This window comes from Triticum aestivum, chromosome 6A (genome assembly GCF_018294505.1).
Source record: "Triticum aestivum cultivar Chinese Spring chromosome 6A, IWGSC CS RefSeq v2.1, whole genome shotgun sequence".
Classification (NCBI taxonomy): Eukaryota; Viridiplantae; Streptophyta; class Magnoliopsida; order Poales; family Poaceae; genus Triticum; species Triticum aestivum.
In genome coordinates, this window is record NC_057809.1 from 215,020,138 (window position 1) to 215,092,226 (window position 72,089).

Sequence of the window (72,089 nt, forward strand, 5' to 3'; positions counted from 1 at the left end):
GATGTTTTGTTAATCTTGTAGTGCTCTATCCATCCATGTCTTTGTTTGAAATTATGGAGCACCCTAGCTTGAGTCAATCGAGCTCTACTTTTGCTACTTCGTGAATCTGGGTAAATTGTCAACTTGTTTGCAATTTTGCCGATGATGTTGTAGTTGATCCGTGCATGCTATGCTATTGTTCTTGCCATTTCTAGCTTGCATTTTGTGCCTTCTTGATGGGTGTATGCTTATCTTATCATGAATTGCACCGTAGTGAGTGCATCGAGCTCGTAAACATGCCTACTTGAGTTATGTTTTCAGCATGTGCCAGTTTTCACTAAATCTGAAAACTGATTATGTTTTTGCTATGTTCACATGCTTGCAATGGTATTTTCTGATCCCTTTTGGCTCAAGGTCACTAAGGGACTTTTGTTAAGATCTTTGAGTAGCTCCATGCCATGCTTTACTTTGTCATGTTCAGGTCCTGTAGCATATAGTTTTGTTGCTCCGAAGAGGGCTACCTGATCTGAAATTTCAGACAAGTGTTAATTTCACTAAGTCTGAGATCTGTTTGTCATATGCATTTTTTCCATGCTTGTTTGAACCTGTTAATGGATGAATTGGCCGTAGCTCAGTGCTAGAATTTTGTTAAGCATTTTGAATGCATCCCTGCCATGTAGTTTTTTATCATGTTTGGGTGTTGTAGCATGTCCATCTCATTGCATTTAGATGGCTACTTTCTGTAAATCGCAGACCGGTGTCATTTGAATCGCTTGCCTTTTCCAAACCGTAACCCCGATTCTGGCGTTCTTTATATCGTTTTCAAGCGATTTCATCTCATCTTTCCAGTGGCACACTTGGTTTTCCAAGTTGAGGCCAGGTTCTTGCATTCCCTGTCAAATCTTGCATATGCATCACTTATTGCATCCCGCATAGCATACCATCTTTGCATCATGTTGTTTGAGTTTGCACGTGGTTGATTGTGTCCTTGTTGCTTGTTTGTCTTGTTTGGGTAGAGCCGGGAGACGAATTCGCTAACAAGGAGCCCGTTGAGTTTGCTTTCGAGGATCCAGTCAACTCTGACAACTTTGCAGGCAAGATGATCATACCCTCGAAATCACTACTATCTTTGCTATGCTAGTTTGCTTGCTATTTTGCTATGCCAATGCTACGATGCCTACCATTTGCTTTCAAGCCTCCCAAATTTCCATGTCAAGCCTCTAACCCACCATGTCCTAGCAAACAGTTGATTGGCTATGTTACCGCTTTGCTCAGCCCCTCTTATAGCGTTGCTAGTTGCAGGTGAAGATTAGAGGCAGTTCCTTGTTGGAACATTTATTTACTTGTTGGGATATCATTATATTGCCGTGTTATCTTAATGCATCTATATACTTGGTAAAGGGTGGAAGGCTTGGCCTCTCGCCTAGTGTTTTGTTCCACTCTTGTCGCCCTAGTTTCCGTCATATCGGTGTTATGTTCCCGGATTTTGCGTTCCTTACGCGGTTGGGTTATAATGGGAACCCCTTGATAGTTTGCCTTGATTAAAGCTTTTCCAGCAATGCCCAACCTTGGTTTTACCATTTGCCACCTAGCCTCTTTTTCCCTTGGGTTTCCGGAGCCCGAGGGTCATCTTATTTTAAACCCCCCCCGGGCCAGTGCTCCTCTGAGTGTTGGTCCAACCTAGAGCCCCTTGCAGCGCCACCTCAGGGAAACTTGAGGGCTGGTTTTAGTTGTACGGATTGCTTATCCGATTGTGCCCTGAGAAAGAGATATGTGCAGCTCCTATCGGGATTTGTCGGCACATTCGGGCGGTGTTGCTGGTCTTGTTTTAACCTGTTGAAATGTCTTGAAGAACCGAGATACTGAGTCTGATCGGAACGTCTTGGGAGGAGGTATATTCCTTCGTTGACCATGAGAGCTTGTCATGGGCTAAGTTGGGACTCCCCTGCAGGGATTTGAACTTTCGAAAGCCGTGCCCGCGGTTATGGGCAGATGGGAATTTGTTAATGTCCGGTTGTAGATAACTTGAACCTTAACTTAATTAAAATGAAACAACTGAGTGTGTTACCGTGATGGCCTCTTCTCGGCGGAGTCCGGGAAGTGGACACGGTGTTGGAGTAATGTTTGCGCAGGTTGTTCTCTAGTTTCTCGCTCGCGCTTTGCCTCCTCTTCTCGCTCTCTTTTGCGTATAAGTTAGCCACCATATTTTGCTAGTCGCTTGCTGCAGCTCCACATATATTTACCTTGCCATTCCTATAAGCTTAAATAGTCTTGATCGCGAGGGTGCGAGATTGCTGAGTCCCTGTGGCTCATAGATTACTATTACACCAGATGCAGGGCCTGATGATTACGCTCCAGGAGACGCGCTTGAGCTCAAGTGGGAGTTCGACGAGGACTCTCAACGATACTATGTTTCTTTTCTTGATGATCAGTAGTGGTGCCCAGTTGGGGGTGATCGGGACCGTGTCGCATGTTGGGTTGTCTTTTATTTTGGCACTGTAGTCGGGCCATGAGTGTTTGGATGATGTAATGTTATTTATGTACTTGATTGACATGGCGAGTGTAAGCCAACTATGTTATCTCCCCTTTTATTATCATATTACATGGGATGTTGTGAAGATTGCCTAACTTGCGACATATGCCTTCAATGCGATTATGCCTCTAAGTCGTGCCTCGACACGTGGGAGATATAGTCGCATCGAGGGTGTTACAAGTTGGTAATCAGAGCCTTCCCCGACCTTAGGAGCCCCATTGCTTGATCATTTTTAGCGGCCGAGTTGTGTCTAGAAAAATGTTTTGAGTCATTTAGGAATTATATATCGGAGAGTTTAGGAATTCTTTTTACTTCCCAGTCTCCTCATCGCTCTGGTAAGGCATCCTGACGTAGAGTTTTGACTCTTCTCTTCTCAAATTTCACTAAAAAAATTTAGGATCACGCGGGTATCTTGGAATCGTTCCGATGGTTTTATGATGAGAACATTGTCTTGGTGCCTCCTGTCAGGGGTTTAGTGGAAGTGTCCCGGGGAGTTGAGCTCTGAGGTGTTGTCATCATAATTTTATCGTTGCAGTTCTGGAATACCTGAGTTTAGTACGCCGACATCGAAAATCTCTTTTATGCAGTTCGTTGGTGAGATAACCTCGACGCCACCCAGTACTGGGGCGGGAGTTCGGGAGTATCGCCATAACTTGTATAACGGATGCTTTTCGAAGGTTGAGGTAGATGGTTTCCGAAGGTTTCTTGGTTATGTGTTGAAGGATGGATACAGCTGGATGTAGGATTTGCTAGTTTGGGTGAGATATTATGCTTCCCCTGTATCCCCAACACCTGATTGCATAACCGGAAAGGTTCGGGAGTTTCATAGGTGGGAATTCTTGTAGCTCTAGTTCTTCTTCCACGGATATTGGTTTGAGATTGGGATTTCTTACCGATTATTCGTTCTTGATCCGTACCTTGTTGATTTATTTCTCTACCTTAATTCTACGTGGCTTCTCAATTTATGGATATGTGACCATTTCAAGAGGAATGCATTCGTTCATTTTGTTCGGATGTGAAGACTATATGTTGCAATTTTCATTCTGTTGGATTCAGCTTCAATATTTGTCTATCAATGTGCTAATGGATGTCAACCTCTTCAGGATGGCTCCTCCAACGCGCACGACTCCGAATCCTGATCCGCCACCACCTCCACCTCCTCCGGAGGCATGGCAAGCTGTGATGGCCGCAACCAATGCAAACACACAGTTGATCATGCAAATTCTTCAAGAGCGCAATCAAGGCAACCAAGGGAATCAAGGCAACAATCAGAATCACTTTGCTACACTCAACCAGTTCCTTGCTAACGGGCCAAAGACTTTCAGCAATTGTGTTGAGGCAACCGATGCTGACGATTGGCTTGTGGATCTGTGCAAGCATTTCGAGTGCAGTAACGTCAGGCCTGAGGACTTTGTTAAGTTCGCTTCCTTCCAACTCAAAGATCAAGCTGCAGAATGGTTCCAGCAGTACAAGGACTCCAGAGGTGGACGTGTTATCACTTGGGATGATTTCCGTCGAGATTTCCGAGCTCATCATATTCCTCAGAGCGTGGTTGAAAGCAAGCGTGAGGAATTCCGCAACCTGAAGCAAGGCTCTTTGTCTGTCTATGACTACAACAAGTTGTTCCAGAAGCTCGCCCGCTTTGCCAAGCAGGACGTCCCTGATGAGAAGAGCATGATATACCAGTTCAGGGGTGGTCTCAGAGAAGAAATTCAGCTAGCTCTTGTTCTCTTTGAGCCCTTGAGGTACGATGAGTTCTACAACATGGCACTGAAGCAAGAGGCTGCTCAGTTGAGGTGTGATGCTTCCAAGAAGCGAGTGAGAGATGTTACTCCTTCTTCCTCTACTCAAGTGGCCAAGCAGCAGAAGTATTGGCTTCCTCCTCCTCCATTCCGCCAGCCGTATCAGCAGAAGAGCAAAGGTGGCAGTGGTTCTTCCCACCCACCCAACCCTGGCTTTCAGAACAAGACTTCGTCTCAAGCTCCAAGATCGAGTGCTCCGTATCACCGTCCGCCTTCATAGGTCACGTGCAACAAGTGCCAACAGAAGGGTCACTATGCCAACAAGTGTTTCAACCAGAGGCGTCTTCCTCCTCCTCCTCCTCCTGTGAGATCGGCAAGTACAGCTGTGGTCAAGCATAACCCCAAGCACGCCAAGGTCAACTTGATGAACGCAGCTCAGGCAGAGGACTCGTCAGATGTGATCATGGGTAACCTTCCTGTTAATGATATTCCCGCAAGAGTTCTTTTTGACACTGGTGCATCGCATTGTTTCATCTCAAGACCTTTTGCATCTAAGCATGATTTTGTTACTCAGGTGTTGCCGAAACCGTTGGCTATTGTCTCGCCGGCCCGTCAAATGACATCTCGAGTATGCATTCTGGATGTTACAATCACTTTGGGTGACTATAAATTCTTGTCCTCTCCAAATGTTCTTGGTGACTCAGATATTGATCTTATTCTCGGAATGGATTGGCTTTCTAAGTACAAGGCTCATCTTGATTGTGCAGCCAGGCAGATTCAATTGACTCATTCGTCTGAGGATGTAATTGTCTTTGCCGCTCGTGATGATACCATCCGTCTGTTTTCTCTCAATGAGAGGGGTGAACTGGATGCCATCTCTCAAATTCCAGTCGTTTGCGAATATCAAGACGTCTTTCCAGGAGAGCTTCCAGGAATGCCTCCGCACCGGCTAGTTGAATTCGTTATTGATCTTGAGCCTGGCACGGAACCTGTGTGCAAACGTCCTTACAAGCTCGGACCTGAAGAGTTGAAGGAGCTGAAGAAGCAACTCGATATTCAAGAGAAAATGGGTCTCATCCGGCCTAGTTCTTCTCCGTGGGGTTGTGGTGTTCTTTTTGTGAAGAAGAAGGATGCCACGGACCGACTTTGTGTTGATTACCGTCCATTGAACAAGAAGACTATCAAGAACAAATACCCACTTCCCAACATCAACGAGCTGTTCGAACAACTCAAAGGTGCCCAAGTATTCTCCAAGCTTGATCTCCGTATGGGTTATCATCAGATTCGAATCCGTGAGCAAGATATTCCCAAGACGGCTTTCAGGACAAGCTTTGGTTCATATGAATACACTGTCATGTCTTTTGGCCTCGTCAACGCTCCTCCGACGTTCTCTCGCATGATGAACTTCATCTTCAACGCCTACACCAATGACTTCGTTTTGGTCTATCTCGACGACATTCTGGTTTTCTCGAAGAACAAGGAAGATCATGCCAAGCACTTGCGTTTGGTTCTGATAAGCTCAGGGAACATCAGTTCTACGCCAAGTTCTCCAAGTGTGAATTTTGGCTCGATGAGGTTCTTTATCTTGGTCATATCATCTCTGCCAAGGGCATTGCCGTGAATCCTGAGAAGGTGTCTGCAATTGTGAATTGGGAACCTCCTCAGAACGTGAAGCAACTCCGTAGCTTCCTCGGTCTCGCAAGCTATTGCCGAAGATTCGTTGAAAACTTTTCTAAGATCGCGAAGCCTCTCTCTAATCTTCTCCAGAAGCACGTCAAGTACGTTTGGTCTCCGGAGTGTGACATTGCTTTCAACACTTTGAAAGAGAAATTGATCACTGCTCCAGTTCTGACTCCGCCTGATGAATCCAAGCCGTACGAGGTCTTTTGTGATGCCTCTCTCCAAGGTCTTGGCGCAGTATTGATGCAAGAGAAGAAAGTTGTTGCTTATACCTCTCGCCAGTTGAAGCCTAATGAGAAGAACTACCCCACTCATGATCTCGAGTTGGCGGCAGTTGTGCATGCTCTTTTGACTTGGAGACATCTTCTATTGGGAAGAAAAGTGGACATTTTCACTGATCACAAGAGTCTCAAGTACATCTTCACTCAGCCTAATCTCAACCTCAGGCAAACTCGATGGGTCGAAATGATTCAAGAGTATAATCCGAGTATTGAGTATACTCCAGGCAAGGCCAATGTGATTGCTGACGCATTGAGCAGGAAAGCTTACTGCAACAGTCTGATTCTCAAGCCTTATCAACCCGAGCTTTGTGAAGCTTTCCGCAAACTTAATCTGCAAGTTGTTCCTCAAGGTTTCCTCGCCAACCTTCAAGTCTCTCCTACCTTGGAAGACCAGATTCGCCAAGCCCAGCTTCTTGATGCTATGGTGAAAAAGGTGAAGATTGGGATTGCCAAGAGTCAACCCAAGTACAAGTGCTACCGCCTTGATGACAAGGACACTCTCTTCTTCGAGGATCGTATTGTTGTACCCAAAGGTGACCTTCGTAAAGTGATCATGAACGAGGCTCACAATTCTCTCCTCTCCATCCACCCTGGGAGCACGAAGATGTATCAGGACCTTAAGCAAGCTTATTGGTGGACTCGAATGAAGCGCGAGATTGCTCAATTCGTGAATGAATGTGATGTCTGCAGAAGAGTGAAGGCAGAACACCAAAGGCCAGCGGTCTCCTCCAACCTCTTGCCATTCCAGAATGGAAGTTTGACCACATTGAAATGGACTTCGTGACTGGGTTTCCAAAGTCCAAGCGTGGCAATGATGCTATATTCGTTGTCATCGACAAACTCACCAAAGTGGCTCACTTTCTGCCTATCAAAGAGTCGATCACTGCAGCTCAATTGGCGGAACTCTATACCTCTCGTATTGTCTCTCTGCACGGTATTCCTCAAGTGATCTCTTCAGACCGTGGCAGCATCTTTACATCCAAGTTTTGGGATTCTTTTCAGAAGGCCATGGGCACCAACATCCGCTTCAGCACAGCTTTCCATCCTCAAACTAGCGGTCAAGTCGAGCGTGTCAACCAGATTCTTGAAGATATGCTCAGGGCTTGTGTGATCTCCTTCGGCATGAAGTGGGAGGATTGTCTTCCTTATGCTGAATTCTCCTACAACAACAGTTTTCAAGCAAGTTCGGGCAAGGCCCCATTTGAAATTCTGTATGGCAGGAAGTGCCGTACCCCTCTCAACTGGTCTGAAACCGGTGAACGTCAGCTTTTGGGTAATGACTTAATCACAGAGGCAGAAGAAATGTGCAAAGTCATTCGTGATAACCTCAAAGCAGCCCAATCCCGCCAGAAGAGCTACTATGATAGTAAGCACCGTGATTTGGCTTTCGAGATCGGAGATCATGTTTACCTCCGCGTCTCTCCTATGAAAGGTACTCGTCGCTTCGGTATCAAAGGGAAGCTTGCCCCCAGATACGTGGGACCTTTCAAGATTGTCAGCAAGAGAGGCGACCTCGCCTATCAACTCGAGCTTCCTTCAAACTTTGCAAATGTTCATGACGTGTTCCATGTCTCTCAGCTTCGAAAGTGCTTTAAGACTCCTGACCGCACTGTCAACTTCGAGGACATTGAGCTCCAAGAAGATCTCTCCTATCGTGAGCACCCAGTTGCTATTCTTGAAGAGACTGAACGCAAGACTCGCAACAAGTCAATGAAATTTCTCAAAGTCAAGTGGTCACACCATTCCGAACGTGAAGCTACCTGGGAACGCGAGGATCACCTCCGTTCTGAGTACCCGGCGTTCTTTCAGTCCTAGATCTCGGGACGAGATCCTTTCGTAGTGGTGGAGTGTTGTAACACCCCGGATGTAACTTTCCCAATTTGTACTCCAACTCTTGCCGTTTTGGTGTTAAGTTATTTTATTTTCTTGGGTTCAGGTCTTTGTCTCCGTGTGTGGTTGTCGTTGTCATGCATCTCATATCATGCCATCATGTGCATTGCATTTCCATACGTGTTCGTCTCATGCGTTCGAGCATTTTCCCCGTTGTCCGTTTTGCATTCCGGCGCTTCGTTCTCCTTCGGTGGTCATTTCTAGCTTTCTTCCATGTGTGGGGATTAAACATTTCTGGATTGGACCGAAACTTGCCAAGCGGCCTGGGTTTACTACCGGTAGACCGCCTGTCAAGTTTCGTACCATTTGGACTTTGTTAGATACTCCAACGGTTAACCGAGGGACCGAAAAGGCCTCGTGTGTGTTGCAGCCCAACACCCCTCCAATTTGGCCCAAAACCCACCTAAGCCTGCTCCATCATCTAGAGTGTTCGATCACGATCGCGTGGCCAAAAACCACACCTCATTTGAACTCTCCTAGCTCCCTCTATGCCTATTTAAAGCCCCCTCCCGAAATTCGCGGATCTCCTCCCTCTCAAACCCTATAAATCGCCCCCGCACCGGCCGGACACGTCCGAATCTGGCCGGACGCGTCCGCTCATCACCGCCGCCAACCGCCGCCCGCCACGTGGCATCGCGCCTGCCCGCCGCCGCCGAGGCCCGGGAGCCCAACGCCGGCCCCCGCGGCCCACTCGCCCTCCGCCGCCGCCCGCTCCTTCTTCTCCCTCCTCCTCCCGAAGCCGCCTCGCCGCCCATCGCCGGTGACCGCTGCCTCCGCGCCACTCCGGCGACTGCCCGCCGCCCCGCCGCGCGAGAGCGCCCGGATCCGGCCGCCCCTCGCCACTGCAACCTCGCCGTCGCTCTCCTCCGAAGGCGCCGCCCGGCCTCGTCTCCCTCCTACGCCGGCGACGAGCTCCGGCTTCTCCAACTCCGGCCGTTGCCTCCGGTGAACAGTGCGCGCGCCGCCGCCTCGGATTCCATGCCACCGAAACCCTAGATCCGGAGGTTGATTTTTCTACTAAGTCCTCGGATTTTCAGATCCATGTTGCCCTGTTCATAGCTCCGTAACTTTGCATCCGTAGCTCCGATTCATGCATATAGCATATAAAATTGTTCATCTCAGAGAGAACATCATTTCATTCCATTGCATCATTTTCATTTGAGTTCATCTTGATGCCCAAAATGTTGTTAGAAGAGGGCTACTTGAGTTAATTGTCAGATCTGCTGCTCCATTTAGCTTTTTGTCATTTTTGCCATGATTAATGTGTGCATGATATGCCATGATGCTCTACATATGTTTTGTTAAGGGTTTTGTCATCTTTCCAGAGGTGCAACCCATGTATTTTTGTGATGTGTGTGGTGACTAGTGAAAGCTTGCAAAGTGGTGCACTTGGTAATTTTGTTTTCAGGGACTTAGCAATTCCACCAAGTCCTTGATCTGTTTATCTCATGTTGCTTTATGTTCATGTTGTTTCCTAGTGATCCGTGCCTCTTTTGAGGATGATCAGTAAGGATATTTTTTTAATCTTGTAGTGCTCTATCCATCCATGTCTTTGTTTTCAATTATGGAGCACCCTATCTTGAGTCAATCGAGCTCTACTTTTGCTACTTTGTGAATCTTGGGAGATTGTCAACTTGTTTGCAATTTTGCCGATGATGTTGTAGTTGATCCGTGCATGCTATGCTATTGTTCTTGCCATTTCTAGTTTGCATTTTGTGCCTTCTTGATGGGTGTATGCTTGGCTTATCATGAATTGCACCATAGTGAGTGCATCGAGCTCGTAAACATGCCTACTTGAGTTATGTTTTCAGCATGTGCCAGTTTTCACTAAGTCTGAAAACTGATTATGTTTTTGCTATGTTCGCATGCTTGCAATGGTATTTTCTGATCCCTTTTGGCTCAAGGTCACTAAGGGACTTTTGTTAAGCTCTTTGAGTAGCTCCATGCCATGCTTTACTTTGCCATGTTCAGGTCCTGTAGCATGTAGTTTTGTTGCTCCGAAGAGGGCTACCTGATCTGAAATTCCAGACAAGTGTTAATTTCACTAAGTCTGAGATCTGTTTGTCATATGCATTTTTGCCATGCTTGTTTGAACCTGTTAATGGATGAATTGGCCGTAGCTCAGTGCTAGACTTTTGTTAAGCATCTTGAATGCATCCCTGCCATGTATTTTGTTGTCATGTTTGGGTGCTGTAGCATGTTCATCTCATTGCATTTAGATGGCTACTTGCTGTAAATCGCAGACCGGTGTCATATTTGAATCGCTTGCCATTTCCAAACCGTAACTCCGATTCCGGCGTTCTTTATATCGTTTTCAAGCGATTTCATCTCATCTTTCCAGTGGCACACTTGGATTTCCAAGTTGAGGCCAGGTTCTTGCATTTCCTGTCATATCTTGCATTTGCATCCCGCATCGCATCCCGCATAGCATATCATCATTGCATCATATTGTTTGATCCTTGCACGTGGTTGATTGTGTCCTTGTTGCTTGTTTGTCTTGTTTGGGTAGAGCCGGGAGACGAGTTCGCTAACGAGGAGCCCGTTGAGTTTGCTTTCGAGGATCCAGTCAACTCTGACAACTGTGCAGGCAAGATGATCATACCCTCGAAATCACTACTATCTTTGCTATGCTAGTTTGCTCGCTCTTTTGCTATGCCAATGCTACGATGCCTACCACTTGCTTTCAAGCCTCCCAAATTGCCATGTCAAACCTCTAACCCACCATGTCCTAGCAAACCGTTGATTGGCTATGTTACCGCTTTGCTCAGCCCCTCTTATAGCGTTGCTAGTTGCAGGTGAAGATTGGAGGCCGTTCCTTGTTGGAACATTTATTTACTTGTTGGGATATCATTATATTGCCTTGTTATCTTAATGCATCTATATACTTGGTAAAGGGTGGAAGGCTCGGCCTCTCGCCTAGTGTTTTGTTCCACTCTTGCCGCCCTAGTTTCCGTCATATCGGTGTTATGTTCCCGGATTTTGCGTTCCTTACGCGGTTGGGTTATAATGGGAACCCCTTGATAGTTCGCCTTGATTAAAGCTTTTCCAGCAATGCCCAACCTTGGTTTTACCATTTGCCACCTAGCCTCTTTTTCCCTTGGGTTTCCGGAGCCCGAGGGTCATCTTATTTTAAACCCCCCCGGGCCAGTGCTCCTCTGAGTGTTGGTCCAACCTAGAGCCCTTGCAGCGCCACCTCGGGGAAACTTGAGGGCTGGTTTTAGTTGTACGGATTGCTTATCTGATTGTGCCCTGAGAAAGAGATATGTGCAGCTCCTATCGGGATTTGTCGGCACATTCGGGCGGTGTTGCTGGTCTTGTTTTAACCTGTCGAAGTGTCTTGAAGAACCGAGATACCGAGTCTGATCGGAACGTCTTGGGAGGAGGTCTATTCCTTCGTTGACCGTGAGAGCTTGTCATGGGCTAAGTTGGGACTCCCCTGCAGGGATTTGAACTTTCGAAAGCCGTGCCCGCGGTTATGGGCAGATGGGAATTTGTTAATGTCCGGTTGTAGATAACTTGAACCTTAACTTAATTAAAATGAATCAACTGAGTGTGTTACCGTGATGGCCTCTTCTCGGCGGAGTCCGGGAAGTGGACACGGTGTTGGAGTAATGTTTGCGCAGGTTGCTCTCTAGTTTCTCGCTCGCGCTTTGCCTCCTCTTCTCGCTCTCTTTTGCGAATAAGTTAGCCACCATATTTGCTAGTCGCTTGCTGCAGCTCCACATATATTTACCTTGCCTTACCTATAAGCTTAAATAGTCTTGATCGCGAGGGTGCGAGATTGCTGAGTCCCTGTGGCTCACAGATTACTATTACACCAGATGCAAGGCCTGATGATTACGCTCCAGGAGACGCGCTTGAGCTCAAGTGGGAGTTCGACGAGGACTCTCAACGATACTATGTTTCTTTTCCTGATGATCAGTAGTGGTGCCCAGTTGGGGGTGATCGGGACCGTGTCGCATGTTGGGTTGTCTTTTTTTTGGCGCCGTAGTCGGGCCATGAGTGTTTGGATGATGTAATGTTATTTATGTACTTGATTGACGTGGCGAGTGTAAGCCAACTATGTTATCTCCCCTTTTATTATCATATTACATGGGATGTTGTGAAGATTGCCTAACTTGCGACATATGCCTTCAATGCGATCATGCCTCTAAGTCGTGCCTCGACACGTGGGAGATATAGTCGCATCGAGGGTGTTACAATACCACCCTATCATACCACATCATAACCATTTTAATAACATGTTGGCACGCAAGGTAAACCATTATAACTCATAGCTAATCAAGCATGGCACAAGCAACTATGATCTCTAATTGTCATTGCTAACATGTTTATTCATAACATGCTGAATCAAGAACGATGAACTCATCATATTTACAAAAACAAAAGAGGTCGAGTTCGTACCAGCTTTTCTCATCTCAGGCAGTCCATCATATATCATCATAATTGCCTTTCACTTGAACGAGCGAATGATGTGATTAATAATAAGAGTGCACGTGCATTGGACTAAGATGGAATCTGCGAGCATTCAATAAATAGGAGAAGACAAAGCAATATGGGCACTTGGTTAAATCAACAATAAAGCATATAAGAGCCACTTCAACAATTTAATTATGGTCTTCTCCTATCGACCCCCAAAGAAATGAAAAGAAATAAAACTATTTACACGGGAAAGCTCCCAACAAGCAAAAGAAGAACAGGAAATATTTTTGGGTTTTCTTTTTAATTACTACCTCAATCATGGAAATTAAACTAATTAAAAGTTACAACTAGTTTTTTCTTTTTTTCTTAAGGTTTATTAAACACACAAGAAGAAAGCATAAAAGGAAATAAACTAGCATGGATGATACAATGAAAAAGTATGAACACCGACATCTAGAAATGAGTGTGTGTGAACATAAATGTAATGCGGTGAGAAATACGTACTCCCCCAAGCTTAGGCTTTTGGCCTAAGTTGGTCTATGGCCACGGCTGGCCTGGCTGATATCCATAATAATAGTTGGGGTCGTACTGCGATGTAGCGGCTATCGCCTCCTGAGCTGTAGGGTTCCAGTAGGCATGGATAGCCGTCAACGGAACAAGGTACGTGCCTACAGTCAAATCAAACAAAGAAGGAGCAGACAAGGTAATAGTCTCAGGATGATGTTTATTAAAGAACAATTGATAGTTAAGCTCTCCTGCCCTATTCTTAATAGTAAAATCATGTGCCACCATACTTTTATAATCTATATAAACACGAGGCAGCACTTTTTCTTCCTTCTCAGCATGCCTAATAGGTATGTTAAAATGTGCACCTAGGCGTGTAGCATAGATGCCTCCAAAGATGGGGCCCTTTGTACGGTTCAGACTTAACCGTTTAGCAATAATACCACCCATACTAAAATTGTTATCACTGTATAAACCATGGAGCAGAATAATTATATAAGGGATACTTAGGTTTCCACAGTTTTCGCGTCCAATTAAGCAACAACTAGCAAATAATGCAAAGTAACGTAAAACAGGAAAATGTATGCTAGTGATTCGTGCATCGGAAACCTTCCTAGTTTCTCCTACAGTGATAGTATCAATAAACCCCTCCACATCATCATGATGTGGTTCTTCTGTCTTGCCCCCAAAAGGGACTAAACAAATCCGACAGAAATCATAAAGTGACATCTCCTTATGCTCATCATATAAATGAAATTCCACCATAGGTGGTGAGTTCCTAGAATCAAAATGAAAGTTTTGCACAAAGGTATTTGTGAGTAAGAGATACTGATCGCATTGGTCGCGGAGGAAAGCAGTGCGGCTTGCATTATGAGCCAATTCATGAAAATCTTCATAAATCCCGGCTGCTCTCAAGAAATCCTCGGAAGGCCATTCACACGCCCGAACCTCCGCAGTGCGCGGCAAATTATACTTAGGCTTCGGTGCCTTTTCCTTCGAGCTTTGGCTTGATGAGACCCTCAATAATCTCCTCATCATTTTCTGAGAAATTCTGAATTTTTTAGTAACTTCAAAATAAAAGTAAACCAAACTCAATAATATTGATAGCAACCACTCCTACAAGTGCCCAGGGCCTATATCATGCATCAAAACTACTTTTGACCATATAAATTTGACATGCAAGCTCAAGAACAGGGTCACCTAAGCAGCAAAAATTTGAAATAAATAAAGCACTAGAATAAAAACTAATTGGACCAATGGGGGAGTCACATACCAATGAACAATCTCCCCAAGCAGTTTTGTGAGAGGTGCTTTGAGCAAGGAGATCGAAAATGGCGGCAAAGAGGGCTAGAACTCGTGCTTGAGTTGGTTTTTCGTGTTTGTGGGAGGAAGAAGAAGAGGATGGGTGCATTAATAAGTGGAGGAGGGCCACCGTGGGCCCACGAGGCAGGGGGCGCGCCCTAGAGGGGTGGGCGCACCCTCCACCCTCGTGGCAAGGTGGTTGGCCCCCCTGGTGTGTTCTTTCTTCCGTAAATCCTCATATATTCTATAAAAAATCATATTTAATTTTCAGGGCATTTGGAGAACTTTTATTTTTGAGGTATTTTTATATTGCACGGATAATCAAATAACAGATAGAAAATTATTTATTTTTACTTTATTTCAACTAAATAACAGAAAGTATAGAGAGGGTACAGAAGGTTGTGCTTCTAGTTTCATCCATCTCATGCTCATCAAAAGGAATCCACTAACAAGGTTGATCAAGTCCTATTAACAAACTCATTCCGATTAACATGAAACCGAAGAAATTTCGAATAACACTAGGTTACCTCAACGGGGATATGCACATCCCCAATAATAAGTATATCATATTTCTTCTTGACAGTAGGAAGAGGAAATTCAAAACCTCCAAATATAATCAATGGAATTTTTCCGATAGAATTGATACTATGAACTTGAGGTTGTTTCCTCGGAAAGTGGACCGTATGCTCATTACCATTAACATGAAAAGTGACATTGCCTTTGTTGCAATCAATAACAGCCCTTGCAGTATTAAGAAAAGGTCTTCCAAGAATAATAGACATACTGTCGTCCTTGGGAATATCAAGAATAACAAAGTCCATTAAAATAGTAACGTTTGCAACCACAACAGGCACATCCTCACAAATACCGACATGTATAGCAGTTGATTTATCAGCCATTTGCAAAGATATTTCAGTAGGTGCCAACTTATTCAAGTCAAGTCTATGATATAAAGAGAGAGGCATAACACTAACACCGGCTCCAAGATCACATAAAGCAGTTTTAACATAGTTTCTTTTAATGGAGCATGGTATAGTAGGTACTCCTGGATCTCCAAGTTTCTTTGGTATTCCACCCTTGAAAGTATAATTAGCAAGCATGGTGGAAATTTCAGCTTCTAGTATCTTTCTTTTATTTGTAACAATATCTTTCATGTACTTAGCATAAGGATTCATTTTGAGCATATCAGTCAATCACATACGCAAAAAGATAGCTCTAATCATTTCAGCAAAGCGCTCAAAATCCTCATCATCCTTTTTCTTGGATGGTTTGGGAGGAAAAGGCATGGGTTTCTGAACCCAAGGTTCTCTTTCTTTACCATGTTTCCTAGCAACAAAGTCTTTCTTATCATAACGTTGATTCTTTGATTGTGGGTTATCAAGATCAACAATATGTTCAATTTCTACATCATTATCATTACTAGGTTGAGCATCATTCTGAAAATCATCATTAACGTTTTCATTAGGTTCATGTTCATTGCCATATTGTGTTTCAGCATTAGACATAGAGATATCATTTGGATTATTAGGTGGTTCAACAATAGGTTCACTAGAAGTTTGCACAGTTCTATCATTTTTCCTTTTCTTACTTTTAGAAGAACTAGGTGCATCAATATTATTTCTGTAACATCCCAAAATTCTAAATTTTGGAATGTTATAATAAGTAGATAGATTTGACTAATTGTTTGATTGATTGTCTGAAAGTGAGTGAATTCGAAACTTTTTGAAAGTTAAATGAGAGGGAATAAAAGGACTTTCCCAAACTTTCATATTTGCTTTCTGATCTCCATGAATTCAAATTATTTTCAATGCAAAACCCTAGAGAGAAGATGACATGACTTCTTCCATTTAAAATGAAAAGGGAGTTTGAAAAATATTTGAATTCCATTGGGAAATATTTCCAATTCAGAAACTTTAAGCAACTCAATGATTTTCACGAGAGAAGATAAAATGATTTCTTCAAATTATGAGATATGAGTTGGGAGTTTCAAAGGATCAATTTCAAGTCCTTTTGGAATTAATTTTCAATTTGGATTTATTTGAGTTTTATTCAAATTATTTTCTCCAAAAATAAAATATATGGAAACTAGCGTAACATGATTCCCTACATTAGAAAATTGGAGGAAAATTAATTTGAAATCATTTTGATATTTTAAAAATGATTTTTGTTGGATTTTAGTAGACCAGTAGCACTCTTTATTTATCTGAATTTGTGTGGATTTTATTTGAAGTTATAAAAATGTCCATGTTGTTGGAAATCTTTTTCTGAAAATTTTGATATATTATATGCCTATATAAAATTTTTATTTATTTTGTTTTATCCGTTTTGTTTGTGTGGAAAAATATCTTTATATATATAAAAAAAATACTTCCCTCCGCCGAACTGGGCCGGCCCAGCTCCCAGGCCAGGCCGCGGTCCAGCCCACATCGCCCGTCGCCACCGTCCCTGAGCGGGACTCCGCTCGGGAGTTCGCCGCCGCCGCCGTCCGAGTCCCGACCGGGCACGCCTCCCGTGACCCCTTCCCCACGCCTCCCGAGGCCACCCCTCCCCTATAAAGCCGCCGCCCCGGCCCCGTTTCCCTCTCTCTCCTCTCACCGCGCCCCGCCGAATCGCGCCGCCTCGCCGGACTTCGCCGCCGTCGCCGCCCCTTGCTGCTGTTGCCCGCGCCGCCTCTGCCGGTCCTCTGCCGCACCGCCACTGCCGCCTCTCGCCTTGCGCCGCCGCAAGCCAGAGCTCGCCGTCGCCCGCTGCCCTCGCCCCGCGCCTCGCACTCCGCGCCGCCAGTGCTGCCCGCGCCCCGCACTACCGACGCCCCGCCGCCGACGCCTTCATCGCCGGAGTTGCCGGAGGCTAGCCCCGCTCCGGTCAAGCCCGAGCCGCCCGCCGGTTTTCTCTCCAAAAACCGCCCAAATCGATCAAAACCGTAAGAACCGCTCGGACCGTTTTTTTAGGTTCGGTTTAGTAGTCGGTTTAAAAAAAACCCCGTTTAGTATATTTAGAGGATGCTCGCTGGTTTACCCTCTAGAACGAACGAGTTCATAGTTTAGGGTTCAGGAGTGAACGTTCGTTGTTTATTTTTTTTCTTTTTCTGTTTTAATCTCGGCCAGGGACTTATATGTGAGGAGTTTTCTTTACAATTTAGTCCCTAAACTTCAAACACTCGTAACTTTTTGCTCGTTAGTCCAAATCCAACGAAACCAACGCCCACGTCTTCGTTATGATCCCCTCTATCCGGATAAACAACTCAAACATGTTTTTGAAAAGTTTAAAATTTGAATTAGATCAGATTTGAATTCAAACTTCTTTTGATCATATCTTTTTATCCGTAACTCCGTTTGAGTTGATTCTTTTTGCAAATCGAAGCTCTTGACCTAAACATTCTAATAAGGCCAAATTGACATAATTTTGGTACTGTTAGAAATTGTTTTATGTTGCAAGAGTTATTTGCTTGGTTTTGATGTTTCCGAATCGTCTTCTTCGATCTTTTTGATTTTTTTGAGTGATTGCTTATGTGTGGTTACCATTGCTTGCTTACGATAGATTGACCGGAGTGTGATGAGTAGAGCTATCAAGAGTTTAGAGTGCGAATCATCTTCATCAACATTGCAGGCAAGCTCACACTTTGATCATACCTTTTCTACAACCCAGTTTTATTGCATTAGATCAATCCTCACACATTGCATGATTTGGATCTAATTAAATTGTGGGATGAGAAGTAGATGAGGTAGTACCTATTGCCCTGTTATATCAAACCCTTGGGAGTTACTTCTGTGCGTTGCTTATATTGCCATGCTATGCTAGTAGACGTGGATTGGGTGAGTGATATCCATGACAGATGTGAGATTGTTAATTTTAATGGTTTATCTAAGGTGGCAACTTAAACACACATCTGGGTGGATTGAGGCACCTGATGTCTATCAGGACTTGCCTGTTTTCTTTTGGACCGCCACCCAGGCTCAAAGGGATCATGAGATTATTCATACTAGAAACTTCCGTGTGCAGCCACAAGCCATTATGGGCTCTGGCATAGTGGACTAAGTTGTGCGAACTCTTACAGTGGTAGACTAGCAGATGTAGGGGATGTAGGTGGTACGGTCTACCCGATCGTAAGGTGCTAGCGCTTCTGAAAGACTATGTCTCGGTCATCTGTCTTCTCAAACACCATGTAGTGCGAGAAACCAAACGGAGGCGATCGAGTCTTGTGGGGAAAAGTGCGCAAACCTCTGCAGAGTGTATAAACTAATCATGATTAGCCGTGTCCCCGGTTATGGACATCTTGAGTATCTAGTTCTTGGATTATCCTGTTGATCTCATCATGTTACTTTAAATGAATATTGTTGGGTTTAATGATGTTACTTAATTGGGATTGAGAATGCTGTCAGCCATTCTCAATGTTCAACAACCACCATGATAGTTAATTAAAATGTATTCCTTTGCAGTAGGGAAAAATTGGCTTTTCGCAAAAACTATAACCATAAAGCTTTTACAACAGCCAAATATGCATGTAGTGATAGCCATTGTTCATCATTTCTCTCTATGGTGTGAATTTGCCAGTACATTCAATGTACTGACCCTCTGTGGCTGCAACGTCTCATGTTGCAGGATGTCTTACGACGGGTAAGTGATACGTTAGGGTTACGATTTCTACACTAAACTTTGCCGTTGGTGTTGATGGGAATCCACAACCTTGTTGCTTCCGCTATATGGATTGAGGTAATAGTATTTATGTTACTTTATACATGTGATTTACCTTTGTTATAAATCCTTCGAGTACTGTGTGTGTCAGCATACCGATCCAGGGATGACACTTAAGCACAGAGACTTGATCCATTTGGGTCAGGTCGCTACAAGATGGTATCAGAGCACATGTTGACTGTAGGACGTGACCCTAGAAACTGGCAAGCCCATAGCAAAGATTTTTCTCTACAACTTTCCCTTTCAAAAGGATCTTTTACCTCTCTTCTCTTCTGAGCTTATTCAAATATTCCCTTTTAGTGAGACTATACCCCTTTCCCCTTTTGACCACACGAAGATTCGACTGATGAGACCACTCCAAGAAGTGCAAGCTATCGGACAACTAAGACCACTTCAGAATGAAGAGTATTTCCCGTGCAACCGAAGACAAGTGGAATTTGTAGGCTCTAAAGAATTCCCAGATTTGTATGACCTAGAAAGGCTACTCTTATGGAACCTGGCAGACTATGGAAGTTGTCAATACCCGAGATCAAGGTGTATCAGAAAAAAACCAAGCATGGAGAGTTAAAAACCTCAAAGTTTTGTCAAGAAAACCCTAAGGCAGGAGATATCAACTGGCAAGATAGCTCATGGGAATGACAAGAGCAGAAACACGGTTATCCATGATGTCATCGCCCGCTGATGCTATTGTCACCGTGCTGAGTTAAGGATGCATTTCTTCAGAATGGATTTGATGGAACAAGGCTGATGGAGCACCTATTAGTAAGATGAAGTTTTAACCTTAGCCGGTGTATCACCAGGATCTGGAGTGTTACATTAAGAAGTTAAGATGGACCAACAAGAAGCCGTATTTTGACAAGGAAGTATTTTGAGAAAAACTCAGGACCCAGAAGGTGAAAGTAGCCCAGCTGGTGGAGCAAAACCTCGTGATACAGGAGATTCATTAGGAACTGAAGGGCAGTAGTACCATGGTTCATGCCAATGTTGAAACCCAGAAGTTTGGAATGCCACTCCAGAAATATTAAAGGACGTCATGAGAAACTTTTTGTCAACATAGAGGATCTGGCAGAAGAAATTGAGAAGGACAAACACGATCAGAAGAAGCCATCGAAGACAGGAACAAGACTTGAAGAGTTTGGCGACGTTGACCCTTAGAAGACCAAACCCCTGTTATACACCTACGTTAGATGCGACGTTTGTGAGCTGTCATTTGTTTAATGTTTTTCGACAGCCACAACAAAAAATCTGTCTTTTCAAAACTGTTGTTTGCATTGTGTGTATCCCTCCCTATCTCTCTTATCTCACCCCAAACCCTTGGACCCAATAGAGGATGAATGAAGATGAGCTTGTATTTTCTGGACCGATGAGTCAGTTGGAGACGGACCGATGGATTCAGAACATGGAGGATCACATGGAGAATAACCCTATATTTGGAAATGATATGTCCCAGCATGCTCTTCAATGCTTTGAAAGAGGTGCTGCTACTTGGTGGAGGATGTACCAAACCATCAATGGATGGCAAGGAGTAACCACTTGGAAAGAATTTAAGTTGACTCTGCAAAGATCTCACCTTGTGTCCCAGAAGTTGAAGCCTTATGGAAAGGATATGAAGAAACCTTGTGCATGCAAGATTTGTGGAGAAATAGGACACACCCATAAAGAACACAAGGATGAATACCCTAATTGTGAAGGAAGTCACCCAGTTGAAGAATGCCCAACTAGGCAGATCACTTGTTTCTTGTGTGAAGGGACTACCCACTACCCTGCTCAGTGTCACATTTACCCCATGGTACAAAGAACCATCCAACAGAAGAAAGAAGTAATGAAAGGAGCCCTTATGGAAAGTTTAGAAGAACTTGTGATGAAGGAAGATGTGGAGGACACACCGAAAGAAGAGCCAATTAAACCCTGCACTAAGTCTTGCTATTCATGTGGAGAAGAAGGACACATCTCCCAAAATTGTTTGAATGGGGATCTAGTAGAATTCCCGACAAAGGAAGTAGAATATGACCCACAGGAAATAGAAGCCATGATTGGCATGGAAAGGTCCAAGAAGAGAAGCAGATTGGATTCCAGGAAGGATCTGAGTCATGTCACCTGTTATAAGTGCAAGGAGTCAGGGCACTACCTCAACAATTGCCCAAAAAAGGAAACCTCGATACTTGTCAGAAGTAATATGTTTTAGTTGTAATGGAGCAGGGCACTTTGCCAGAGAATGCCCCAAGGAGAAGGAACTTGCGCTAGATAGTTGAGTTTGCAACAAAAGAAATGGAGTAGTAGAAGTGAGAACATTTTCTTTTATATTGAGGTGTTGAGTTGAGACATGTAATGAAAAAGCAAGAGATTGTAATCATTGGAGAAGTAGTAAAGTTAGCACCGTTGGTAAAGATATGGATTTTATGAGTTGTTACTCTATGAAGAAGAATTTTGGCCATTCTGAGGATAAGAGAAATATGGTCTATGGAAGGTTTGTGCATTTTAAGGGTGGTAGTACCCTGTAATGGATTTCGGACAAAATGAATACGAGTTGTGTCTCTCTATGTGTGATGCCCCAAGAGTATGTGGGATGAAGTTGGAGACCGTCAGTTGTTTGGACCCAATGTGATCAAGGAGTCAGAGGAGAATGTTAAGTTGATTCGAGATAGACTGAAGGTAGCACAGTCCAGGCAGAAGAGTTATGTAGACTCAAAAACTCAAGGAGGTAGTCTATGAAATTGGAGATAGAGCATGTCTTCATGTGTTCCCTCTGCGAGGAGTTAAACGAATTGGAGTTAAAGTAAAGTTAGCCCCGAGATTTGTAGGACCATACCGAGTTTTGGAGCGTATGAGAGAAGTGGCCTACAAGTTTGAGTTACCCGAAGGACTGTCAGGAGTTCAAGATGTGTTTCACGTTTCCCAGTTGAAGAAGTGCCATGCAGAGATGGCTAATATTCCCGTGTAAGGATGCTTGACCGCGGAAAGGATAATGATGTTCCACGAAGTGGAATATGGACTTCATAAGTATAAGTTTTTATCTCGGTATGAGGGATATCCCACGAGGATGAAGAGATGAATTACTATTGGATATAAAGGAGGTATGATGTCGGAAATATGGATCAATGGAAACTCCATGATGAGTCCGAGTAATCATGTCCTAGTTTGGTGCCAATAGAAGGAAGGAAGACAGTACAATTGGATGGATTTAAGAATACTAGGAAGTTGGAACAATGATCAGTTGCCCGATGATAAGTTTAAGGACGACAAGTGATGAGATGGGCCATAAGCCACAGGCCCCAGGACCTGCCAAGAAGGAAGCACATTCTTGCTGAAGGAAAAACCCTGGAAGTGGATATACCTTTGTCGACAGACGCTTTTATAGGAGTTTACGCAAAACCTGAGAGTTGTGAAGGAACGATATATGTTTGTTTGGCTTGCAGAATCTATGGATTTATCCGAACTTGGTTCGTCGACAAGAGAAATTCTGCAATGCTTGTGAGGATGACCGAGTGCTACAATGCGAGATTCGCTAAACTGTATACAAGGTAATTATTTGGGTGCGGGATGGATTGATCACCATACCGACTTACTCTTATTATTCGCCTTGCTATATGGGATGGTAAATCTGAGTGACTTGCCTATAGTAGAGAGACGACGATATTAAACCTTGTTTAAACCTTAGAATGGTATAGAAATTTTTTCCCTTGTACAAGGCAGCTTTTGCCAACCGTAGGTTATACAGTGAGGATCAACCCAGACCCATTTCCTGCAGGAGAAACCATAAATTGTTGACCACCATGAGATATCGATAGTTGTTTAGTTTTGGCGCCCGACCCATCAGCTAAGAAGACCCAATCTCGGAATAACCTTACCAAGAGAAAAGGACAGAAGAAATGAGGAAAAGGTTATGCCACTACTAGAAGAGCCCAGAGAAGGAATTTGCCGAGAATCTGAGAAGACCGGCCCCCTCAAGAATAAGGATGGAGTATATGAGTATTGATGGGACCGTAACCATGTTTCTAAGGGTGGTTGCACCCCAGACCCCTATGATGATCGATGGATTTTGAGGAGGCCCCCAAACCCTAACCTATTTCTTGCTAGCCTCTCCGAATCTCGAGGACGAGATTCATTTAAGGGTGGTAGGTTTGTAACATCCCAAAATTCTAAATTTTGGAATGTTATAATAAATAGATAGATTTGACTGATTGTTTGATTGATTGTCTGAAAGTGAGTGAATTCGAAACTTTTTGAAAGTTAAATGAGAGGGAATAAAAGGACTTTCCCAAACTTTCATATTTGCTTTCTGATCTCCATGAATTCAAATTATTTTCAACGCAAAACCCTAGAGAGAAGATGACATGACTCTTCCATTTAAAATGAAAAGGGAGTTTGAAAAATATTTGAATTCCATTGGGAAATATTTCCAATTCAGAAACTTTAAGCAACTCAATGATTTTCACGAGAGAAGATAAAATGATTTCTTCAAATTATGAAATATGAGTTGGGAGTTTCAAAGGATCAATTTCATGTCCTTTTGGAATTAATTTCCAATTTGGATTTATTTGAGTTTTATTCAAATTATTTTTCTCCAAAAATAAAATATATGGAAATTAGGGTAACATGATTCCCTACATTAGAAAATTGGAGGAAAATTAATTTGAAATCATTTTGATATTTTAAAAATGATTTTTGTTGGATTTTAATAGACCAGTAGCACTCTTGATTTATCTGAATTTTTGTGGATTTTATTTCAAGTTATAAAAATGTCCATGTTGTTGGAAATCTTTTTCTAAAAATTTTGATATATTATATGCCTATATAAAATTTTTATTTATTTTGTTTTATCCGTTTTGTTTGTGTGGAAAAAAAATCTATATATATATATATATATATATATATATATATATATATATATATATATATATATATATATATATATATAAATACTTCCCTCCGCCGAACTGGGCCGGCCCAGCTCCCAGGCCAGGCCGCGGCCCAGCCCACGTCGCCCGTCGCCACCGTCCCTGAGCGGGACTCCGCTCGGGAGTTCGCCGTCGCCGCCGTCCGAGTCCTGGCCGGGCACGCCTCCCGTGACCCCTTCCCCACGCCTCCCGAGGCCACCCCTCCCCTATAAAGCCGCCGCCCAGGCCCCGTTTCCCTCTCTCCTCTCACCGCGCCCCGCCGAATCGCGCCGCCTCGCCGGACTTCGCCGCCGCCGCCGCCCCTTGCTGCTGTTGCCGCGCCGCCTTCGCCGGTCCTCTGCCGCACTGTCACTACCGCCTCTCGCCTTGCGCCGCCGCAAGCCAGAGCTTGCCGTCGCCCGCTGCCCTCGCCCCGCGCCTCGCACTCCGCGCCGCCCGCGCCCCGCGCTACCGACGCCCCGCCGCCGACGCCTTCGTCGCCGGAGTTGCCGGAGCTAGCCGCCGCTCCGGTCAAGCCCGAGCCGCCCGCCGGTTTTCTCTCTGAAAACCGCCCAAATCGATCGAACCGGTAAGAACCGCTCGGACCGGTTTTTTTAGGTTCGGTTTAGTAGTCGGTTTTAAAAAAAACCCCGTTTAGTATATTTAGAGGACGCTCGCTGGTTTAGCCTCTGGAACGAACGAGTTCATAGTTTAGGGTTCAGGAGTGAACGTTCGCTGTTTATTTTTTTCCTTTTTCTGTTTTAATCTCGGCCAAGGACTTATATGTGAGGAGTTTTCTTTACAATTTAGTCCCTGAACTTCAAACACTCGTAACTTTTTGCTCGTTAGTCAAAATCCAACTAAACCAACGCCCACATCTTCGTTATGATCCCCTCTATCCGGATAAACAACTCAAACATGTTTTTGAAAAGTTTAAAATTTGAATTAGATCAGATTTGAATTCAAACTTCTTTTGATCATATCTTTTTATCCGTAACTCCGTTTGAGTTGATTCTTTTTGCAAATCGAAGCTCTTGACCTAAACATTCTAATAAGGTCAAATTCACATAATTTTGGTACTGTTAGAAATTGTTTTATGTTGCAAGAGTTATTTGCTTGGTTTTGATGTTTCCGAATCGTCTTCTTCGATCTTTCTGATTTTTTTGAGTGATTGCTTATGTGTCGTTACTATTGCTTGCTTACGATAGATTGACCGGAGTGTGACGAGTAGAGCTTTCAAGAGTTTTGAGTGCGAATCATCTTCATCAACATTGCAGGCAAGTTCACACTTTGATCATACCTTTTCTACAATCCAGTTTTATTGCATTAGATCAATCCTCACACATTGCATGATTTGGATCTAATTAAATTGTGGGATGGGAAGTAATGAGGTAGTACGTATTGCCCTGTTATATCAAACCCTTGGGAGTTACTTCTGCGCGTTGCTTATATTGCCATGCTATGCTAGTAGACGTGGATTGGGTGAGTGATATCCATGACAGATGTGAGATTGTTAATTTTAATGGTTTATCTAAGGTGGCAACTTAAACACACATCTGGGTGGATTGAGGCACCTGATGTCTATCAGGACTTGCCTGTTTTCTTTTGGACCGCCACCCAGGCTCAAAGGGATCATGAGATTATTCATACTAGAAACTTCCGTGTGCAACCACAAGCCATTATGGGCTCTGGCATAGTTGACTAAGTTGTGCGAACTCTTACAGTGGTAGAGTAGCAGATGTAGGGGATGTAGGTGGTACGGTCTACCCGATCGTAAGGTGCTAGCGCTTCTGAAAAACTATGTCTCGGTCATCCGTCTTCTCAAACACCATGTAGTGCGAGAAACCAAACGGAGGCGATCGAGTCTTGTGGGGAAAAGTGCGCAAACCTCTGCAGAGTATATAAACTAATCATGATTAGCCGTGTCCCCGGTTATGGACATCTTGAGTATCTAGTTCTTGGATTATCCTGTTGATCTCATCACGTTACTTTAAATGAATATTGTTGGGTTTAATGATGTTACTTAATTGGGATTGAGAATGCTGTCAACCATTCTCAATGTTCAACAACCACCATGATAGTTAATTAAAATGTATTCCTTTGCAGTAGGGAAAAATTGGCTTTTCGCAAAAACTATAACCATAAAGCTTTTACACCAGCCAAATATGCATGTAGTGATAGCCATTGTTCATCATTTCTCTCTATGGTGTGAATTTGCCAGTACATTCCATGTACTGACCCTCTATGGCTGCAACGTCTCATGTTGCAGGATGTCTTACGACGGGTAAGTGATACGTTAGGGTTACGATTTCTACACTCAACTTTGCTGTTGGTGTTGATGGGAAGCCACAACCTTGTTGCTTCCGCTATATGGATTGAGGTAATAGTATTTACGTTACTTTATACATATGATTTACCTCTGTTATAAATCCTTCGAGTACTGTGTGTGTCGGCATACCGATCCAGGGATGACACTTAAGAACAGAGACTTGATCCATTCGGGTCAGGTCGCTACAATTTCTCTGAGAATCTTGCTCAATTCTCTTAGGGTGGCCTTCAGGATACAAAGGTTCCTGAGTCATTCTACCAGTTCTAGTAGCCACTTTAACAACATAATTATTTTTCTTACTATTCGTCTCATTAGGCAATTCCTTTTGAGCTTTAATTACTTGTTCTACTTGAGTGGTAACCATAGAAGCATGTTTGCTAACAAGTTTAAGTTCACCTCTAATATTAGCCATATAATCACCCAAGTATTTAATCATATTAGCATCTTGTTTTAATTGTCTACCAAAATAAGCATTGAAGTCTTCTTGTTTAAACATAAAATTATCAAACTCATCCAAGCGTTGACTAGCAATTTTAGCAGGAGGGATTTCAGTTTTATCATATCTATAAAGAGGATTTATCTTTACTACCTGTGTCGGGTTATCGGGGTCTGGAGGTTCTTCAATAAATAAAGGATCAAGATCATATGTTTCTTCGACAGGCGGTAAATTAAGACCATGTATTTCTTCAATACGAGGTAAATTCTTAACATCTTCAGCTTTAATACCTTTTTCTTTCATAGATTTCTTTGCCTCTTGCATATCTTCGGGACTGAGAAATAGAACACCTCTCTTCTTCGGAGTTGGTTTAGGAATAGGATCATTAATTGGAGCAGGAGCTGGCTCAGGAGGCGCCCAATTATTTTCATTTGTCAACATATTATTCAATAAGATTTCAACTCCATCCGGTGTTCTTTCCCTGAAAAGAGAACCAGCACAACTATCCAGGTAATCTCTAGAAGCATCGGTTAGTCCATTATAAAAGATATCAAGTATTTCATTTTTCTTAAGATGATGATCAGGCAAAGCATTAAGTAACTTGAGAAGCCTCCCCCAAGCTTGTGGGAGACTCTCTTCTTTAATTTGCACAAAGTTGTATATTTCCTTTAAAGCAGCTTGTTTCTTATGAGTAGGGAAATATTTAGTAGAGAAGTAGTAAATCATATCCTGGGGACTACGCAGACAACCAGGATCAAGAGAATTAAACCATATCTTAGCATCACCCTTTAATGAGAACGGAAATATTTTAAGGATATAAATGTAGCGAGATCTCTCATCATTAGTGAATAGGGTGGCTGTATCATTTAATTTAGTAAGATGTGCCACAACAGTTTCAGATTCATAGCCATGAAAAGGATCAGATTCAACCAAAGTAATTATATCAGGATCAACAGAGAATACTTAATCCTTATCAGTAACACAAATAGGTGAAGTAGCAAAAGCAGGGTCAGGTCTCATCCAAGCATTTTGTAACATCCCAAATTTTCAATTTAGAATGTTATACAATAGATCATCATTGCATATCATATTTTATTGGGACATTTACATCTATGCCCTTAATTTGCACCCACTCTCAGATTTACCCCTAATTTCAAAGCCTGCTCAAATTTGCCCCTCCGCCGTTAGGTGCACTTACAGAAATACCCTTCTGTGTCATTACCGTCCGGTCAAAGCAGGTCAATGCCGGTCAAAGGGCTTTGACCGTCGTGAAAAAAATAGCAAAAAATTCTAAAAAATCTGAAAATTTGTGGGATCAAAGATACTCAGGTTCGCAAGGTGCGTGCAATGGTTCGTGCTGTTTGTACATTCCAGGAGCTCGTGTCAGAGGAAAAACAATAAATATGTAAGCCTGTGAACAGTAAATTCAAAAAATAGCAAGAAAATTCAAAAAAATATGAAATTTTTTGGCATCAAAGAGGCTCGGGTCTGCAAGCTACGTGCAAATTTTTGTTGTGTTTGGACATTGGAGGGGCTTGTGGAGAAAAAAAACAAAATTTGGCTCGGGAAAAAACTTGGGAAAAATGACTATTTTGTTTTTTCTTGCTAGGGCTCCTCGCATGTCATTTGATCACAAAAACTTGCAAGCACCATGTGCACCCAAGCCACTTTGATGCCAAAAATCTCATATTTTTTTAATTTTTCTTGCTATTTTATTTCAAATTTATTTGTCACAAGCGTGCAGATTAACTGTTTTTCCTCGCCACGAGCTCTTGAAATGTCCAAATAGCACGAAAATTTTCACACAACTTGGGCACATGAGTATCTTCGATGACACAAAATTTTAGAATTTTTAGAATTTTTTGCTATTTTTTTAGGACGGTCAAAGCTGTTTGACCGGACGGTAACGGCGTAGAAGGGCATTTCTATAAGGGCACCTAACGGCGGAGGGGCAAATTTGAGCAGGCTTTCGAATTAGGGGTATATCTGATTAGGTGGTTCGAGTTAGGGAGAGAAATGCAAATGGCCCTATTTTATTGCATTTTGGTTGATGCTAGAAATTTCACGCAACTCAAGGACCCTCAGAGAGAGTTGGGGATTTCGTTATTTTCATATTTGAGTTTTCTCAAATTTTGAAAATAGGATCATTTGATTTTATTTATTTTATCTTCAATTATTTCTATTACAAAAATATGAGAGAGGGAATAAAAAGGCTTTCCCAAAATAAAGAAATATTGAGGATTTCATAATAAAATCAAATACGATTTTATTTTGGTTTTATTTGCTATTTTATTTGAATTTAGGAAAAATGCGCTGTTTTCAAAATTGCATTTAGGCCCCAAATAAATGTTCATCCTGTGTGGCTTGATTTTAGAAGCCGGGGAAAATTTATTTCAGGATTTTTGGAGTCCGTTTAGTATTTCTTTTTATTTTTGAGCGTAATTATTAAAAAAACGCGAACCGATGTACGGGCCGTGTTAGGCCCGGACTCCTCCAGGGGAGGCTTTATATAGCGCCGCCTCGAGCCCCGCAGCCCACCCGAGCCATGCCCCAAGCCCAAGCCGCCGCCGCCTAAACCCTAACTCTAGCCGCCGCCAGCTGCCGCCGCCGCCACCCCGCCGCCGACGAGGTCGAACCGCCGCCGGCCGCCGGTTTTTTTAGAAAACCGTTGGTTTTCACCTGTTTTTTTTCGGTTTTTTATATTCGTTTTTTAGATAAATCGGTTTTTTTCTCGGTTTAGTTAATTAGCGAGCGTTCGCTCGTTCGTTCGTTTTAACGAATGTGTTCTTCGTTTAGATCCAGATAACGAACATTCGTTCATTAGTCTGTTCGTCGTTTTCTTTTTCTCGGATTTGTTCCGCGAATTTTCTGATCACGATTCCTGATCCGATTTTCGTTCTAGTATAACTTTTCGCTCGTTTATCAGAATCAGGCGATTCAAGCGCCTGGAGTTTCATCTCGAAACCCTCTTTCCGTTTAACCAATTCAAACAAGTTTTTGTCTCTGTAAAATTTGACCTAGATCCAGATTAGTAAACGAAGCTTGTTTCTTTTGCCGTTTGTCTTTTGTTGCTTCGTTCGATTTGGTTCTTTTTGCCAACCGGAGTTCTTAAGTTGAACTTTCTGGTTAGATCTCTTATTTGAGTTTTACCTGTGCATTAGTTGAGTACTTATTGTATGCTTGTTTGTTTGCGATAGAGTACCCGGAGTGCGCCGCTTGCTACTTCGAATCGCTAGGTTTTGCGGATAATCAGCAAGGCAAGTAACACTTTGATCATACCTCCTATTACCCAGTTTTTATTGCATTAGATCAATCCTCAAACATTGCATGATTAGGATCTAATTAAATTGTGGGTTTGGGAAGTAGATGAGGTAGAACCTATTACCTGTTATTATCGAAGCTTTGGGAGTTACTTCTACGTTTGCTTATTATGCCATGCTATGCTAGTAGACGTGGATTGGGTGAGTGTATCCATGATAGATGTGAGATTGTTAAATTAATAGTTTATCTAAGGTAGCAACTTAAATACACATATGGGTGGATTGAGGCACCTGGGTATTCCAGCGATTGCCTATTTTTCTTTTGGACCGCCACCCAGGCTCAACGGGAACATGAGATTATTCATACTAGAAACTTCCATGTGCAGCCACAAGCTACTATGGGCTCTAGCATAGATGATTAAGTTGTGCGAACTCTTACAGTGGTAGACTAGCAGATGTAGGGGAAAGTAGGTGTAACGGTCTACCCGATCATAAGGTGCTAGCGCTTCTGAAAGACTATGTCTCGGTCATCCGTTTCTTAAACACCATGTAGTGCGAGAATCCCAACAGAGGAGATCGAGTCTTGTGGGGAAAAGTGCGCAAACCTCTACAGAGTGTATGAACTAATCATGTTTATCCGTGTACCCATTTATGGACATCTTGAGTATCTAGTACTTGGATTATCATGTGAATCTCATCATGGTACTCTAATTAATTTGTTGGGTTTTAATGATGATGTTCAATTGGGATTGAGAGGGTGTCTACACTCTCAATGTTTAACAACCACCATGATAGTTAAATAAAATGTATTCCTTTGCAGTAGGGAAAAATTGGGTTTACGCAAAACTGTAACCATAGAGCTTTCCACCAGCCAAATATGCATATAGTATAGCCTTATTCTTACATTGCTCTCTACGTGTTACATTGCCAGCATATTCCATGTGCTGACCCGTTTCGGGCTGCAACGTTCATGTTGCAGACTTTTCAGACGATGAGTAAGGTGCCTTTAGGTCATGGTTCTATACTGAGTGATGCCATTGGAGTTGATGGACTCACTTATCTTCCAAGCCTTCCGCTGTTATCGTTATTAGATGGCCTTAAGCCATATTTATTGTAATAAGTTCTCTTTTGAGACTCTCGATGTAATAAGTGTGTGATTGCTACTCTGTTATAAATCCTTCAAGTACTTTGTGGTGTCAGCATTACTGATCCAGGGATGACACCGGAGCATAGAGATTGGACCGTTTGAGATCTGGTCGCTACAAGATGGTATTAGAGCACACGCTGAATGTAGGACACAACCACTAAGCTAAAGCCCTAGATCACTAGTCACTCTTCTTATTCTGACTCCTCATCTTTTCTACTCTTTTAGGATGGCGGATGCAAGGAACAAGTTCACGCAACCGGATGAAGATACACCCTTTGGACGTCACTTGAAGGAAGTCACTAGATATCTGAACATAGGAGTACCAAGCTTCACCAGAGCCTACAACGCCACTTTACCTGAAGAGGAGCGTTGGACGATTCAAGTTCAAGTTCCAGGAAGGACGTTCATGCCAGTCACTGAGCCCATAGAGTTTTCCTTTGATGCACCAACCTGGAGTCTAGGAAAGAGCATGGCAGCTCACATCGCCATGGGACGCATTGGAGAAGTTTACCACAATGATCTCAAGGATACTATCTACTAGATTTGTGGGCGCCGAGATGAGCACTGGGAGATGATCAGCACCAGGAAGGATAGATCAATTGCAGCTTTTATCCAGGAGTTAAACCATCACATACGACATCAGGAGAACCAGATGTGCGCCGACATGATAGATCTAAAGAAGGCGAGGACAAGAATCAAGGAACTGGAGGAAGAACTCAAGGCTACACGTGAAGATTATGAAGAGGAAATCGAATTTCTAGTGGACAAGAATGTCGACCTAACAATGAAGATTGGAATATTTATGGGAGGCCCTACACCAGTAGAAGAAGACGAAGAACCCAAGGAGATTTGCCTAGAAGACTACATCATCATCGATGACACCGACTCGGATCCAGATGATAGCGATTATGACTATGTTGATGAAGCAGGAGCAGATATCATGGAGTCTGCAACCGAAGAATATTTCTAGTAGACCACCCCATCAGTAGTAGTAGTCCACCATGTACATATAGTAGTCCGAGCACTTTTGCGATAGTTAGATTGATTGTATGCCCTTGTTTGATTGAATGAAGTGAATTTTTTGCTTTTGCCTCATGTGCATATGGGTAGTGTTTTCTCTCTAGACCCCTCTCTATTCTTAAATCTCATCTTTTCTAAACCCTCAGATGCCTCCGAGACGTGACCCCAGATTTACCTTCCCACCGGAGCTCACTCAGTTGATCCACCAGCAGAACACGTTGATGCTATTGCTAGTCCAGAATCAGAATCAGGGGAACAACAACAACAACCCACCACCACCACCACCTGTTGATCACTTAGCCCGTTTTCTTAGGCTGAACCCGCCGGTGTTTTCTAGTAGCACCGAGCCTATAGTAGCAGATGATTGGCTCCATAAGACAGTAAGGGATTTGACCACAGCAGGATGCACAGATGCGGAAAAGGTGAAGTTTGCTGCACATCAGCTTGACGGACCCGCAGCATCATGGTGGGAGAATTTCATAGCCACTTTCCCTATCGATACTATCACATGGGACCAGCTCCAGCAGGCTTTTCGTACTGCCCATGTTTCAGTAGGAGCTATGGCCATGAAGAAGCATGAGTTTCGCAACTTGCGCCAAGGAGGACGAACAGTTGGCCAGTATGTGGAGGACTTTAGTAAGCTAGCCCGTTATGCCCCAGATGACATTGCTACGGATGTAGCTAAGCAGGAGAAGTTTCTGGAAGGGCTGAATGATGAGTTGAGCATGCAGTTGATGGTAGATTGTGCTCTCATGATTGAAAGGAAGCAGCATCAGATTGAGAATCGCAAGAGGAAGTATGGCCAAGGAAAGTACAATTCAGGAGCTCAGCAGAAGCCACGTTTTACCCCTAAACCAGGAGGACATTTTCAGCATACCCATGGAGGAGGTAGCTCGCACAATCATAATGTCCCCAAGAATGGTAATGGGAATGGAGGAAGCAACGGCCAGAACCGTACCAACCCATCAACCCCAGCCAAGAGAGACCTGAGCCAAGTCACTTGCTTTAAGTGCCAGAAGACCGGACATTATGCTAATGAATGTCCCGAGTCTCAGAATGGAAATGGCAATGGAAGCTCTGGGAAGAAGCCGAACCCTTTCAACAGGGGACAGGTGAACCACGTTAACATGGAGGAGGTTGAAGAGCAGCCGGATGCAGTAATCGGTAAGTTTTTGATTAAGTCATTTACTGCACTCATTCTTTTCAATACTGGTGCATCGCATTCATACATATCAAGGGGATTTGTGGATAAGTATAACCTGCCCACCCAAGTTCTTAGAACACCCATGTTAGTAAGCTCACTAGGAGCGGAGTATATGGCTAGTAAGGGATGTTTTCAAGTGCCATTGAGTATAGGTGGGCATGTGTTTCCCTCGGATTTAATCATTTTGGAATCACAAGGTTTGGATGTAATTCTGGGTATGGATTGGCTGTCGATGTATGGAGGAAACATCGATTGCACTAGTAAGTCAATTTTGCTTACCACCCCAGAAGGGAGAAGGATCAAGTATGTATCCCAGCATGTGCCTAAAAGGACTCAAGTAAATTCGTTAACAGGAGTTGTGCAGGAGGAAGTACCAGTAGTGAAGGATTTCCCTGATGTATTTCCAGAGGAGTTGCCCGGCATGCCACCGGATAGAGATATTGAGTTTTTGATTGAGCTTTTTCCAGGCATAGGGCCAATATGTAAGAGACCATATAGGATGCCCGCAAAGGATTTGGAAGAGATTAAGAAGTAGATTAAGGAGTTACTGGACAAAGGTTATATTCACCCAAGTTCTTCGCCTTGGGGATCGCCAGTACTTCTAGTGGAGAAGAAGGATGGATCGTTAAGGATAGTTGTTGATTATCGAGGATTGAATGAAGTAACCATCAAGAACAAGTACCCACTACCGATGATCAATGATCTGTTTGATCGATTGCAAGGAGCTAAGGTATTTTCCAAGATCGATCTGCGATCAGGATACCATCAGTTGAAGATTCGAGAACAAAATATACCTAAGACGGCTTTTACCACCAGGTATGGGCTGTACGAGTATACCATTATGTCATTTGGTCTGACTAACACACCTGCATATTTTATGAACATGATGAACAAAGTGTTTATGCAGTTTTTGGATAAGTTCGTCGTAGTGTTCATTGACGATATCCTGGTTTACTCGAAAAATGAAGAGGAGCATAAGGAGCATTTGCGTTTGGTACTTGGTAAGCTCAGAGAACATCAGTTATATGCCAAATTTAGCAAATGTGAGTTTTGGTTGAAGGAAGTTGGATTTCTCGGACACGTTATATCCGGAGAAGGTATAGCAGTAGATCCCACTAAGGTTGACACTGTGACAAATTGGGAAGCGCCAACAACGGTTGGAGAGATCCGGAGTTTTCTTGGACTTGCAGGATACTACCGGAGATTCATTGAAAATTTCTCGAAGATTGCGAAGCCTATGACGGAGTTGTTGAAGAAGGATACCAAGTTCATATGGACCGAGGAATGTGAGGCCAATTTCCAGGAGTTGAAGAAACGTTTGGTTACATCACCAGTGTTGATTTTGCGAGATCAGACTAAGGATTATGAGGTGTATTGCGACGCTTCACGTCGAGGACTTGGAGCAGTGCTTATGAAGGAAGGAAGAGTTGTTTCCTATGCCTCACAACAGCTTAAACCTCATGAGTTGAACTATGCCACCCATGATTTGGAGTTAGCAGCCGTAGTACATGCATTGAAGACTTGGAGACATTTTCTCATTGGAAACCATTGTGAGGTGTATACGGATCACAAGAGTTTGAAGTACATTTTCACGCAGAAGGAGTTGAATCTCAGGCAAAGGAGATGGTTGGAGCTCGTCAAGGATTATGATATGAGATTGCATTATCACCCTGAAAAGGCTAACGTAGTAGCCGATGCGCTGAGACGTAAAAGTCATGTCAACACCCTAATGACGGGAGATTTACCCAGGGAGTTAGCCAAAAATCTTCGTGAGCTATGTTTGGAGATAGTCCCGAGAGGCTATGTAGCAGCATTGGAGATTCAGTCTACTTTGATGGATAAGATCAGAGAAGCTCAAAGGACTGACAAGGAGTTTGCTTCTATTAAGGAGAAAATGAGCAAAGGAAAAGCTAAAGGATTTCGTGAGGATGAGCACGATACCTTATGGTTTGAAGACCGTGTTTATGTGCCCAACGACCCGGAGATCAGGAAGTTGATTCTGCAAGAGGCCCATGATTCACCATATTCGATTCACCCAGGAAATACCAAGATGTATTTGGATTTGAAGGATACTTTCTGGTGGACCATAATGAAGAAGGATATTGCGGAGTATGTAGCAGTTTGTGATGTATGTCAGAGAGTAAAGGCAGAGCATCAGAAGCCAACAGGATTGCTACAGCCATTGCCAATACCCGAATGGAACTGGGATAAGTTAGGCATGGATTTTATCACGGGATTGCCCAAAACTCGTTCAAGCTATGACTCGATTTGGGTTGTAGTCGATCATTTGACAAAGGTAGCTCATTTCATTCCAGTGAAAACTACCTATACTAGTGCCAAGTTGGCAAAGATATACATGACCAGGATCGCATGTCTGCATGGAGTTCCAAGGAGCATTGTATCAGATAGAGGAACCCAGTTTACCTCAAAGTTCTGGAATCAGTTGCATGAAACTTTGGGTACCAGGCTAGAGTTCAGTACAGCTTTCCATCTATAGACAGATGGACAGACCGCGAGAGTCAATCAGATTTTGGAGGATATGCTGAGAGCTTGTGCGCTAGATTATGGATCTAGTTGGAACGAGAATTTTCCATACGCAGAGTTCTCTTACAACAACAGTTATCAATCCAGTTTGAAGATGGCCCCTTTCGAAGCCTTGTACGGAAGGAGGTGAAGGACCCCATTATCGTGGGATGAAGTTGGAGACCGTCAGTTGTTTGGACCAGATCTGATTAAGGAGTCTGAACAGAAGGTAAAATTGATTCGCGATAGGCTCAAGGTAGCCCAGTCCAGGCAGAAGAGCTACGCAAATTCTAAACGCAAGGAGACAGTTTACGAAGTCGGAGACCGAGTTTATCTTCGAGTATCTCCACTTCGAGGAGTTAAGCGCTTTGGAGTTAAGGGAAAGTTAGCGCCATGTTTTGTAGGACCATACAAAGTTTTGGAGCGTATGTGAGAAGTAGCCTATAAGTTGGAATTGCCTGAAGGATTGTCAGGAGTTCACGATGTGTTCCACGTTTCCCAGTTAAAGAAGTGCCACACAGAGATTGTTGATATACCGCTGAGAGATACAGTGTCGCTGGAAGCGATTCAGTTGGATAGTGATTTGACCTATGAGGAGAAACCAGTTAAGATTCTTGAGTATGCCAGCCGAGTCACCCGCAGCAAGGTTATCAAGTTTTGCAAAGTTCAGTGGAGCCACCACACGGAGGATAAAGCCACCTGGGAGCGAGAGGAAGATCTGTTGAAGGACCACCCTCACCTGTTTTCTAGCCAACCGGAATCTCGAGGGCGAGATTCATCTTAAGGGGGGTAGGTTTGTAACATCCCAAATTTTCAATTTGGAATGTTATACAATAGATCATCATTACATATCATATTTTATTACATTTTGGCTGATCCTAGAAATTTCACGCAACTCAAGGACCCTCGGAGAGAGTTGAGGATTTCGTTATTTTCATATTTGAGTTTTCTCAAATTTTGAAAATAAGATCATTTGATTTTATTTATTTTATCTTCAATTATTTCTATTACAAAAATATGAGAGAGGGAATAAAATGACTTTCCCAAAATAAAGAAATATTGAGGATTTAATAATAAAATCAAATAAGATTTTATTTTGGTTTTATTTTCTATTTTATTTGAATTTAGGAAAAATGGGTGTTTTTCGAAATTGCATTTAGGCCCCAAATAAATGTTCATCCTATGCGTCTTGATTTTAGAAGCCAAGAAAAATTTATTTCGGGATTTTTGGAGTCCGTTTAATATTTCTTTTGTTTTTTTCTGAGCGTAATTATTTAAAAAATGCGAACCGACCTACGGGTCGTGTTAGGCCCGGACTCCTCCGGGGGAGGCTTTATATAGCGACGCTCCGAGCCCCGCCCCAAGCCCAAGCCCAAGCCGCCGCCGCCTAAACCCTAACCCTAGGCGCCGCCAACCGCCGCCGCCAGCCGCCACCGCCGCCGCCCCGCCACCGCCCGAGCCCCGCCGCCGACGAGGTCGAACCGCCGCCGCCCGCCGGGTTTTTTAGAAAACCGTTGGTTTTCACTGGTTTTTTCGGGTTTTTTAGATTTGTTTTTTAGATAGATCGGTTTGTTTTCTCGGTTTAGTTAATTAGCGAGCGTTCGCTCGTTCGTTAGTTTTAACGAACGCGTTCTTCGTTTAGATCCAGATAACGAACGTTCGTTCATTAATCTGTTCGTCGTTTTCTTTTTCTCAGATTTGTTCCGCGATTTTTCTGATCGCGATTCTTGATTCGATTTTCGTTCTAGTATAACTTTTCGCTCATTTATCGGAATCAGGCGATTCAAGCGCCTGGAGTTTCGTCTCGAAACCCTCTTTCTGTTTAACCAACTCAAACAAGTTTCTGCCTCTGTAAAATTTGACCTAGATCCAGATTAGTAAACGAAGCTTGTTTCTTTTGCTGTTTGTCTTTCGTTGCTTCGTTCGATTTGATTTTTTTGCCAACCAAAGTTCTTAAGTTGAACTTTCTGGTTAGATATTTTATTTGAGTTGTACTTGTGTATTAGTTGAGTACATATTATATGCTTGTTTGTTTGCGATAGAGTACCCGGAGTGCGCCGCTTGCTAATTCGAATCGCTAGGTTTTGCGGATCATCAGCAAGGCAAGTAACACTTTGATCATACCTCCTATTACCAAGTTTTTATTTCATTAGATCAATCCTCAAACATTGCATGATTAGGATCTAATTAAATTGTGGGTTTGGGAAGTAGATGAGGTATAACCTATTACCTGTTATTATCAAATCTGTGGGAGTTACTTCTACGTTTGCTTATTATGCCATGCTATGCTAGTAGACATGGATTGGGTGAGTGTATCCATGACAGATGTGAGATTGTTAAATTAATAGTTTATCTAAGGTGGCAACTTAAATACACATCTGGGTGGATTGAGGCACCTGAGTAGTCCAGTGATTGCCTGTTTTTCTTTTGGACCGCCACCCAGGCTCAAAGGGATCATAAGATTATTCATACTAGAAACTTCCGTGTGCAGCCACAAGCTACTATGGGCTCTAGCATAGTTGATTAAGTTGTGCGAACTCTTACTGTGGTAGACTAGCAGATGTAGGGGAAAGTAGGTGTAATGGTCTACCCGATCGTAAGGTGCTAGCGCTTCTGAAAGACTATGTCTCAGTCATCCGTTTCTCAAACACCATGTAGTGCGAGAATCCCAACGGAGGAGATCGAGTCTTGTGTGGAAAAGTGCGCAAACCTCTGCAGAGTGTATAAACTAATCATGGTTAGCCGTGTCCCCGGTTATGGACATCTTGAGTATCTAGTACTTGGATTATCATGTGAATCTCATCATGTTACTCTAATTAATTTGTTGGGTTTTAATGATGATGTTTAATTGGGATTGAGAGGGTGTCTACACTCTCAATGTTTAACAACCACCATGGTAGTTAAATAAAATGTATTCCTTTGCAGTAGGGAAAAATTGGTTTTACGCGAAACTGTAACCATAGAGCTTTCCACCAGCCAAATATGCATATAGTATAGCCTTATTGTTTCATTGCTCTCTATGTGTTACATTGCCAGCATATTCCATGTGCTGACCCATTTCGGGCTGCAACGTTCATGTCGCAGACTTTTCAGACGACGAGTAAGGTGCCTTTAGGTCGTGGTTCTATACTCAGTGATGCCGTTGGAGTTGATGAACTCACTTATCTTCCAAGCCTTCCGCTATTATCGTTATTAGAAGGCCTTAAGCCATATTTATTGTACTAAGTTCTCTTTTGAGACTCTCGATGTAATAAGTGTGTGATTGCTACTCTGTTATAAATCCTTCAAGTACTGTGTGGTGTTAGCATTACTGATCCAGGGATGACACCGGAGCACAGAGATTGGACCGTTTGAGGTCTGGTCGCTACACATTTAGAGATTGCTTATTCCATTTAGCTAATAACCTTTTGAGTTCATATCTATCTTTGCAAGCTAAAATAGCTAAAGAAGCTTCTTGATCAAATAAATAACTCTCAGGAATAATAAGTGATTCTTCATCATCACTTTCATCATCATAATTAGATTCAATATTTTCAATCTCTCTAGCCCTAGCAAGTCGTTCCTCGAGAAAATCACCAAGTGGCACAGTAGTATCAAGCATAGAAGTATTTTCATCATAAGTATCATGTATAGCTGAAGTAGCATCATCAATAACATGCGACATATCAGAACGAATAGCAGAAGCAGGTTTAGGTGTCGCAAGCTTACTCATAACAGAAGGTTAATCAAGTGCAGAGCTAGATGGCAGTTCCTTACCTCCCCTCGTAGTTGAGGGGTAAATTGTTGTCTGTAATATCCCAAAATTCTAAATTTTGGAATGTTATAATAAATAGATAGATTTGATTGATTGTTTGATTGATTGTGTGAAATTGAGTGAAATTCGAAACCTTTTTGAAAGTTAAATGAGAGGGAATAAAAGGACTTTTCCAAACTTTCATTTTTCATTCGTGATATCCGTGAATTCAAATTCTTTTCACCATGAAACCCTGGAGAGAAGATGACATGACTTCTTCCATTTATTTAAATGACAAGGGGTGTTGAAAATATTTGAATTTCATTTGGAAAATATTTCCAATTCTGAAACTTTATGCAACTCAGTGATTTTCATGAGAGGAGATAAAATGACTTCTTCAAATTATATGAAATATGAGTTGGGAGTTTCAAAGGATCAAATTCAAAGTCTTTTTGGAATTATTTTTCAATTTGGAGTTATTTGGATTTTATTCAAATCATTTTTCTCCAAAAATAAAATAAATGGAAAATAGGGTAACATGATTCCCTACAACAGAAAATTGGAGAGAAATAAATTTTATTTCATTTTGGTATTTTTAAAATGATTTTTGTTGGATCTTATTAGAGCAGGAGCACTGTTAGAATTATTAGAATTTGTGTGTAATTTATTTAATGCCAGAAAAATGTTCATATCGTAGAAAATCTTTTTCTGAAAATTTTGATATATAATATGCCTGTATAAAATTTTTATTTTATATTGTTATTCGGTATTCCTTCTGTTTCTATTTAAAAAAACTGTACATGCGGCCCATATTTATTTATCGCCTACATGCGCAGTATAGTAGCTTATGGTGCCTCATTGTTTTTCTCTTAAATAGGCCAGGCCCAGCCAGCCTTTTCCTTTTTTTTCTCTTAGGCCGAATTTGGTAAAAAAAACTGCACCGCAGCGTGCGCGCGGCCGGCCGAAGGCCTTTAGGCCCATCCGCCTCTTTTCTTCTCTGTTTCGTATATTTTCGTCTACGTTTAGTCCCATATTGCCTAGCCTTTGACCCCTAAGCCTCTTTTCCACCAATAAATATAGACCCATAGAGCCTCCAAAAATCATCCGATTCGGGTTAAATCAATATTTTGGTTTGACTAGATTCATTTAAGAAAAATATATTTCTCCTCTCTGACGCGACTTTTGGAAATTGTCTCCTTTCTCCAAAGTTGTCTTTTCTCTGCCTTATAAAGGTATCTTTCTTTGTTTTTTTTCTTCTTATACCTCCGTAGTTTATTATTTTTAGACCAATATGATAAAATAATTAGATTATCAATTAGTCTATGTATTTATACTTTAGACCCTAGCCCGTAGCTATTTTTTCTTCCGTAAAACAGCTTGGCCCTGATTTTTCAAATAGCCATAACTTTTTACTCGTTTGCCCAAATCCAACGAAACCAACGCCCACTTCTTCGTTATGATCTCCTCTATCCAGTAATCCAACTCAAACTTGTTTTTGAAAATTTTAAAATTTAAATTAGAATAGATTTGAATTCAAACTTCGTTTGATCATAACTTGAGTTTCGTAGCTCCGTTTGAGTTGATTCTTTTTGCAAATCGAAGCTCTTGACCTAAACTTTCTGATAAGGCCAAATTCATATAATTTTGGTACTGTTAGAAATTGTTTTATGTTGCAAAAGTGATTTGCTTGGTTTTGATGTTTTCCGAATTGTCTTCTTCGATCTTTCTGATACTTTGAGTGATTGCTTATGTGTGGTTACTATTGCTTGCTTACGATAGATTGACCGGAGTGTGACGAGTAGAACTATCAAGAGTTTTGAGTGCGAATCATCTTCATCAACATTGCAGGCAAGTTCACACTTTGATCATACCTCTTTCATAGCCAGTTTTTATTGCATTAGATCAAACCTCAAACATTGCATGATTAGGATCTAATTAAATTATGGGATGGGAAGTAGTTGAGGTAGTACCTATTACATGTTTATTATCAAACCCTTGGGAGTTACTATTACGTTATGCTTACATTGCCATGCTATGCTCGTAGACGTGGATTGGGTTTTGAGAGAATTCATGACAGATGTGAGATTGTTAATTAATGGTTTACTTAAGGTGGCAACTTAAACACACATCTGGGTGGATTGAGGCACCTGTCTATTCCAGGATTGCCTGTCTAGGCACCTGGGTAGACCAGGATTGCCTGTTTTTTATGGACCGCCATCCAGGCTCAAAGGGATCATGAGATTTTTCATACTAGAAACTTCCGTGTGCAGCCACAAGCTATTATGGGCTCCAGCATTGTGACGCCCCCAATTTAATCGTACACTAATCATGCACGCAAATGTGTACGATCAAGATCAAGGACTCACGGGAAGATATCACAACACAACTCTAAAACATAAATAAGTCATACAAGCATCATAATACAAGCCAGGGGCCTCGAGGGCTCGAATACAAGTGCTCGATCATAGACGAGTCAGCGGAAGCAACAATATCTGAGTACAGACATAAGTTAAACAAGTTGCCATAAGATGGCTAGCACAAACTGGGATACAGATCGAAAGAGGCGCAGGCCTCCTGCCTGGGATCCTCCTAACTACTCCTGGTCGTCGTCAGCGGGCTGCACGTAGTAGTAGGCACCTCCGGTGTAGTAGGGGGTCGTCGTCGATGGTGGCGTCTGGCTCCAGGGCTCCAGCATCTGGTTGCGACAACCAGGTAGAAGGGAAAGGGGAAAAGAGGGAGAAAAGCAACCGTGAGTACTCATCCAAAGTACTCGCAAGCAAGGAGCTACACTACATATGCATGGGTATATGTGTAAAGGGGTCATATCGGTGGACTGAACTGCAGAATGCCAGAATAAAAGGGGGATAGCTAATCCTGTCGAAGACTACGCTTCTGGCAGCCTCCGTCTTGCAGCATGTAGAAGAGAGTAGACTGAAGTCCTCCAAATAGCATCTCCAAGTAGCATCTCCAGTAGCATCGCATAGCATAATCCTACCCGGCGATCCTCTCCTCGTCGCCCTGTAGAAAAGCGATCACCGGGTTGTCTGTGGAACTTGGAAGGGTGAGTTTTATTAAGTATCCGGTTCTAGTTGTCATAAGGTTAAGGTACAACTCCAAGTCGTCCTGTTACCGAAGATCACGGCTATTCGAATAGATTAACTTCCCTGCAGGGGTGCACCACATTCCCCAACACGCTTGATCCCATTTGGCCGGACACACTTTCCTGGGTCATGCCCGGCCGCGAAAGATCAACACGTCGCAGCCCCACCTAGGCAAAACAGAGAGGCCAGCACGCCGGTCTAAACCTAAGCGCGCAGGGGTCTGGGCCCATCGCCTTGAGCACACCTGCACGTTGTGAGGGCGGCCGGAAGCAGACCTAGCCTAGTAGGCGTTCCAGTCCAATCCGGCGCGCGCCGCTCCGTCGCTGACGTCTGAAGTGCTTCGGCTGATACCACGACGTCGGGATACCCATAACTACTCCCACGTAGATGGTTAGTGCGTATAGGCTCGTAGCCGACTCAGATCAAATACCAAGATCTCGTTAAGCGTGTTAAGTATCCGCGAACGCCGAACAGGGCCAGGCCCACCTGTCTCCTAGGTGGTCTCAACCTGCCCTGTCGCTCCGCCACAAAGTAACAGTCGAGGGCCGTCGGGAACTCAGGCCCACCACTACCTGGATGGAGCCACCTGCCCCTTTAGCCCCCATCTCCAAACAGTATCACCAGTAATGTAACAGTGTAAAGTATATAGCATATGCCCGTGATCACCTCCCGAGGTGATCACGGCCCAGTAGTATAGCATGGCAGACGGACAAGAGTGTAGGGCCAATGATGATAAACTAGCATCCTATACTAAGCATTTAGGATTGCAGGTAAGGTATCAACAGATGTAGCGACAATGTCAGGCTATGCATCAGAATAGGATTAACGAAAGCAGTAACATGCTACACTACTCTAATGCAAGCAGTATAGAGTAGAATAGGCGATATCTAGTGATCAAGGGGGGGGGGCTTGCCTGGTTGCTCAGACAAGGAGGGGTCGTCGGTGACGTAGTCGTACTCGGTGGCATCAGCGTCGGTCTTGTAGTCTACCGGAGAGAAGAGGGGGAAGAAATAATGAATACAGAGCAAACAAAGCATCACAAAATATAACAAGGCAATACGCGGTGTTCGGTGTGCCCTAACACGGTAGTAGGTGATACCGGTGAAGGGGGGAAAACCCCCGGGAAAGTATTCCCGGTGTTTCGTGTTTTCGGGCAGAGGAGCCGGAGGGGGAAAGTTGCGGGTTCGATAGGTTAGGGGTGTGTGGCGGACGAACGGACCGCGAAACCGGATTCGTCTCGTCGTTCTGAACAACTTTCATGTTGAAAACATTTTAATCCGAGTTACGGATTAAAAGATATGATTTTCTAAAGATTTTATTAATTTCTGAAATTTAATTATTTATTTAATTAATTCGAAAAAATGTATTAATGACGTCAGCATGATGTCATGCTGACGTCAGCAGTCAACAGGGGTTGACTGAGTCAACCCTGACATGTGGGTCCCGTTCGTCATACTCTGCTTATACTAATTAGGATTTAACTAATCTAATTATAGTTTAATTAATTATCAATAGTTAATTAGGTTAATTAAACAAGATTAATTAAGTTAATTAATTCACTAATTAACTAATTAATTAATTATTAATTTTATTAATTCATTTTCGTTCTAAACAGGGGGTGGGCCCCTGTGGTCAGTGGCACAAGGCCACGCCCTGGCTGTGACACACACACACACACAGGGGCCAACTATGGCCATGGTGTGGCCAGGGGAGGCACTGGCCGCGCCGATGAGGCCGGCGAGCGAGGGGCGAGACCAGAGGCGGCGCGGCAGTGGCGGTGGCGGTGGTGGCCGCGAGCGGCGAGCAGGGCAGCGTGCGGATTGGCGAGCAGCAGCGGCTAGGCGTACAGGGGCAGGTGCAGGCGTAGGCGGGATCGCGACGGGGAGGCTAGTGGCCGCAGCCGGGGAAGGCGAGGCCAACGCGCGGATGGGGGACTGCCGAAGCGCAGCCATGGTGGCCAACGCCGCGTGCGACCACCTACGACGACGGGGACGAAGGGGACGAGGGGGAATCGGTGAGGGGCTCACAGCGGAGCGTAGGGGGCGGCAGTGGGCTCGGGGGGACGAGGTAGCGAGCGACGGGCGGCGGTGTCGAGGCCGCCGGCGGCGGGTGGCGGCGACTTGGGGCGGCGGTGTCCAGGCGGCGGGGCGCGGCTCGATCCGGCGGCTTCAGGGTCGGTAACGAGGCGAGGCGCCGGCGTCGAGGAGTGGGGCGGCGCGGTCGCCGGGGAGAGGCGGCGGGGTCGAGATGAGGCCGACGGGGCGATGGGATGGGGGCGCCGAGCGCTGGGGCGCTGGGTGTGTGGCGGCGCTGGGAGGGAGAGGGAGAGATGTGCGGGGGAGAGTGGGGGTCGTGGGATAGGGTTAGGTCGGGGTGGGATTAGTAGGCTAGGGCGCGGGGTGGGCCGGCCCATTCGGGCGCTGGGACCAGCTGGGTCCTGGCTGGGCCGAGGTCCAGTTGGGGGGGGGGTTCTTCTATTTCCCTTTTCTTTTCTTAGTTTTGTTTTCTGTTTTTTTTACTTTGTTTTCTTTTAGTTTCCTATTATTTTAGTTTTAGTAAATTACCAAAGTGGCACCTAAATAGGATTTTACAAATTATGCCACTGCCACAATAGTTTAATACTTATAACAATTTAGTTTTGAAAATGTTTATTATTTTTAAAGCATTAAAATAATTGTTTTTGCTACTCTTTTATTCATTTAACAGTATTTAAACATTTTATAAAAGTGTGGTTTCTCCACCATAATTATCTATGCAATATTTGGTTCACTCCGATCATTTTAGTTTTAATATTTGAAAACTTTTATTGTTTGCATATTTTTGAATTTGAATTTGAATCGGTTTCGAACTAACTCGAGATTAGCAACTATAAACGAGGTGACGTGGCACCATTAGCAGAGGATCACTGTAGCTTAATTACCCGGGTGTCACAAGCATAGTTGATTAAGTCGTGCGAACTCTTACAGGGTAGACTAGCAGATGTAGGGGAAAGTAGGTGTAACGATCTATCCATCGTAAGGTGCTAGAGCTTCTGAAAGAATATGTCTCGGTCATCCGTCTTCTCAAACACCATGTAGTGCAAGAAACCAAACGGAGGCGATCGAGTCTTGTGGGGAAAAGTGCGCAAACCTCTGCAGAGTGTATAAACTAATCATGGTTAGCCGTGTCCCCGGTTATGGACAACTTGAGTATCTAGTACCTGAATTATCATGTGAATCTCATCATGTTACTTTAAATTAATTTTGTTGGGTTTAATGATGTTACTTAATTGGGATTGAGAATGCTGTCAACCATTCTCAATGTTCAACAACCACCATGATAGTTAAATAAAATTTATTCCTTTGCAATAGGGAAAAATTGGCTTTTCACAAAAACCTTATAACCATAGAGCTTTTCCACCAGCCAAATATGCATGTAGTGATAGCCATTGTTCATCATTTCTCTCTATGGTGTGAATTTGCCAGTACATTCAATGTACTGACCCTCTGTGGCTGCAACGTCTCATGTTGCAGGATTATCTTATGACGAGTAAGTGATACGTTAGGGTTACGCTTTCTACACTCAACTTTGCCGTTGGTGTTGATGGGAATCCACAACCTTGTTACTTCCGCTATTTGGATTGAGGTAATAGTATTTACGTTACTTTTACATGTGATTTACCTCTGTTATAAATCCTCGAGTACTGTGTGTGTCAGCATACCGATCCAGGGATGACACTTAAGCACAGAGACTTGATCCATTCGGGTCGAGTCGCTACATTGTCTTAGCGTCTTTCAAATTCTTCATAGTGTCCAGCAGATATAAATCCCAAGTGACTCAAAGAATAGAGCTATGCTCACCGGCAACGGCGCCAGAAATTAGTCTTGATAACCCACAAGTATAGGGGATCACAACATCTTTTGAGGGTAGAGTATTCAACCCAAATTTATTGATTCGACACAAGGGGAGCCAAAGAATATTCTCAAGTATTAGCAGCTAAGTTGTCATTTCAACCACACATGGAAACTTAGTATCTGCAGCAAAGTGTTTAGTAGCAAAGTAATATGATAGTGATGGTAACGATAACAAAAGAGTAACGAAAGCAAAGTAATGTTTTTGGTATTTTATAGTGATTGTAACAATAGCAACGAGAAAGTAAATAAGCGTAAACCAGTATATGGAAAGCTCGTAGGCATCGGATCAGTGATGGATATTATGCCGGATGTGGTTCATCATGTAACAGTCATAACATAGGGTGACACAGAACTAGCTCCAATTCGTCAATGTAATATAGGCATGTATTCTGAATATAGTCATACGTGCTTATGGAAAAGAACTTGCATGACATCTTTTGTCCTACCCTCCCGTGGCAGCGGGGTCCTATTGGAAACTAAGGGATATTAAGGCCTCCTTTTAATAGAGAACCGGAACAAAGCATTAGCACATAGTGAATACATGAACTCCTCAAACTAAGGTCATCACCAGTAAGTATCCCAATTATTGTCACTTCAAGGTTAACGGATCATAACACATAATAGGTGACTATAGACTTGCAAGATAGGATCAAGAACTCTCATATATTGATGAAAACATAATAGGTTCAGATCTGAAATCATGGCACTCGGGCCCTAGTGACAAGCATTAAGCATAGCAAAGTCATAGCAACATCAATCTCAGAACATAGTGGATACTAGGGATCAAACCCTAACAAAACTAACTCGATTACATGATAAATCTCATCCAACCCATCACCTTATAGCAAGCCTACGATGGAATTACTCACGCATGGCGGTGAGCATCATGAAATTGGTGATGGAGGATGTTGATGATGACGACGGCGACGAATCCCCCTCTCCGGAGCCCCGAACGGACTCCAGATCAGCCCTCCCGAGAGGTTTTAGGGCTTGGCGGCGGCTCCGTATCATAAAACGCGATGATTTCTTCTCTCCTATTTTTTTCTCCCCGAAAGTAGTTATATAGAGTTAGAGTTGGAGTCGGGAGGTCTCTAGGGGGCCCACGAGGTAGGGGGCGCGCCCCCCTCCCTCGTGGCAAGTGTGTGGGCCCCCTGGTCTTCATCTTTGGCGAGGATTTTTTATTATTTATTGTAAGATATTCCGTGGAGTTTCAGGTCATTCTGACAACTTTTGTTTTCTGCACATAAAACAACATCATGGCAATTCTGCTGAAAACAACGTCAGTCCGGGTTAGTTCCATTCAAATCATACAAGTTAAAGTCCAAAACAAGGGCAAAAGTGTTTGGAAAAGTAGATACGATGGAGATGTATCACCCTGCTTCCCTCGCCACCCGCAGCCGTGCAGGCCTCGCCGTGCCACCACTGCCCGTTCCCTGCATCCGGTCCAAGCACGTGGCCTCGCTCCGCTGCTCCTCCGCCGCCCAGCGCCCGCTGCCGGCGCTCGTCCCGCATCGGCGCCCGTTCGGGCTGGGCGATAGTGCCCCTGCGCTCGCACACCCGTAACCGCTGGGCCAATGACAGTGGGGCCCGCCCCCAAAATGTTTAAAAGGAAAATGTATTTTAAAAATAAAAAATGAGTAATTAGTTAATTAATTAAATAGGTAATTAATTAACTTAATTAACCTTGCTTCATTAGCCTAATGAACTAGATTAGTTAATTTAATTCTATTAGTTAGTTAAGTCAATGACAGATGGGGCCCACTGCCCCTTTGACCAGTCAACCTAGTCAGAGTTGACTGTTGACCTTGCTGACATCAGCATGACGTCCTGCTGATGCAATAACGCCATTTTAGAATTATTACTAATTTCAGAATAATGTTTAAACTTTGGAAAATCATTTAAAATAATCCGTAGCCCGGATGAAAATACTTTATACATGAAAGTTGCTCAGAATGACGAGACGATTCTGGATACGCAGCCTATTCATCCACCACACATCCCTAGCATAGCAAACACGCAACTTTTCCCCATTGGTTCTTCTGTCCAAAAACGCGAAACACTAGGAATACTTTCCCAGATGTTTCCCCCCTTTTTGCCGGTATCACCTACTGCCGCGTTAGGTCACACCTTAGCACCGCTTGTTGCCATGCTATGTTTGTGATGCCTTGTGTTCTCCGTATTTACTGTTTCTTCCCCCTCTTCTTCTCCGGTAAACCTCGAGACCGACGCTGATGCCTCTGAGTACGGCTACATAAACGACGACCCCCTCCTTGCTAGAGAAACCATGCAAGCAACCCCCCCCCCTGAGCATTCCGATATCGCCCATTTCTTTCCCTCTCATGCTTGCATTAGAACTGCTTCTGCTTTCTGTATGATCCTACTCTGATGCATAGCCTGTTGTTGTTACCTGCTTTCATACCTTACCTGCTTATCCTAAACTGCTTAGTATAGGTTGGTTAGAGATCCATCTGTGACCCCCACCTTGTCCTAGTTGCCTCGCTTTATGTTCGATGACTCGATCAACGTGATCGACGTCCACGCCCCGACACCGCACATCACCCCCCTAGTTGTACGACTCTACAGAGTTACCATCGAGTGCCGAGCGTGGAACCTCTTACATCACTCCTGATGAGATCTCCGTAGTGTAGCTATACGGTCGAGGTCATCGAGGGTGATTTCCTCCTTAACCACTTCCGTTACGGCTCTGTCGTGCAACCCATCAAACGTGAACCTCGAGGGTGGATCCTCTTACGTTCACCTTGATGAAAACATCAATTGGAATCCACCGGGGGTGATTCCTCGGGTTTTCCCCTTGGTGTTAGACACACAGTTACCATGGTTACTATGACTTTACCCTGAGCCATGTTACTAAAGACGGGTCGGCCCTGAGGGGTACCCGCGCGAGCTTAATAGCGAGTGATGTGGAGTCGGGTTGACCTGGAAGGTGCCTGCGAGATACTTACGAGGCGTGGCCGGGCATTCTTAGCCCTTGCCGCAAGTACTCGAGATGGGGCGATGGGGTCACATCGATCGTGAGTCTCTGCTCGTTACTGCGTGCTCCTAATCCACTACGGTTTGGATATTTGATCTGAGGGGCCTCTGGCCTGATAGAACTAACCATCACGTGGGCATTGTATGGGCGTTCTGCGTCGTATACATCAGCTGAAGCTTAATAGAGGCCAGCGACTAAGCGGCGCGCGCCGGGTTGGATTGGTAAGCACCTACCTTGTTGAAGGAGGTAGCTAGGTCTTCTCACCGGCCGCCCATGCAATGTGCAGGAGTTCCCCTGGAGATGGCCCATGACCCCTGGGGGCATAGGTTTAGTCCGGCGTGTTGGCCTCTCTATTAAGCCTAGGTCGGGTTGCGGCGTATTGTTTGGCCGAGGCCGGACATGACCCAAGAAAGTGTGTCCGGCTGGAGTTAATCGAGCGTGGTGGGTAAGTTGGTGCACCCCTGCAGGGAAGAAAACATCTATCGATAGCCTGTCCTACGGTAATGGACACTTGGAGTTGTATCCCGATCGATACAACTAGAACTGGATACTGATGATAGAACTGGATGGTGATGAGAATTGGATGGTGGTGATAACTGGCTAGTATGGCTCTGGGATTGCTTTCTCGCAGGGAGTCGAGAAAGGATCTCTGGCCGAGGTTTATGACACTACTACTACTTTACTTTATGCTACTCCACTTCCTCCTGTTGCTACAAGATGGTGGTTTTCAGAAGATGCTAGTCTTCGATAGGACTAGGCCTTCTCTCTATTCTGGCATTTCTGCAGCCGAGTCCACATATACAACCTTCCTTTGATAATGTTGCATATGTAGTATAGATCCTTGCTTGCTGAGTACTTCGGATGAGTACTCACGGTTTCTTTGCTCCCTCCTTTTCCCCTTTTCCTTTATTTCTGGATGTTGCAACCAGATGCTAGAGCCCAAGATCCAGACGACACCACTAACGATTACTACTACACCGAGGGTGCCTACTACTACGTGGAGGCCGCCAACGACCAGGAGTAGTTAGGAGGCTCCCAGGTAGGAGGCCTTGCCTTTTCGATCGTTGTTGCTTTTGTGCTAGCCTTCTTAAGGTCGACTTGTCTAACTCATGTCTGTACTCAGATATTGTTGCTTCCGCTGACTCTTGTGTATTCGAGCTTATGTATTCGAGCCCTTGAGGCCCCTAGCTTGTAATATAAAGCTTGTATTATTTTATTTTGTGTCTAGAGTTGTGTTGTGATATCTTCTCGTGAGTCCTTGATCTTGATCGTACACATTTGCGTGTATGATTAGTGTACGATTGAATAGAGGGCGTCACAAGTTGGTATCAGATCCAACTGCCTGTAGGTAGCCCCTGTTCCAACTCCTTGGCCGAACTTGAGTCTAGTCACTGAAAAACTTTTACTAACATTGGCTGTGTGTCTTACGGGCCCACGTCGCCATTGGGTGGTATTAGGATCTTTTATTCCTCGTCTATACTCTGGGATTCTAGTCTCTCTTCTATTCGGGTTAAATGAATTTACTAACTCTAACATTAGGTTCTCGTAAATACTTCTCCTGGAGAGCCCCTCATTCCAGATGGTCGCTTGGTGCACCACAAGATTCTGAAGATACTCTCCGATGTTTTTCCGAGACCCTTGTACCCTTCGTCGTTGCGATCCCTACCATCAATAAAATCCTTATGGGTAACTACCTACATTGTCGTTCATACCGTCATCCCCAGTTGCTCTTGTTATTACCAGATGTCCTGAAATACTCTCTGATGTTCCGAGAATCCTTTATGCTTACTGCCCTGCAGTTCCTTGCTGCATGAATACCCCTATGAATAATTCCTCACACTTTTCACGTATTTGTTCTTTCCTAGTTGATCAAATGATTGACAAGATACTTTGAAGTCTATCCGATCTTCCAATAATCCTCTCCAACTATTGTTGTACTAATACTTATCTGCTTGCATTATGGTTACTTCCATATGTCTAGCAGTACTTATTAGCATCCTTTGTCATCGTAATTTCGAGCATTTGATTTGATTTGGTTGTGAATACTCACGATCATCAGTGCTAGTCAGAATTCTTCCTTTCGGCTAAGACGTCACCCCGAACATGAGCTGGTGTTCGACAAATCAAACCTTGATTGATTGTCGATCTATGTCTTTTGTACTTAATTGTCTTTGATTAGAGCCTTTTCTTCTGATCCCCCATTTTGGAAATCATAATTCCCTTTGCATTCGAGCTTTGAATTAGTCAGTTGTTTCTATAATCTGAGATCCTTGCATTCTTTCTTCTACTGGCTGAGTACCGATGCTCACATCAGATTCCTTGTGAACCACCAGATCCTTTGTTGAATTATCATCCGATAGTGTTCTTCATATACAAAAAAAACCTCAAGAAGTTCTTTCCCTGATACATAATGCCATTTGGTAAATCCTATTCTCTCATTTGGTTAACCATGCTCTACTATCGGGCTTGTGTTAATTACTCCTAATGTTTGTGGTATATGTTTGTAAGATGCCCCTTTGGGTTGAACCTATGCCTTCCCTAATCCGTGTCAACCCGAGAGTTTTCTTGAGTCTTACCCTTCTGGTGTTTTGCCAGATAAAATTTTAACATTACAACTTAAAAAAACGAGTATTGAATGAGAGGTTATGCATTGAAGAAGTGGGAGTCGACCTTGAACTTTGTGTTCATGCCCATAGACACGATGTAGATCTTATCATGGAAGCTTTTCTTATAATCAAATGATCCCTTGGTATAAGCTCATCTTGCATCTGTAAATTGAATCTTTGCAATCGTGGTTGTGACCATATTTTCTCCTTGATCCCATTTCCCGGACAAGTTAAAATACTTGTCTTCTGTAGATCATTTTATCTGTCCAATCTCTATTTTGATCTACCTCGAGTATTGCCCCCTGTTATCTCGAGGATATTGTGTCATTGCACTACCTCTTGTGAATTCTCATTCGAATGATACTCCATCACATCATTCCTAGCCTGATCGGCTATATCATTATCGAGCTAATTTTAAAAGTGTTGTCCGGTCCTTCTTCCCAGAGCACAACTTCCGACGACGAGCTAAGCTTACGTCGATCTTCCTCATCTTATCATTTCACCTCAAACAACAAGCTTGATTTCGAGCTTGTGTCGCATCCGTGGTTACAATAACCTTTCGCTTCATCATTCCTTTTGCTTGATGTCGTCGCTGTTTAATGGCGTCTTCTTAGTACCTCGACAAAATCTGTCATGATCCCCATCAATATACTGACTTTTCTCGGGCTATCAATCGAATTCATGATGAGAAATACCATCCTCCCCCTCGATGATTATGTTATCATCGACAACGTCCTAGACTACCTGCCAACACAGACCTGATTGTGTTTGGTTATACCTTACGTTCCAAGATAATCTTGGAAATGTCCCTTTGAATCTCTTATGATCTATAGACCCAATCCTTAATTGAAACATGATACGTCTCTGTCGTATCTACTTTTCCAAACATGTTTGCCCTTGTTTTGGACTCTATCTTGTATGATTTGAATGGAACTAACCCGTACTGACGCTGTTTTCAGCAGAATTGCCATGGTGTTGTTTTATGTGCAGAAAACAAATATTCTCGGAATGACCTGAAACTCCACGGGAGGTCTTAGAAAAAATAATAAAAAATCCTCGCCGAAGATGAAGACCAGGGGGCCCACACCCTTTCCACGAGGGTGGGGGGCGCGCCCCCTACCTCGTGGGCCCCCTGTTGACCCTCCGACGCCAACTCCAACTCTATATATTTGCTTTCGGAGAGAAAAAAATCAGAGAAGAAATCATCACGTTTTACGATACGGAGCCGCCGCCAAGCCCTAAAACCTCTTGGGAGGGCTGATCTGGAGTCCGTTCGGGGCTCCGGACAGGGGGATTCATCGCCGTCGTCATCATCAACCATCCTCCATCACCAATTTCATGATGCTCACCGCCGTGCGTGAGTAATTGCATCGTAGGCTTGCTGGACGGTGATGGGTTGGATGAGATTTATCATGTAATCGAGTTAGTTTTGTTAGGGTTTGATCCCTAGTATCCATTATGTTCTGAGATTGATGTTGCTATGACTTTGCTATGCTTAATGCTTGTCACTAGGGCCCGAGTGCCATGATTTTAGATCTGAACCTATTATGTTTTCATGAATATATGTGAGTTCTTGATCCTATCTTGCAAGTCTATAGTCACCTACTATGTGTTATGATCCGGCAACCCCGAAGTGACAATAATCGGGACCACTCCCGGTGATGACCATAGTTTGAGGAGTTCATGTATTCACTATGTGATAATGCTTTGTCCCGGTTCTCTATTAAAAGGAGGCCTTAATATCCCTTAGTTATAGGACCCCGCTGCCATGGGAGGGTAGGACAAAAGATGTCATGCAAGTTCTTTTCCATAAGCACGTATGACTATATACGGAATACATGCCTACATTACATTGATGAATTGGAGCTAGTTCCGTGTCACCCTATGTTATGACTGTTACATGATGAACCGCATCCGACATAATTATCCATCACTGATCCAGTGCCTACGAGTTTTCCAGAAACTGGTTTACACTTATTTACTTTCCTGCTACTACTATTACAATCACTACAAAATACCAAAAACATTACTTTTGTTGTCTTTACTTTTGTTGCTGCTACCACCACTATCATATTACTTTGCTACTAAACACTTTGCTGCAGATACTAAGTTTCCAGGTGTGGTTGAATTAACAACTCAGCTACTAATACTTGAGAATATTCTTTGGCTCCCCTTGTGTCGAATCAATAAATTTGGGTTGAATACTCTACCCTCGAAAGCTGTTGCGATCCCCTATACTTGTGGGTTATCAAGACCTTTTTCTGGCGCCGTTGCCAGTGAGCATAGCTCTATTCTTTGAGTCACTTGGGATTTATATCTGCTGGACACTATGAAGAACTTGAGAGATCCTAAAACCAAGATCTATCCCTCAACTACGAGGGGAGGTAAGGAACTGCCATCTAGCTCTGCACTTGATTCACCTTCTGTTATGAGTAAGTTTGCGACACCTACACCTACTTCTGCTATTCGTTCTGATATGTCGCATGTTATTGATGATGCCACTTCTGCTATGCATGATACTTATGATGAAACTGCTTCTATGCCTGATACTACTGTGCCCCTTTGTGAATTTCTTGATGAACAAATTGCTAGGGCTAGAGAGAGAAATTATTGAATCTGAATACGATGATGATAGTGATGATGAAAATATGCCTGCTCTTCCTAAAGGTTATCTTTTTGATAGGGATGCTTCCTTAGCTATTTTAGCTTGCAGAGATAGATATGAGCTTAAGAGGTTATTAATTAAATGGAACAAAGAATCACTTAGAGATAAAATGAAACTCGACCCTGCTTTTGCTACTTCACCTATATGTGTTCCTGATAAAGATTATGAATTCTCTGTTGATCCTGATATAATTACTTTGGTTGAATCTGATCCGTTTTATGGCTATGAATCTGAAACTGTTGTGGCACATCTTACTAAGTTAAATGATATAGCTGCCCTGTTCACTAATAATGAGAGATCACGTTACCTCTATTTACTCAAAATATTTCCGTTCTCATTAAAGGGCGATGCTAAGATATGGTTTAATTCTCTTGATCCTGGTTGTGTGCGTAGTCCCCAGGATATGATTTATTACTTCTCTGCTAAATATTTCCCTGCTCATAAGAAACAAGCTGCTTTGAGGGAAATATACAACTTTGTGCAAATTAAATAAGAGAGTCTCCATAAGCTTGGGGGAGGCTTCTCAAGTTACTTAATGCTTTGCGTGATCATCCTCTTAAGAAACCTGAAATACTTGATATCTTTTATAATGGACTAACCGATGCTTCCAGAGATTACCTGGATAGTTGTGCTGGTTCTCTTTTTAGGGAAAGAACACTGGATGAAGCTGAAATTCTATTGAATAATATGTTGACAAATGAAAATAATTGGGCACCTCCTGAGCCAGCTCCTGAGCCAACTCCTGGTCCAATTACTGAGCCTATTCCTAAACCAACTCCGAAGAAGAGAGGTGTTCTATTTCTCAGTCCCGAAGACATGCAAGAGGCAAAGAAATCTAAGAAAGAAAAAGGTATTAAAGCTGAAGACGTTAAGAATTTACCTCCTATTGAAGAAATACATGGTCTTAATTCACCGCCTGTTGAAGAAACATATGATCTCAATTATTTATTCACTGAAGAACCTCCTGATCCCGATATCCCGACAGATGTAGTAAAGGTAAATTCTCTCTATAGATATGATAAAGCTGAAGTCCCTCCTACTAAAATTGCTAGTCAGTGCTTGGATGAGTTTGATAACTTTATGTATAAGAAAGATGACTTCAATGCTTATTTTGGTAGACAATTAAAAGAAAATGCTTATATGATTAGACGCTTGGGTGATTATATGGCTGATATTAAAGGTGAACTTAAACTTATTACCAAACATGCTTCTATGGTTACCACTCAAGTAGAACAAGTACTTAAAGCTCAAAAAGAAGTGCTTGATGAAATGAATAGTAAGAAAAATGATTATGCTGTTAGAGTGGCTACTAGAACTGGTAGAATGACTCAGGAACCTTTGTATCCTGATGTCACATCCCTAGCTGCTGGTAGTGCTCTAGGCTAGCTTCATGTGTGCATCATGTCTATATTTTCGAAACTTGAATTGAGGAATATTGGAAGCCTCAAAACCCTAAATAAAAGAAGGGCAAAACCCCTAAAAATCTCATTCATTGTTCCAAAATGCTCTTCTTAAATGTTTGATAATTTTTGGCAAGGGTTCTGGTCCCAACCAAAATATTGAACATTTTAGGAGGATTTATTTTTGGGACTTTGAATTTAATTCATTAGCTATTTGAATTTGAATTATATTCATATAATTAGAATATAATTTCAAATACCCCTGAAATATTTTATGAGCTTTTGGAAAAGTCCATCTAGCAAAATAAAAATATTCAGAGGAGCTTTTGGCATTGTTTGAATTATTTTTAAATTCAAAACAGTGGTAAAACGAAATTAAATCAAACAAAACAGAAGAAAAAAATAAAACAGAGCAGAGGAGATCTACCTGGCGCTCACCTCTCAGCCCACCTGGCCCAACTCCAGCTGGCGGCCCAGCCCGCCACCGCTAACCCCCTGTCGTCTTCCTCCCCTCGCATCGAAGCAGCTCGGTGGCGAGCGCCGACGCCGCCTCGGCTACCTCCTGCTTCCCCCGGCCTCCCTAGCGACGCCACGACGACGCCCCGTGTCCCCTCGCTCCTCTTCCTCTCTCGCTGCTCCCTCTCTCCTCCCCTGGCTCTCTTCCCTGAGCTCACCCGAACGGAGCCGCCGCCACCGATGAGCTCCACCACGGCCACCGCCTCCCCCTCGCCTCTCCTACATGCCCCGAAGCCCCGCCATCGATCGCCGCTTCGCCCCAACCTGGCCCCAAGTGCTGGGACGGCCTGCATCGCCGACGGCCTCATCTTCTTCCTTCTCAGAAGCCGGTCGCCGCCGACGTCGATTCGCCGCCAACAGGACGTCCCCGAGCCCACTTAGCATCTCGTCCGACTCCCCGTGAGCTCCTCTTCTCTTCCCCTCACTCCGTGCACTTAATTTTGTCCCCTAGCTAGCTGTCCCGCCGAACCCGAGCTCCGGCCGCCGCCATGGACGGTGAGCTTCGTGCTCCCGAGCTCCTCCACCTGCGCTCGTTGCCTCCGAGTGTTCCTGGTGACGCCAGCAACCCGTAGATCCCATCGGCCGCGCCCGCCGTGCCCCATAACGCCCAAAGCCTGGATTCCCGAACTCCGGCGGCCGCCCGGCTCGCCGCCGCCGCTGTTACACACACCCCCAGCACACCACGCGGCTACCACCGGATGCGCCTCACTGCCAGCGTCCCGTAGCTGCAAACCACGAGCGAAACGATGCTCCGTAGCTCCGTCCCCGAGCATCTCCGGCGAGCCACCGCCGTGCTTTTGGTCGCCGGCGTCGACCGCTGATGTGGCCGTGATTAGGGCCTAAACACACCACTAACCAACCTCTGGGTCACTAACGTATGGGCCCCACGCCCTTATTTAATCTTTATTATTTTCTGTTAAGTTTTAACCTAACCACCATGGGCCCACACGTCAGCTTTGACCAAGCTGACGTGGCCGTTGACTTGGTCCCACCTGTCATTGACACTAACTAGCCCTATGTCACTGACATGTGGCCCCCACACGTCAGGTTTGACCCGAAACAGTCCCTGTTGACCTGCTGACGTCACACTGACGTCAGGCTGACGCAATAATGAATTACTGGAATTATTATAATTCAGAAATTCCAGAAAATTGTATAAACTTCTAAAATTCATAGAAATTCAACCGTAACTCCAAATTAAATGTTTTATATATGAAAAATTATCAGAAAAATTCAAGGAATCCATCTGTACCATTTTCATGCATGTTTGAACAATGTTTGTCCTCTGATTTGGACAAAACAAATAAAGGGCATTTAAATAATCATATATGGAGTTGGAATTTGAATCATGTATTCAAACCAACTTCATTTAAATCATAGCTAGGTGCATTAGCCCAGAACACATTCATATTGCCATGTCATAGCATGCATCATATTGTGCATTGCATTGATCGTGTTTCTTCTGTGTTTGCCGGTGATTGCCCCTTTCGATAGACGTGATACCGATGATGTGATCGTTGACACTGATGAAGACTCAATGTTATCTTCAGAAGTGGCAGGCAAGCAAAACCCCCTTGTTCATTCCGATAAAATCCCACTCTCTCGCTCCTGCTCTCTTTTACTGCATTAGGACAACAACGATTCATCTGTTACTTGTTGCGGTAGCTGAACCCCTTTATCCTTTGCATGACCTGTCATTGCCACAGTAAATAGATGAAACCCACTAGCATGAGTAGGAGTTGTTTGAGCCCTGTTGTGCCTACTCATTCATGCTTCTTTGTCATGCCTGCTACTGCTTAGAGTTGAGTCAGGTCTGATTCATCGGGGATGAATCAGAGGTGTGTGAACATGTCCTACTGTGTGTGAACTAAGTGTGTGAACACGATTTGGTAAAGGTAGCGGTGAGAGGCCATGTAGGAGTACATGGTGGGTTGTCTCATTGCAGCCGTCCTCGGGAACTGAGTTCTGTGTTTGTGATCCATGATCAGTTACTACCACACATTGGGCTCCGGGCGCTCCAAGCTCTCTTGACTTATTAATCAACTTGATCTCTGTCCAGGAGTTGCAACTAGTTTCTGGTGTTTGTAGGTAGTGTTAGTAGTCTACCAAGTGGCACCCGGTACAGGTGGGCTTGAGACAGACTAGGCACAGTGGCACGGTGTACCAAGCGTACATCCACCCGTCGTGGTGGGCTTGGGAACCCTGCTCACATCGTTTGGGGCCGTAAGTGACACCCCGGCCGGATCTCCTTGCGGATGGAACCCGAATAGGCGATAAACCTGGACTAGAGACTTGTTCGGTTAGTCAGGTCGTGGCCGACTCCCTCGCCCGGCTTCCGCTTGAAGGTTGCCGAGGTACATGACGTGTACAGGGCGATAAGTGGCGAAAGCATGTGTGAAGAAGTACACCCCTGCAGGGTTATCATTATCTATTCGAATAGCCGGATTCCTCGGATATGGAAACTTGGACCCCTTGCATAGTTCATAGACAAGTGAAAGTGGATACTCTAAAATACGCAAGATAAGCGTGAGTGCTATGGATGGCGTTCTCGTAGGGAGACGGGAGCGGATCCATAGTGGTGTATTGATATGGTGAATATGTGGACTCGTGTGCGCCACCTCAAAAGAGGTACTTGCAGTCGTAGTTCAGGTTAGCCACCGAGTCAAAGCTGGCTTGCTGCAGTTAAACCCCACCATCCCCTTTGTTGATAATGATGCATATGTAGATAGATCTGATGTAAGTCTTGCTGGGTACATTTGTACTCACGTTGCTTAATTTATGTTTTTGCAGAGAGACTTCAGTCTCACTAGTAGTTCCACGTGGACTTCGACGTTTAGCTTGTTACCTCAGCTACGATCTTGTGCCCTCGGCAGGATCTGGTAGATAGTCAGGCTTCTCAGCCTTTTTCATTTATAGTTGTCTGTACTCAGACATGTTAAGCTTCCGCTTGTGCTTTGACTTGTATGCTCTGATTGTTGGGTCATGAGACCCATGTTTGTAATATCTCGCTCCTCGGAGCCTATTGAATATAAACTACTTGAGTCGTAGAGTCATTTTGTGATGCCCTGTTGTATTGCACATATCGAGCATATTGTGTGTATGTTATTGAAATGCTTGGTATGTGTGGGATCTGACTATCTAGTTGTTTATCTTTAGTAGCCTCTCTTACCGGGAAATGTCTCCTAGTGTTTCCACCGAGCCATGGTAGCTTGCTACTGCTCCGGAACATTTAGGCTGACCGGCATGTGTCCTTCTTCGTTCCTGTGTCTGTCCCTTCGGGGAGATGTCACGCGATGAATACCGGAGTCCTGTTAGCCCGCTACAGCCCGGTTCACCGGAGTCCTGCTAGCCCAGTGCTACAGCCTGGATTCACTCGCTGATGACCGACACGTTCGATGCTGGGTCATGGATGCCTGTCCCTGTAAGTTTGTGCCACTTTGGGTTTACGACTAGCCATGTCAGCCCGGGCTCCTTATCATATGGATGCTAGCGACACTATCATATACGTGTGCCAAAAGGCGCAAACGGTCCCGGGCAAAGGTAAGGCGACACCCGTGGGAATACCGTGCGTGAGGCCGCAAAGTGATATGAGGTGTTACATGCTAGATCGATGTGGCATTGAGTCGGGGTCCTGACAGCGTTGGTATCAGAGCTTGACTGCCTGTAGGTTTACCAAGCCAAACTGGTCGAAGTTGAGTCTAGAAATGCTTTAGTTATATAAGGGAATTGATTGTGGGATGGAACGTAAGGCTCTTTTTACTCCTTATACCTCATGCCCTTCTGATCTGAGTCATCTTATCTTTCCTACGGGGATTAAGGAACTAGGCTTTCTCTTCTTTCTATCAGGATCACGTGTTACTATTCCGTAGACTATAAGATTGTTCGATTTAAGCTTGAGTCCAGTTCCTACTACTTCTGTATGTTAACTATTGATCTCGAAACCTTGATATTGTGCTTCTGAGTGGTTATGCCACCATTTTTGTGAATGTCTCAAATCTTTTCTGAGCATTTACAGCCGTTATGCTGTCCGAGTCATCCCAGGTCTCTAAACAATCTGATGCATTTGCAAAATCCTTTCCCTCTGGTTTCGATGTTCCTTTATGCCAGCTCAATCACACTAATTGTTGAGTTGAGGTATTCTATTGCCTTGACATATATGTTGGAGCTATTATTATGACCCTAGGTGTTTTAGGGAGTCACCTAGTAATCTAGCAATGTTTTGTGTTCCCAGTGTGAAGATTCTGGCCATCATTCTCGAAAGCGTCCCGTGGTGCTACCTAGTAGTAGGTATTCTACCTCCGGGTTTCTAAACCCGAGATTCACTCTACTTACTTCATGTTGATAGGGTTTGCTAGTTCCTTTAGGATATTAGTAACTTTTGCATTAGCCCTCGAGGTCCATGGTATTTTACTTCTTCCAAATACTATGAACCATTTATGGCAGAAGTTCTTTGAACCAAAAGATCACAACCAGAGCTCTTGATGAATTCTCGATTCTATGTTGTGACTCTGCCAGTTCTACCTTTCCGCATGGATTATCCGGAAGAAACTTGTTGAACCTGGTTCGACATACTAATCTATGCATCCACAACTCAGAAAGTTATATGTTCCTTTGAGTTGTCCCTCTTTAGTTGTCTACTGACCTTCGTCTATCAATTGATAGTCAAGAGTATGCGTGCGTTCGTTTATCGATGCCTATTACTCTTGTGGCCGTCAAGCCATTCTGTCCTGAATGACTTGGAGAAACAAACTCCAGTACCTCTTCTATATCTAGGATTGGGTCAAAGCAGTTGTATTCCGCAGATCAAATGCCAATCCAGCTTTTGGTTCTGTTCTACCTTGGAGTATTACCCCCTTTATGTCAGAATTGTCATGAGAACTGCACCAACTCTCCTGAATTTTGACGTAGTGATACTTCTCACCATCATTAGTCATTCCTCGATCCTCGTGTTGATGCAACCAGAATACCGACAAATGAATTGTGATATGTGAAATCAATACTGCTAGCAACTCTGTTGCTTGGTAGTTAAATGGACGATAACCTCATTCTTAGCGTGTTGATTATTGAATCGTCACCCTAAGACTGATTGTGCTGCCTAGTCCCTATTTCTGGTGCACTCTTTGATTGATGAGTTAGGATTTTGTCAAGTCCTCGCTCATTTGATCATATCATCTTGCCCTGAAAAGAAAGATTGCTCTCGAGCTTAGTAACATACTGGTGGTTCATGATTTTCCGAATATCTTCTCGGAAGTATTACCAGGTTGTCACCTGACCGCTATGTTGAGCTCGTGATCAAGTTGGTTTCTTGTAAACCACCCCCTTCCCCAAAAATCGGTGTTAGATATCCCTGAGCTAGTTGGTTAAGCTAGACAACAACTTGGAGAGTTGGAAGATAAAAGCTTGCCTAACTTAGTTCGTTCCAAAGGGATATTCTTGTGTAGTGTGTGTTGAAGAAAGATGATATCTTCATCGATTGGTCCCTGTGATAAGTTGCTGGACCTATTGTCTTATCAATCCTTTGATTTGAGTGTGGGCTATCATCAATCAAATCAGTACCAACAATGCTCGTAATGTTGTCTTACTCGTGGTTGATCCCTCGAGCATATACCATTACATCTTTTGGTCTGACCAATACTATCACCGTGTTCACATGATGGTGGAAGTCCAGTGATATGGAAATTCCGATGAGTTGTTGTTGAGCCCATCAGCAGCATTTTGTCTCCCCCATGATTCATGTTGAACATCAACCTAGTGTTGGAAACTTTTATAGGCATTTTCTTCATGCCCCGTTCATGAAGTATATGTTTGGATGAAAGAAGTGACTTCCTTTGATTCACGTGCATTTGATGTAAGTTGCCGCCGTGAATTCGAGAAAGCATGTTTTTACCTCCTCTGGAACCATCCCAAGTCAGTTATGCACGTGCGAAGTATTTTGTGGTTTGATAGACTGATCATCTTCATTCCATATGTGTATCCTAGCACACCAAGCCACTGACTGATTTGTTCAAGGAGAAGGAGTATCTTCATAAGAGCTAATCCGGACTTATGAAAGAACTTCGATATCCTCGCTGATGGTTCCCAACCAGAACTCGGTAGTGTTTTATTGTAAGACTACCATGTGGGCATGCTTGTCTGGGACAACGTGTTCACATGTTTGTAGCAGAACCAGCTCATGTTTTGGAGCTTGCTATCGTAGTTCATTTCCCGAGAATCTCGCAACGTCATCTCGCTGATTTGTGTTGCAAACTTTCATTTTTCTTCCTAGACTCGATGAGTCTGGAATATCCTGACACCAACCAGATCTGAATCTCAGGCAGATATGATGGTTGGAACATTTCCCAAGAACTATAATATTGGTCCCTTGATAACCGGTAAAGTGGATGTCGTGGCCAACACACCCAGCCGGAAGACCTATTATTGTAGTATCTTGTTTGAGGAAGTTGGCCACCTCCCCATAAGGATTTCGTAGGATTTACCTCTGTAACTGTTCCTTATGGATTCTATTGCTCCCGAAGTCCGACCTTTACCTGATGTTCTAGTTATCAAACCATATCTATGAATGGGATACACTAGCACGTCAAGGAGAACATTAGAAGCGGAGTGCTAAATGTCTCTCGGTCGATCATCCAGATTTTGTTCCTTGGCCTCGCTAAGGTGAAATCTGAGAAGGTGTTATCTTCCTTTGCATCTGCAACATCCATCATTAGCCATCATGGTAGTATGTTGTGTTGTCAGCACCCTTGACACGGATGTTGATAAAACCTTGATGATTGTGGAAATGCTCAAGTTCTTGAGAGCACGCACAAGCGCTAGGTGTTATCATCGACACTAACTGGGATTCCTCTCAGTTTCCTCGGCAATGCTATGACCTTTTCAAATAGTGAGTTCACTCTCTATTGTTGGGTTCTTCCCCAGTTACTAGAATCATTCCCAGCATTTGCATTTTGTTCCCAGCTTGCACCGCCCATGTGCCATTCTACCATGGGTCTCTTCCATTTCCGGTGGTAAGCAAAGTCATCCATTACGTTGTCTTCAACAAGGTAATCCACATCATCCAAGTCCGAGTATGCCATTCTACCGACCCCCTCCAAACGATTGCTCGAGAATTGCCTTAGGCTAGTTTAAAGAGTTTCAATGATCTCTGAATCAAAGGTGATTATTTTTGCCACTTAAGGGATATATCTACGAGTCAACGTCCCTAAGGTGCCTCGTTGTGGTATCATGGCAACTCAACTCCTCGCTACGTTGACGACCATTCACCACCCTTTTTAAGCGTGGAATTGTTGTCTACCTAGTGAACCTCCGTCATCTGCTTTACTCCATTCCTATGGATGTGTGCTTCGTCTCTTAGCTCGAGAGATGTTGCTATGTCCCATTCCGAGAGTTAATCCTGAGTTGTTCGACCTTCGAGAAGATGGATCCTTCTAGAGTTCCCTTCTCCTCTCGTTGTCATGTTGGCTGGAGTTCTCGGAGCAAGACATCAAGATAATGATGGTGATCAAATCAACACTCTTATGGTATGCACCCTGGATCGTGAAGATTATACTAGTTTGCGTTTCCCCTTCGTCTTACCCTACACTTGAATCTCGGGACGAGATTTTGTTTAGTGGGGGTGAGTTGTCACATCCCTAGCTGCTGGTAGTGCTCTAGGCTAGCTTCATGTGTGCATCATGTCTATATTTTCGAAACTTGAATTGAGGAATATTGGAAGCCTCAAAACCCTAAATAAAAGAAGGGAAAAAACCCTAAAAATCTCATTCATTGTTCCAAAATGCTCTTCTTAAATGTTTGATAATTTTTGGCAAGGGTTCTGGTCCCAACCAAAATATTGAACATTTTAGGAGGATTTATTTTTGGGACTTTGAATTTAATTCATTAGCTATTTGAATTTGAATTATATTCATATAATTAGAATATAATTTCAAATACCCCTGAAATATTTTATGAGCTTTTGGAAAAGTCCATCTAGCAAAATAAAAATATTCAGAGGAGCTTTTGGCATTGTTTGAATTATTTTTAAATTCAAAACAGTGGCAAAACGAAATTAAATAAAACAAAACAGAAGAAAAAAATAAAACAGAGCAGAGGAGATCTACCTGGCGCCCACCTCTCAGCCCACCTGGCCCAACTCCAGCTGGCGGCCCAGCCCGCCACCGCTAACCCCCTGTCGTCTTCCTCCCCTCGCACCGAAGCAGCTCGGTGGTGAGCGCCGACGCCGCCTCGGCCACCTCCTGCTTCCCCCGGCCTCCCTAGCGACGCCACGACGACGCCCCGTGTCCCCTCGCTCCTCTTCCTCTCTCGCTGCTCCCTCTCTCCTCCCCTGGCTCTCTTCCCTGAGCTCACCCGAACGGAGCCGCCGCCACCGATGAGCTCCACCACGGCCACCGCCTCCCCCTCGCCTCTCCTACATTGTGACGCCCCCGATTTAATCGTACACTAAATGCACGCAAATGTGTACGGTCAAGATCAGGGACTCACGGGAAGATATCACAACACAACTCTACAAATAAAATAAGTCATACAAGCATCATAATACAAGCCAGGGGCCTCGAGGGCTCGAATACAAGTGCTCGATCATAGACGAGTCAGCGGAAGCAACAATATCTGAGTACAAACATAAGTTAAACAGGGTGCCATAAGATGGCTAGCACAAACTGGGATACAGATCGAAAGAGGCGCAGGCCTCCTGCCTGGGATCCTCCAAACTACTCCTGGTCGTCGTCAGCGGGCAGCACGTAGTAGTAGGCCCCTCCGGTGTAGTAGGGGTCGTCGTCGACGGTGGCGTCTGGCTCCAGGGCTCCAGCATCTGGTTGCGACAACCAGGTAGAAGGGAAAGGGGGAAAAGAGGGAGAAAAGCAACCGTGAGTACTCATCCAAAGTACTCGCAAGCAAGGAGCTACACTACATATGCATGGGTATATGTGTAAGGAGGCCATATCAGTGGACTGAACTGCAGAATGCCAGAATAAGAGGGGGACAACTAATCCTGTCGAAGACTACGCTTCTGGCAGCCTCCGTCTTGCAGCATGTAGAAGAGAGTAGATTGAAGTCCTCCAAATAGTATCTCCAAGTAGCATCTCCAGGTAGCATCTCCAGTCGCATCGCATAGCATAATCCTACCCGGCGATCCTCTCCTCGTCGCCCTGCGGAAAAGCGATCACCGGGTTGTCTGTGGAACTTGGAAGGGTGTGTTTTATTAAGTATCCGGTTCTAGTTGTCATAAGGTCAAGGTACAACTCCAAGTCGTCCTGTTACCGAAGATCACGGCTATTCGAATAGATTAACTTCCCTGCAGGGGTGCACCACATAGCCCAACACGCTCGATCCCATTTGGCCGGACACACTTTCCTGGGTCATGCCCGGCCTCGGAAGATCAACACGTCGCAGCCCCACCTAGGCAAAACAGAGAGGCCAGCACGCCGGTCTAAACCTAAGCGCGCAGGGGTCTGGGCCCATCGCCCTGAGCACACCTGCACGTTGCGTAGGCGGCCGGTGAGCAGACCTAGCAACCTCCATTACAAAGGAAGTTGCGTTAACGCAGTCCAACCCGGCGCGCGCCGCTCCGTCGCTGACGTCTGAAGTGCTTCGGCTGATACCACGACGTCGGGATACCCATAACTACTCCCACGTAGATGGTTAGTGCGTATAGGCTCGTAGCCAGACTCAGATCAAATACCAAGATCTCGTTAAGCGTGTTAAGTGATCCGCGAACGCCGAACAGGGCCAGGCCCACCTGTCTCCTAGGTGGTCTCAACCTGCCCTGTCGCTCCGCCACAAAGTAACAGTCGAGGGCCGTCGGGAACCCAGGCCCACCTCTACCGGGATGGAGCCACCTGTCCTTTCAGCCCCCTCGTCAGAATCACCTGCGGGTACTCAATGAGCTGACCCGACTTTAGTCACCATCTGTATAGTATGTATGTATAGTATATACCCGTGATCACCTCCCAAGTGATCACGGCCCGATAGTATAGCAAGGCAGACTGACAAGAATGTAGGGCCAATGATGATAAACTAGCATCCTATACTAAGTATTTAGGATTGCGGGTAAGGTATCAATGACTGTAGCAGCAATGACAGGCTATGCAGCAGAATAGGATTAACGGAAAGCAGTAACATGCTACGCTACACTAATGCAAGCAGTATAGAGAAGAATAGGCGATATCTGGTGATCAAGGGGGGGGGGCTTGCCTGGTTGCTCTGGCAAGAGAGAGGGGTCGTCAACTCCGTAGTCGAACTGGTCAGCAGCAGCGTCGGTCTCGTAGTCTACCGGAGAGAAGAGGGGGGAGAAATAATGAATACAGAGCAAACAAAGCACCACAAAATATATCAAGGTAATACGCGGTGTTCGGTGTGCCCTAACGCGGTAGTAGGTGATACCGACGAAGGGGGAAAACATCCGGAAAGTATTCCCGGTGTTTCGTGTTTTCGGGCAGAGGAGCCGGAGGGGGAAAGTTGCGGGTTCGATAGGTTAGAGGGGTGTGGCGGACGAACGGACCGCGTATCCGGATTCGTCTCGTCGTTCTGAGCAACTTTCATGTTGAAAATATTTTAATCCGAATTACGGATTAAAAGATATGATTTTTAAAAGATTTTAACAATTTTGGAATTTAATTATTTATTTAATTAATTCGAAAAAATGTATTTATGACGTCAGCATGATGTCATGCTGACGTCAGCAGTCAACAGGGGTTGACTGAGTCAACCCTGACATGTGGGTCCAGTGGGACCCACCTGTCATTCTTTATTTAAATTAATTATGATTTAGTTAAACTAATTATTGTTTAATTAAGCTAACAGGTTAATTAGATTAATTAATTAAGGTTAATTAACTTAATGAATTTAGTTAATTAATTAATTAATTAAATTTATTTTTATTTTTATTATTGTTTTATTTATTTTATATATTATTTTTAATTCCTCTTTTTTTTTAAAACATTATGGGCGTGGGGCCCATCTGTCATAGGCCCCAGGGGCCAAACGGTTGCGGGCGACGGGCGCTGGGCGCCAGCCCGATACGGCGCTCGCCCAGATCGACAGAGGGCCGACCAAAGGCGCAGCGGGGCCAACCGGGGTCGTAGTGGGGCGCCGGCCAGGGCAGTGGGGCGGTGGCCGGCAGGGGTGGCCGGGGAACGGATGCGGGGGGTGTTCAAAAGGGGGCGGAGGACCATGGCGAGGCGCAGGGCCGAGCGCGGTCGGTACGCGGTGGACGGCGCCGGCGTCAGAGAACGAGGGAGAGAGAGAGAGGACGGGGCTCACCGAGCCCGGTAGTTGAGCAAAGCCTGCTCGAGGAGGAGTCGGGGCTGGCGCGACGGGGTGACGACGAGGTGGCCGTGGCGGAGGCGTCCTGCGCGGCACCGCGGCGAGGAGGAGACGAGGACGACGGGGCGACGGCGCCGTCGGCGGAGACCTCAGGCGACTGGCACGCCGGCGAGGTGGAGCTCCATCGCAGCAAGGGGGGGTCGGGCGCTAGGTGGCTCCGGTGCGGTGGACGGCGACGGGCGGGCGCCGCGTGGCTTGGGGAGGCCGTCGGGCCCGATCCCGATTGGATCGGGGGAGAGGGAGAAAGCGAGTGGGGGGGAGGGTCGAGGCGGAGGGCGACGGTGGCAGCTCCGGCGTAGTGGCCGCGGGGGTCGGCGGCGGCGTCAACGGGATCCCGATCCAGATCGGATCGGGAGGGAGTGGACCGAGCGGGGGGGGGGGGAGTGGGGGATACGGGCTAGGGTTCGGTGGGAGTGGGGGGTTAAGCAGGGGTAGGGTGGGCCGGTCGGTTGGCCTTTGCCCAGTTGGGCTGGTGGCCTGCTGGGCCGAAGCCCAGTGGTGGGGGGGGGGTTTGCTTTTCTTTCTTTCTTTTTTTTTCTTTTTTTACTTATTTTCTTTAATGTTTTCATTTAAAGTTTCTTTTATTTTAGTTTTATAAAATACCCAGTCAGCACCTAAATTAGTGTTACTAATTAGTCCACTGCCACAATTATTTTGGCACACTACTAATTTAGTTTTATTATTATAACTTTATAAAAGGCATCTAATTAATTGTTTTTGGCTGTCATTTCTATTACTTTAGTGCATTTAAATATTTTATTAAAAGATAATTTATCCACCAATATTTACTAAGGATTATTAGACACCTTAGGAACAATTTAGTTTTGAGTTTTGAAAACTTTAATTGTTTAACTTAAATTCAAATTTTGAATATGAATCGTTTCGAACTAACGTGAGATTATCAACAGTAATCCGAGGTGACATGGCATCATTAATGTGGGGTTACTATAGCCTAATCATCCGGGCGTCACAATTCTCCTCCACTACAAGAAATCTCGTCCCGAGATTTAAGACGGGAGTAAGGGGGGGGGGGTTCTGGTTATTCTAATGGATCTTCTTGAAGAAGTTAATCCCTTTCGTTGATGTCTTCAATTCTTTATTCCAAAGCATCATGATGAAGTTGTCGTCCTTTCTTCGGGGAACTCCATCGTACTTACGAATAGGTAAGGGGCAGTTCTACAAAAATAGGAGGTTATAAGGGAAATTCATCTGGGGGTATCCCAAGAATGAACATATGAGTATCTCTCGAGTTGAACAAATTACACCTATCGAGAGCAAAGTAAGACGGGGCAATAAGAAGTTTCAAGCGGATAGGCAATCGTTCATTGCCTGAAGCGAAGTGTGAAAGGGGTTCAGAGCAATGGGAATAAGTATTGCGTCTGATACCAAATTGATGATCTCATCAGAAGGTGGCTCGTGAATTACACACGAGGCCACTGAGGAATAACTTTGGGAACAGGGGGTGTACATGAGAGTCAGGTTTCGATCCTGTGGAACTGTGGGATATGGGCCCACCATGTGGATTAAAAGTAGGAAGGACAGTGACATCTTGCACGATCATGTAAGCAAGGCATGCCAGAGGATAGTCTGTCGGTTATGTCGGCAACAACATCGGTACCAAGGGCGAGGGACGAAGAGAACCATTTTCCTGCTCGTTGAACGAGGCGGGCCAATAGGCAAGGTTCTCGTCCATCGGTGGCTACCGAAATGTCATCAACAATAGTAACAGGGTCTTACTGACACGGTCGTACACCAAGGTGCTTACATAAGCAGAAGAATATTACTACTTAGATCATATAGACCTCAAGAAAGGTTAAACCAAACAATGGAAAGGACATATGATTATCAGATTAAACAGAACAATGGAAAGGAAATTATGTTTAAACACATATTTTAAGGGTATATCCTTCCCAAGGACAAGCAGAGCATGATATCCATGTCAGGATATAATGTAGAAAACTCTTTGGGTAGGGGAGAGAATTTTCATGACATTGCCCATACAACGGTGTTTGGGTAATTGAGCAAGAAACATTTAACATTGGGCTTCAAATGGTCTTGTTGAAAATCGGAGTACCATTGACATGCTTCGAGATAGCATTGACAGGGTCTTCAGGTGAAGATCCGACTTTAGAAACACGAAGGATCCATCAGGAATAACTTGCAGAATAAGTCTTACAATTTCCCCATGGATGAACGGATAACCTTGCTGAAAAGGAATCTATAGTGATAGGTCCTCCAGCCGAGGGGGGGGTGCTAGGCATGACATCATGTTACCGGGTCATCAAAGGGTCAACTTCATGACTCTTGGAAAATTGTCCCAACCATCATATCTGACCGAGATTCAGATCCGATTGGTGTCAGGATACCTCAGACTCAGGATGTCCGAGAAGAAAAGGCGCAACTCAAATCATTGAAATGGCATTGCAAGATTCTCGGGAAATGAACTATGGGAGCGGGTTCCTGAAACAATAGTTCATCATTAAAGTAAGTAGAGGATGAGGGGTGGCTGATAGGCTCAGCAACAAATCAGCGAGATTTCCCAAAAGATGGATTTCCACCATTAAGTGAACAAGGAGATAACATTTGTCAGATCAACTGATATAAGGAAGTATGCTCGAGGAAAACATACACAATTAAACATTGGTTGAAGGGTGCGCCCGAAGTACGGGTTGGGTTGCACGACCAATGTTAGAATGGTGATTCAATTAGCGAAGGACTTAGAATGAACTATCGCCCATTCACTTCAAAGCAATAGGGTTGCTAGGAGTTTTGAATTCACACGTCATAGCTCCATTGTCGGTATTCCGGTTGAAAACAATACGGGGACCAAGGAATGAACGAAGATGGCAAGAAGTATTAAGATATCAAGAATTATTAAGAGGTGGTGAAATTCTCACCACATTCTTGACAAAAAGTGATGGTAATACTTCCGAGGTAAGGAAGATCAACTGCTGGGTAGCAGTGATCTCAAGGTTTACACAAAACGCGAACAAGTTGTGTTGAACGGAAAGCAATAAAGTGGTCGATGAGAACAGGAATCATCGAGGGGCAAGGATGGTATTACCCATCATGAATTCAATTGAATTCCTGGAAGAGCTCATAAGGTTGATGATGATCACGACACAATTGTCGAGAGATTTCATGCAGATGTAGTCAATCTACGACGACATCAAGTCAAAGGAATGATGAAGCAAGAGGTTATTGGAACCACAGTTACAACACAAACTCGAACTCAAGCTAGTTGTTTAAGGTGAAAGGGTATGACGAGGAAAAATTGACGTAAGGTTAGTTCATCGTCGAAATTTGGTGCTCCGAGAATAAGGACCAGGTAGCACCGTTAGAATCGTCACGACAATGATATAGCCAAACAGGCTAGGAATGGCGTGATCGGGTACAAACTCGTACTTAAAGAAGATTACTAAGAGTTGTTGAACCGTAGTGTGGACTTGGTTCAGTTATCGGTGTCTTTGAGTGTTCAATAACTTAGAGCCCATGAAAAATTGGAATCAATGAGAATGTAGCACTTGATGAAGAACTCATAAGAAGTTATGCAGTTCCGTGATAATCTTGAGATACCAGGGGGTAATACTCGACGGCAAACCAAAGTAGAGGTTGGACTGGGGTATTACCCCGTAGAAGACAAGTGCTTAAATTTGCACAAGAAATGTTATTTAAAGGAGAACATGGTCGGAACCACGATTGCAAAAGGCCAGATCCCAGATATAAGATGAACTTATACCAAAGGAATAATTATTTTTACGAGCAGCTTCCATGATAAGTTATACATCGTGTCCCTGGGCATGAACGCAAGGTTCAGGGTCGACTCCCACTTCTTCAATGTATAATCTTCCATTCACTTCTCGCTTTGATAAAGGCATTAGTGTTAAAGTTTTTCCTGGTGAAATACCAGATGAGTATGACTCGTGAAACCTTCCGAGTTCACACCTATTAAGGAAGGCATAGGTTCAACCCATTGGGGCATCTTAGAATCATATACCAAATCTTCAGAAGTAATTAACTCAAGCTCAAAGGCAGAGCAT